The following is a 72089-nucleotide window of genomic DNA, read 5'->3' on the forward strand; positions in this document are numbered from 1 at the left end:
TTGAGGTGATGGAAATATTCTATCTCCTGACAATGTCAATATCCCAATCACAGTATTGTACTATAGTTTTGTAAGAAGTTATCTTTGGAGAAAATAACATAAAGGGTACAGGGAATATCTGTATTGTTTTTTACAACCAAGTGTGAATCTAAAATTTTCTCCTTTGAAAATCCAATGGTTATTAATTCATTTTTGGTGAGTACATACTGATCTTATCAACATTTGAAAAATGTCTGGAAGCTATCTTTATCAGATTTGAGAAATACAAAGCATATGAAATTTTAAAACACATGTGTTTTGCCTTATTAACCATTATATTGGCATAATACTTTTTCAATGAGGTTTTATTCAACAGCCATGCCTAGAATCATTTAATGTGGATATATTCCAAAAGAAAATACCATACAACTATAATGTAATTATAATATATGTGTTTTCTGCTAGAATTTCTCACACATACCCAACAATCAGAGAAAAACATCATCAGCCTACAATTAGCTCTCACAATTTTACTCTTGCTGTTTCAGTAAGAAAATATTTTCAAAATAACAAGGTACACATATTTTCACTAAATAGATAGTTGCCTTTTCAATTTGTAAAATACATGTTGAATATGCAGTATATATTTATTGTAGTCAGAAAAACAATCATTGTATTTAATGTTCTTTAGTCTAGGGATAATGGAAATATTTCAGTGACTCTAGAAATATATTTTAAGCTAGTTTTAATATGTGAAACTTAAGAGCTTCATAGTAAATAACGAATAATTTTCATTTTAGCAAATCCTGAAAATAGTATGTACCATGACATCTAGACTGAAAAGTCCTTTAAAAAAAAGATATTAGCCCACATTTTGAAACTTTCTTTCAAATTAAGACACTCCAGATTAGAATTTCCATGATTATATACTTATCTCCATTACATTTTCAAGAGCAACATTATTGCATAAAGGAAACTTTTCTAAGGCTACATGAAAGACAATATGGTATTCAGTCCTTTCAAAATCATCCTTTTGTCTCTGACCAGGGTATATGGCAAAGAAAATCAAAGCAAGAAAGTAAGTGAATCCCTCAATAGGCAAAATGATTTGGTAAGGATCAGAATTTAGGTCAGATCAGTTACACCTATTGAAGACCCTAAGACAATGGCAATGCTATATACATTTTAGCATTGCTGCAACCTTCTTTGCCTTTCATTGGCGCCAAGTGAAAATTATGTAATTATGAAGTATAATGAGATTTTCGAAAAAGAATGTTTCATAGGATAAAAGACAGGCTACCAAATTTGTCTGTTTCTTCCTTTTTCTTTTTCTCCATGAAGCAAAAGTAATTGCTTTCTGTTTATTCTTTGCTATTCTATGAAACTTATTTTGAAGGTAGTCATACAAAATGCTGGCATGGACAATAAGAGCTTCCTTGTAGACTAGGTGTTATTTAATTAAATATAAAAAGCTAATTTAAAATAATACCATGCTCACAATAATGAGGCAGCTCTGATGAAGGCCACTAGAATGCTTTCAGGCCACTCCTCAGCATCATTGGGGAGTCATGTAGAGTAGTTGTCCCTTCACAATTACTCGTCATTGGATGACTTATCCTGGGAGATTTATTCAAGATCATTATAGCTTCCATTTCCCCCACTTTTCTTTGACTTCCAAGAAGAGTATCAAATGTCTGAAACAGTGTTCTTTTCAGATTCAGATACACACACACACACACACACACACGTATATATAGTTTGTTTATACATTAGTATTTATATTTACTCATATTTACATAAGTATGCAAATATTTGTGTAAATATTTATCTGCTTATATGTATATATGTGCGTATGTATGTTTCTATGTATCTAAAGATACATTTTTTTAAATTTTATTTTTATATTCCCCATACAATTGCAACCCCCTTATTTTGAACCCAATCCCTCCTTTCCCCACCCCCCACCCCACAACTATGTCTCTGGTTCATAGTTGTTTGTTGATTTTGATATTTTCTTTCTTATAGTTATTCTTTTTCCTGGTCCCTTATTTAAGTTTTCTAGAATCCTGCTATGAGTGAGACCATCCGGTAGTTTTCTCCTAAAGATACATTTAAAGATGTAGAAGAGCTAGAGAGATTATTACAATCCCAAATATTTAGATTAGGACAATAAATACAACTAGAGATTAAATTATTAGCTGACAATTAAAGGAACAATTGAGAATATTGAGATTATTGGATAGTATAGTCTAATTAATAATAAAATCAAAGTTTTCTTCAAAATTAAAGACTCTAACAAAACTTTTCCTTTACCCAACCTACTTGTGCTTTTCCATATTCTTTTTACATAAATTATATATTAGCATGCCAACATATTTAACACAAAATATAGACATCCTTGAATAATGCTGTCTTGAGTACTAATATCTCAGTAAATTTGTATTTAGATACTATTAATATCCAAAGAGTTATTGATCTATAGCAGGTATTAATTCAATAATCCACACAAATGCTTCAAAAGCTATATCACATTGCTAAGTGGATGCTTTCTCTTGAAATAAATTTAAAAATATTTTGTGTTATGAATGTGGATTAGACTCACAATACCTCTAGACTAGCACCTTGGGAAATTAACAAATATAAAGTTTTAAATGATTACATGTACAAATAAGTTAAGCAAATACATAATTAAACATTCTGTGTGTGTTTCTCACTGTAATATATCTCAGAACTTTTATTATGTTGATAAGTAGATTAAGTGGGAGACACTTTGGGAAATGTTAATCTTTCCATGGGATTAGTAGAAAGAAGAGTTCACCATGTAAAGAAATATAAATAATATTTGCTATTCCAACAGTCACTGACAAAACTGCCTGATTAAGTTGTCTGATCCAGGTACATAAGAATAATGTATTTAAAAGATAATCTACTGCCTATTTTCCATTTGTTGTGATATTTGATCCAAACTATTTCAAGTCACCCATTTAACTTCTTGAATAAGAAATTAAAGCTAAAAGCAGGTCTAATGTTGGAGAAGAACTGCAGAGGGCCAGTGCTAGGCCAGTGGGCTCTATTTTTGAAGCAGCCTTTTATTTCAGCATCTCTGATATCCAAGGCATAGCTTTCAAAACATTTCTCTTGTGACTGGGTTGCTTTTATCTTTCCCATTTTATTAAAGGAGTTAAATGGAAGGTATTCTGAAACTCCAATTTAGCTTTTATTTTTCAATAAAAATGACAGTCGAAAAACAGTGTAACCACAGGAGAGACAGGGCAACCTGGCACAGAGGGGGTAGATGCCCGCTGAGCTGGGACTACAAAGTGTTTGGATAACACACTCACCAGGCTTTCTAAATACCTTGGTGAGACGCTGTAAGAGGAGGGCAAATAATAGTCTTCATCTTTGAATTTACCCAAGCTCTTTCTTCTGTCATGAAATTTTTATTTAAGGAAATCTGAAGAGGAGACTATTTAAATATGGTTTTCTCGAACACACTAACACGTTTGTTTCGGTTTTTGATGTGCTTTTATGTGATAACTTGGAAAGTGTAAATTTCACATCTTTTTAAGCCAAATAGCTAAACCTTTAGACCTCCGCAGTAATTCACAACATGCATTTGACAGCATGTCCTTAAGTAATATTTATGAATTTATACAATGATATCCTAAGTTGTGAACATGAACTGCCTCAATAAATAATTTTCTAAATACCATGTATTTAGAAAATACATAAGTTTAATGACAGTCCTATAGACCCTTGAATAATTTTAGAAAAATACCTCAATCTCATTTTTATACAATATATAGTAGATATTTAGAACATGATGCATTGGCTTATTTTATTTTATACCAGCATTATATAGGATCATCATGGTCCTGTTCACTTGCTTATTTAAGGGTGGTACATATATATGGTAGAAGATCATGACACAGAAGGGTCCTTATTGAACTTTATATATTATAGCATACTGAACAAAATATAACAAATTTGAAAATATACAAATTTTGCAAATTAGGAATTTTGAGAATTCCTTAAAGAGAAAGGGATTAGCATTAGTGACAAGTGGAGACTGGAAGTAAAGGGTGGGTAGATGAGATGAAGGGACAAACCTTCCCACAGGGCTGCTTTGGGAGAGATAAAGAGTGAAACCCTTAGGTCTACTCTCTTAACATGCAAATTCCACAATCTAGGAGCAGCTTTGGATGGTCTACCTGGCTTTGCCTTGCTTCCACATGGAGATATTCTGAATGGAGTTAAAGTTGAATAACTCGCAGTGGTGCATGTGGTCTGGTTGTACAGTATTTTTCAATTAGATAAGCCAATTAGAATACTGTTGAGAATGATTTTCCACAAGAAACACTTACGTTTCTGCGGCTCCCAGTGATTTTCAGTGAGAAGAAAATGTTATGAAGATGAACTTTATTTCAACTTTCCATATAAGAAGTCAAATATTAATTTATTTTTCTCAATCAGCTAATATGTTACCATGAACATATAGTACACAAATCAATGTACAATATTAGAAAGCACTAAAGTGCCAATTTTAAGAATTTGCAATTTATCATTGAAATTGATAAAATGATTTCTTCAAATGCTAGTTAGGAAAGAAGAGCATAACAAAGTATATTTTACTCTGGTGTAGCAATTAGGATCCTGGCCTCAAACTAGACTGCCCAGGCTTTGAATCTCCTTTTCTTACTGTGTAACATGGCACAAATATTCGAACCTCTTTCGGCCTCAATTTTATCATTTGGAAGAGGAGGTAGTAATGCCAACAGACAGTTAGTTATTCAGCATTTCAAGAGTTAGCATTTATGAAGTACTTTAAAATTATCTTACTTGTAATCAGTATTCCTTAATTGTTAGATATTATTAAAATGACAAGCAAGATATGACATACTGTTTTCTCCTTGCTCATCTGGCTACTGGAATAAAGCATTGGCATATTTCCTTTCAGTCTTTTCCTTGTAATAGCTGCTCTACAGATATAAATGTTTATCCTGTCCTCTTTTACCACTAGTTATGAATTCATCAAAATGTAAAATTAGTTGAAAGTACAGAACAGAAAGAATCTGGGGGGAGGGGAAGTGCTCCACAACACCAATCTTCGGGGTATTTTCTATATCACTTTCAGTAGGATGCATTTCTGGTCGTCCCTTGGTTTTCCTTTTAGCATCTAGCAGATTGTCCAATGTAGAGATGTCACTTGATATTTTCTTTTAGTTTTTGAATGCATACATTATTTAGATTTAAGTACTTTTGGTAGAAATAAAATAGAGAAAAAAAGTTGCTTTATATTTACAATAAAAGAAGCTATCTGGTATTAAAATGCAGTCACAAGCTGAATAGTTTAAATTTACAAATGATTGCATCAAATAGATGCAAAAATCAAAATAGTAGCTGCTCTGAGTTAAAGAAAACAGACATACCAGGTGGGTTACTTAACTTGCATTAAAGAAACAAGATTAACTTTATGTACCACCTTTCATGCTGAAGGAAGCCATCTGCTTTATTTAAATAGGTTCCTGGAATTGTGACTCTTACTTGGTTCCTCTATTATGCTTCCATTTGGTAACTTTGACTAATTAATAGATTGATTGCATTCTATTTTGACTTCATAGAATGAAAGCTACTTACGAGATGTAATAACACCAGAAATGGTATGCCAAAGGACATATGATTCCATCACCCAGAGATAACTCATTACTTAGGCAGCAAGAGTTGCTATTAAGGATGGAATATAAGATGCAGTATCTTTCTGACTATATGAAAGATATTTAAATTTCAACATATCCTACTGCCCTGGAGAAAGACATAGCGATTGCCTAGAAATTTAGACTAACCTTTCCTTTTGCTGGAATTATCTGCAAAATTATATCAATTTTATTTCCTCAAATTATAAAGATTTTTCTAAAAAGTATGTTAATATTATGATGCAATGTTGGTTTACAACATTGTGTATGACTTGGAAGTACACCTCTTCAGATGTATGTTACCATACCAAACCCCCAAAGCACCGAGTCTCCCACCATATTCCATCGAACCCCCTTTCTTCCTTTGCTCCCAAACGTCCCTGCTCTGGCAGCCTCAATTCTGAAGTTAGATTTCTAGGATTTGATTTTTGGTTTAGTTTGGTCTTTTCCTTTGTTTTTGTTTTGTTTTTTTTATTTTCCACTTGTGAGTAAAATCATCCGGTATTTGTCTTTCTTTTTCTGACTTCTTATTTCACTTAGTATAATGCCCTCCCTCCAGTTCCATCTATGTAGTCACAAATGGCAAGATTTCATTTTTTTAATAGCTGAGCAGTATTCTGGTGTGTGTGTGTGTGTGTGTGTGTGTACATACATCTACACATCTATCTTCTTTATGAAGCTTTTTTGTGAAATTTGAGAAATGCTATTTTGACCAGTTTAAGATGTTCAAGAGTTAAAGATATTTCTCTTGCCAAAGATTGTTGCTTCTATTTTGATGTGAATTGAAGTACACGGAATGAAAGTTAAATGTGAAACCAATATTGTCCTGTGAGGACTCAGTCATTAAATTTAAGTAATGTAACTTTAGAATTATGTCTATAGCTTATCGATGAGTACTGAATATATTTTCAGTACTCATCGATATGTTTTTGTTAGGCTTTTTCTTAAACCAAATATTAAAAAATTAGCTGTCTTATCTTCTGTAATTGACAGACTGCCATCAATTGTGGAGATTTTGAAGTAGTTGCATGCTTTTTCCACAATGAAATTATGACTCTTAGAGGAAATTTAATGGTAGATCTTAACACAGTGGGGTCAGGTCTTTAATAGTATGTTTAGTTTACAGTCCCCACGGAAAAAGATACTCACTTCTGGAATGGCAGACTATGTGGTATTAAACTTATACATCTATCTGAACATTTGGTAAATCTGCAAAATTATGAAATCTATCTATCATGAATTGAGAATAGAAGGGATCAAGACTTAGGAAACAATAAGAGTTAAAGGAGGAAAGCAGTAATTGCCACTATTATTACTCTAGTTACTCCCAAATATTTCTTTGGCCTATTATCAGAAAAAAAAGAAATAGAGGTATCTTTCAGTAAGATATCAAGTGTCTGTTGTTTTTTCTGACCCTTTGTTTTGTTTCTCTATATTTCACCCATAAGTGAAACCATCTAGTATTGTCTTTCTCCTTCTGACTTATTTCACTTAGCATTATCCTCTCCAGTTTCATTCATGTTGTTGCAAATGGCAAGAGTTCTTTGTTACAGATAAGTATTACTCCATTGTATATATGCATTTTTCTAATGCTGAGTGTGTACTTCTACCACTCCAAGTTTGATTTATTATTGGGAACTTGGGAAAATTACTATTCTATTGTGCTTACTATGATTTGGAGTAACTCAACTAACTCAACAGTAACAAGCATAACTTTTATGGAAGTGTCACATAGAAGTGGAGCTATCTTGTGAAACCAAATGTGAAAATATGAGTAAAGATATGAATATATCAAACGGTTATGTAACATCCTAATACTTAATGTGAAGAGTTCTTAGACAACAGGTAAGAACTGAATTTCATACAGCTTTGAAGTATAATTGGAAGAGAGTTTCACTAAGACAACGTTGTGATTCAACCATAAAATAAAACTTAACTTACTTGCTTTTCTAAAAATTTAAGTGCATTTTTAAAACATATGCTTATCATATATAAGAAATTAATTTTTAAAGAAGAATTGAAATTAAGCAATACAGCAAAAAGTTTTGTTATTTGTGTATAAAAATTAAATATTGGTAGAAAACTATTTTATTGTACTTATTTTCTACTGTGTCTGTGTCTATTTTCCTATGGAGTATTGTTTAATTTTGGATTGGAACAACTTTAAAAATTCATGGTATATAAATACTTTTATACAGCTCTATAGTCTTAAATTTGTTCTTTATTTTCTACTTCCTTAAATCAATTGCAATCATTTCTCATTATAATAAATCCATTTTGTGCCTTGTTTAGCCTTTGTCACTTAATTCTTAGTTGTTTTATATTTTTCCTTTCAGAGAATATTCTAAATCATCCCTTCTATTTCCATCGCCTCCTTTCCCTACAAATCATAATTGTGATCATTAGCCATAACTCATATTAGACTAATTATCACAGCCATCTCTTTTAACATCTTTATTTTCCTATTCACTTGAAGTTTTGTCACATTTATGAATGTGCAAACAGCAATAAATTATTTTGTACTCCTGGCTTCATACTGGTTCATTATATTCTTCTCCTTCACCAGATTAGAATTTCTCATACTTCTTTTTATATTTGTTGTATCCTGTGTGTATATATATATATATATATATATATCAGTTACTCTGTTAGATGATATGATGCTATTATACTCAGCCTTACATTATAAATATGTTAATTCTAATTTATATTGATTTTTATTTTAAAGAAGCTTTATAATTTTTTAAAGATTTATTTATTTATGCATACAAGAACTAGTGTGTAAGCCAGAGGTAGAGGTGGGTGTGAGAGGATTCACCAGAGAGAGTGGGGAGCAGAACAGGCATATCTACTGCTGAGGGGAGCAGCTGGTGAGACAGGAGAGGTTGGCTATGCCATGTGATTTAGCTCCCTGTCCCACCCTGTCCCACCGGGGATGGAATTCTTGCCTCAGTGGCTGGCAATAGCTTGATAGCTCTGTGTTTTTAACTCCTTCATCACCAGGGAGGCCAGGCTTTATAAAATTTTATTTTATAAACATTTTAGCTTATATTGACTTATTTTATTCTTCAAACAATTTCAAAATATCTACTTTTCACTCAGACTATGGTATACAACATCGAAGAAATAAAAACTTATTTTAATTTTAAGCAGTATACATTATTTTACTGTGTGGCAAAAACTATAGTAATATTTTTGAAAATTTGAAAATTGGTTTTGAACTGTACATTTCCCAAAACTCTTATTTCTTCTTTTTTCTTTAACCAATGTCTTTACATATTCTAAAGATCTATAGTTTAGTGATAATTGGGTTAGCTTAATAATAAAAAAAAAATCTTAGGATTCAATACATCATCTGTCCTTGGTTTTCTAATTTAAGCTAATGGGCAGAAAAGACAATAATTTCCTCCAGCCATCCAAAAATTTCATCTGCGGAAAAAAATAAGATATGGAAAGTGTGAGGGGAGGTTCGGGGAGAAAAGCGGTTTATTTCTTAAGGCTTTCTATTAATTCTTGCTGGCTTTCAAGTGGTTATTACTAAGTCTAAAACACGATTGGGAGAGATATTCCTTGGAGGTCAGCGGCAGTCATTGGGTTTCTATTTGGAAAGGATTCCATTCCTTTGGGAGGAGTCAACCACTGTACAAACTATCCCTTTGACAAAGCCTAGATTATAAACTGCTTGTGTTAAAAATACATACATTCATACATACATATATACATATATAAATACATCGAGAACTTCACAAATCAAGTCTTTTTTTTTTTCTGAGTAAGTTTTAACATCTTTTGGTTATCATTCTATCACTAATGTGTTTGTAGTCTATTATTTCTTCCGATACTCTTGTGTTCCTCCTTGGCTGGAATCCTGAATTAAGTGTGGAATCTCACTCCCATGATGGCAGCTCTTATCATTCTTATGAAAAATAATACCCAGACTTCTGCAATTCTATATTCCTGTTTCTTTCTCAGCAGAATCTTAAGACCACCTGAGTCCTGTATTACCATTTTCATCACATAATTTTCTGACTGCCTCTTGCCTTGAGCTTTTTATACCTGTACTTCTTTTGGGGAAAGGAAAGGGTCCTTGTTGTCATTTTCATCACATTTGGTATCTGCAAAACCCCATCCTAAGGATTCCTCACTAAACTCTAGATATTTTTCAATCTTGTACCTTAAGGTTTCTGAAAGTAACAAAAACTTTTCTTCTATAATTTAGTGCTTATTAACTTACAGTGGAAAGTTTCTCAATGTTGCTTTTCTTTGAATTTGCACTTTTCTGATTGGGGTGATAGTTATGATATTAACATTCATTTCTAAAATGATTTTTTTCCTGTTATGACATTAGCTCCTCCTGGCTTTTAGGTCATCCTTTCCTTAACTCCTTTCTGCACTATTCATCTGGGTAACAATTGTAAGTCGGACAATATTGAATTAATTTCATTTTCTTTATTTTCCTTTTTCTCCTCCTTCCCAGATTCCCTGGATGGAACATAATTCTTGAAAACATAATATCTAAAATTGGCTCCATTTCTCACTGAATTGTTTATCTTCTGAATCCAAGATGATGCTGTGATAATGTAAATGATAAATACTTTATGAATTATATATATCTTCACCATGACCAAACTGGAATAAGTATAGGCCTATACACACGAGTATAACCTTCTCAGGAATGTAGTTACTGTGGTAGGAATAGTGAACATTGTTACAAGTGGATATTGACTGTTAGAGAATAAATTCTGAGAGAAAATAAAATTTGTGAGAAAATTACCTGATTTTTAAAAAAATAACAACATTGGCATGTTACAGAATAGAACATAAAATATTTTTAAAAGCCTGATGATGGGCTTTAAAGAAATTTCTTGATTTCATTCAACTGACATGATATAAGCCCTACAAATAAATGGAATTTTTCATTTAGTTTTCTCTATTATCACTGACAGATGCTGCTAAGAAGCACTGACCCCAAATGCCTTGAAACAATTCTATCAGTTAAGAATTCACATTGCTTGAGCAAAGAAAGTTGCTCCAGAATGAAGAATTAACCAAAAAAAAATTAGCCTATAGATTTTAGCTTCTCATTATCTATCTGAAGTGTTTTTAAATATAGTCATATTCACATTTAGAAATTTTTATAAGGGGCTATTTAAAATTATACACAATATTCCATGCAAAGATGACCATCACATTGATAATCACTTTTTGAGTCCATCTTTCATCCATTGAAATAAATATCATTCAATAAGGATATGAGATCTAGCAGTAAGATAAGATAGAAAATAGATCAAATAAACTAAATGTCCTGTTTATATAAGTAAATTAGGTTAAAATACACTCACAAACTCACATATATTTAAAAGATCAAGTTTTTAAATAGAATTCAATAACCTACAAAGTTTATTGATAATATGGGCCCAATTTTTGTTAAGAAATCCTATTTGATTAAATACATACATTATATTTGCATATAAACCAAGTCCATAAACACAACTCATAGACATGTCAAAATGCTAGGGATCTTCTGTCATGTTGGTGGAATTTGGAGATTTTTTTTTTTTTATTTATTTATTTTTTTTTTAATAGAGGCATGTTTTATTTATTTATTTGTTTGTTTGTTTGTTTGTTTATACATGCACTGGGTACAGTCAGAAGCGCGGGAGGGTGAGAGAATTCACCAGAGCCAGAGCGGGGAGCAGAGCAGGCAGAAGGACCGAAGTACACTGCTGAGGGGAGCAGCGGGCGGCAGGAGAGGTCTGCGCGCCATGTGGGACCCTCCTCCAGTGGCCGGGGAGCAGCCGGGGATCGAACCGGCGCCGCAGAGGCCGCGGGCAGCTTCGCAACCCAGCGCTCAACCGCTGCGCCACAGGGGAGGCCCGAATTTGGAGATTTTTATTGTTTATATCTCCTCTATTTTTTTCTCAATAACTATATATTTTCCAATCAAAAAAACCTATTTCAGTATTTAATAAACTTTCATATTTTTCATACACTTTTATAATAATGACTATATCCCATTTATCTTTGATTCATTAAAATGAAATTTGAATCCATTTACAGCAGTCTATTCCCTACATTTATATAACTGAGCCCTGCCATCATCAATGTAATTGTTCTATACCACTGTCTTTATCAACATAAGTTCATGATTCCAATGAACTCTTTTTTTTTTTAAGATTTATTTATTTATACATACAAGAACCAGGGTATGGCCAGATGTGTGGGAGGGTGAGAGGATTCACCAGAGACAGAGTGGGGAACAGAACAGGCAGACTGACTGAAATACACTGCTGAGGGGAGCAGCGGGCAAGACAGGAGAGATCTACTGTACCATGTGGGTTGCTTCCTGGCCAGCTGGGGATAGAACTCATGCTGCAGAGGCTGAGGACAGCTTCAGCGCTGCGCTCAACCGCCTGAGCCACCAGGGAGGCCCTCCAATGAACTCTTGACCAGCAAGGTATGTTGAAAGAAACTTTATTTCTCATTTAGAAACTTCCCGAAAAAAAAAAAAAATTAAATGAATATTTAATTGTTAAACTTTTTGAAAGAGAGTCTCATATAACTAGGAACACTCCATCAGGATAGTGCTCTCACTTACCATGGTAAGGATAAACTTTTTCTGACCAAGTTTTGTTTGGTGAAGGTTATTTTGGGGAAGTTAGCATTTGGCAAAAATGTTAGTAGCAAAGGAGCTTATGTTATTCAACATGTTTATTTTGAAATAATGTTCACATGTTGTAAGTCACCAAATTGTTGTTTATGTGTCAGTTCTAAGGATTTTAGTTTGACTCCATCCACTTTGAAAACAAGCATAAAATTACAATATACTTTTCTTTTGATGTTGATGGAACATTTCATTAAAGCAATTTAATTTATATTTTGATATTTGTTCTCATTTTAAAGCAAATTTCAGTGATTATTGTCCAATCTAATAAAATTTACTTCATATGGTTTCTTCTTTTTCCTTTCCATTGAAAATGTGGTATTTAGCAATGATTGATTTGTGTAGTTAATTAATTTTTATTTTTTTCTTTTAGATCTTTGTTCGGAAATAGTAACTTATTTATAAAATTCAGTGCAGCTATTCAGAAATGGAACAGGTACTTGAATTCTGTCTTTGTTATTTCTTGACCTTTCAGTTGTAAGCTTTTTTCTTTCTTCACCAGCTTAGAACTACAAAGAACTTAAGAATGTGCAATTTAAGGCAAAAATTAACTCCTTTGAGGTAAATACTAAGGAAGAATTTGTTGAATCATATGACAAAGGAATATTTTGTAAGAAACTGCCAGACTGTCTTCCAAAGTATCTGTGGCGTTTTGCATTCTCACCAACAGCATTTGGTGGTATCAGTGATCTGGATTTTTACCATTCGAACAATGATTTAATGGAATCTCATTGTTTTAGATCAGTTTTAAGGAAAGTCTCTATTGGTAAAAATTTTCACTATTAGAAAGTGAATTTGAGGGCCTCCCTGGTGGCACAAGGGGTTAAGCACGGTACTATGAAGCAATCCACAGACTCTGTAGCACGAGTTTGATCCCTGGCCGGCCATGGAGCAACCCACATAGTGAGGCAGACCTCTCCTGTCTCACCCGTTGCTCCCCTCAGCAGTGTGTTTCAGTCAGTCTGCCTCTTCTCTTCCTCACTCTGTCTCTGGTGAATCCTCTCACCCCCCATATCTCTGGCCTATACCCCAGCTCCTGTATGCATAAATAAATGAATCTTTTTTTAAAAGTGAATTTGATAAGAGAAACTGACAAAAGGTAATGAGGCCAAAGCCATGTCTTGAGTCCAAGAAGGGAAACCACACTGGGGCACATTTTATTGTTTAAGGCATGGGGAGAGAAATTTAAAATGACAATATTAATTCTGTTGCTGGAATTCTAAACTTTTCTAGGGACAGAAGAGATACCTTCCAGAAATGTTGTACATACAACTTCATTGAAGTAAATCTATAGTAGCTAAATCAAATACTTCTTTTGAAAAAAAAAAATTCATTAGAAATATAAGTAGCAATTTGTGAAAATGTGAACTCGTTGCATTATGGGCATAGGTCATATTTAAATCAAGTTATTCTACCTTCTATTGAGCAACAGAGATGGTGCTGAGTAGGGAGAGTTCATGAAGAGAAATCAGAGCCCTGTTCCCAGTCTTGCCTGGGAACCTAGAGCTACCATTTCTAATGTGTGGTTCTGGCCAAGTACCTTATCTTTTTCATGCATCGGGGTCTATACTTCAAAAAGGAGGATGTTAATAATTACACCTCTATGCAAAATTTTATGAGCATTAAATGAGTAAATCTTTTTAAAGTACTTAGAATGACAGCAGAATAAAGAAGCATTATATAAAAGTAAATCTGGGGCCTCCCCTAGTGGCGCAGTGGTTGAGCGCTGGGCTGCAAAGCTGCCCGCAATCTCTGCAGTGCCGGTTCGATCCCCGGCTGCTGGCAAGGGTCCCACATGGCGCGCAGACCTCTCCTGCTGTGCCAGCTGCTCCCCTCAGCAGTGTATTTCGTCAGTCTGTCTGTTCTGTTCCCCGCTCTGGCTCTGGTGAATTCTCTCACCCTCATGCATTTCTGACTGTACCCAGTGCTTGTATAATTAAATAAATAAATCTTTAAAAAAAAAAAAGTAAATCTGAATTTCTCACCTTTGCACGACAGAGGAAATAGTTCAGTATTCTGAATTCTGGCCATTAAGAGACTAAAATACATATGCTTAGAATTTAAGTAAATATGAAAGAATTATAAATAATGAGAAATTGTTTTAACAATAAAGTTCACTGACATATTTCCCAATCTTCAAAGATGTATTTAGAAATGTAAGTGAAAAATGAAAATTGCAACTCCAAATTACAGCAGGTTTGAAAATCACTCTCCTATCTGAACATCCTTATCCTGTCTTCCTGTGATATTTATTACATTTATTATTCATTTAATAGAATATTCTAACTTTTCCAATGGATCATATCCTTTAATACAAAAGTACAAATATATTGTCCTCTCTAGTGTTTATTTAGTTAACTTACTCACTTTAAAATTGGCACTACTCCCAAAATGTTTCAAGTTTAGACTGTTCTCTAATCCTTCATCTCACCACTAACCATTCTCATTAGGCTTCAGTTTGTAAGTAAAGTTTGCCAAAAAAAGTCTGTTCTTAACTTTTCAATGACTTTGCAAGTAATAATCCATGATTGTTTCCAGTTAATTTTTATTTCAGTCTCAGTTATAAATGACTCTCTTCCACTGAGTTGGAGATCACTTGAGACTTATTAGTTAATGACTGAACTCTCTTTGCATTCATTAGTATTTTAGATTTTTGCCATTTATTTGACAATATTGAATTTAATCCAATTCCACTACCATTTGTTGAAGACCTATTCAGAACTAGACAGAGTGGTAGGTTCTGTCAGGGATGTAAAAGGATAAACAAAATGTTCTTTGTCTAAAGGAGAGTACAGTCTGATGAGGGAGAATGACATGCACATAAATAGCTTTCTGAAAAGGCAAAAGATTAGTTCTGGATTCTATACAAATGACAAAAGATAGCAGATAGCTTCCCTGAATCTCAAGCCCAGAGTTACTGAAATCACAGCTCTTAGCATCTCCTATGTCTCTTGGTGACAAGTAGGTATAATGGCCTTATTTCTTTACGGTAGATCAGAGGCTCAGCAGAGTATAAAATATTTCAGGTATTTCCATAAGTTGTTATTTTTTCTTCATATATATTGCTAAATGTCCCACAATTCCTCATTTCCCTATACATTCTAAGAAATCATACAATATCATGTGAAGATCTTTATAAGAACTACCTATACTCCTTGAATAGTGTTAGAATTTTTAAAGAAAAAGCTTTAAATCTGTGCTCATGCCAAATTAATTCTAGTCAACTGATGAATGGTGACTATTTTTAGATCAACACATATTTTATGTTTTACATAGCTTATAATAATAATATTTCATTTATTTTTCAATGTTATTCTTAGATCCCAAAGCTCTGGAATTCTGCTTTTAAGTAAAAAACTTAATACATTTAAATATTTCTAGGCCTTATTGTTGTGCCATCATGTATTTTCCTTATGAAGAATTCGAAGTAGCATCATCTGAATGAATCTTCCTTGTGTTGCTTCTTTAAAGCTTCCTTTTTAACAGTTGGTAGTAGAGAATCCTAAACTGCCCAATAGAGCTTATGTGGAAATTCTCTTCACCTTGAAAAACAGTAGTGCTTAATATTCATGTCTACAATTTAGACTATAATGATATGCTTTAGTTAAACAAAACATTAATGTAATAGAAACCTCATTTGTTTTAGAAAATTTTCATTTGTCCCATCTATAAATAAAAAGGTTCTCCTATACTATGGTTACCAATGACAAAGTCTCCTGCTATCACCTTTCATATTTCCTGAGTAAAGAAATTGTGTCTGTGGCAAATAACCATAATATAGCTAATTAATTTGGAACTTTTGAAGAATAACAAAGTAAAATGGTGAAGTATAAAAAGATATTCAAATTAGCAGACTTCTTGATACTGTGTTTCAAATATCTTAATTATATGTATGATTGTAATTGTTTAGACCTTGGAACCATACCAGAAGATATTGGAATCATTAGGAAAGAAAGGTTACTGCTATCCTCACCTCCTCTTTATTTCCCTGTGGTTCCAGGAGGAGAAATGGCAGCACATTATTCTTCCTCTTCTCTCCCCACTTCTCCTAAAGGAAAAGATTAGTCCTGCTCATAAAAGTTTATGGATTTATGCTGTTTTTTCTTTCATGTGATTATGTCACAAGTTAGTTAAGAGCCAATATTCAATAAATATTTATTAAACACATATTACATGCCAGCTACAATGCCACACAATATCCAAGTGTCTTAGATTATAATATTTAAAGAGGTACTTGGCAGTATCAGACAGAGTTGGGATTCAAAGGAGTAAAGAAATGTAATATTTCTATGGAAATATCCATTTACTTTCTCTTTTCTATTAGGATTTAATAGCATCTGAACTATTCTGAGAAAAAGAATTTGAACCATTTTCACCATTAGTGAAGGTGAACAAACACAGACCTGGTTGACTGTGGTAGCAACAACATATGTCAGATTATATTACAGAATATATTTGTCTAATCCTCCGTATTTCAAAGGTGAAGAAGGTATCTATCTGGGATCCTGGCAAAGATCTTCCTCTTCTTTCTTTTCCCCAGTGGAATCTCACTCTCAATGCCAACACTTAGAGAGCTGAACTTGGCGAAAGAAAAGTAGATGAACATCCTAACTTGACTGGTTTCACTGTAAGTCTACGAATACTGACCTCAACTAGCTAGTGATTCTACATAGTTCATTTTACACTGATGTTTTAGAAAACTATTTCATTCTTTGACCTCTCTGAATATCTCTTCTCCATGTCTTCCTCTGAAGAGAATCTCTTTCAGAAACAGATTTCATATTCCCACCTGCATGTCTACCACTCTCTCCCAGGTAATGATTATCCTCACAAGAGTGCCTCAATAGAATCTATTAATGAAAAGGAAATAACTTGACTCCACCCAGCAGGAGAGGGCAGAGGTAATGCTCTTCTATCTATCACTCCTCCCCTGTTTGTCTTTACATCAACTCCTTGAAATAATCACCGATATGAATAGCTCCACTTCCTCTCTTTGAGATGCTTGTACTTGTAATTAGATATTTCCCCCGTTATTCACAAAAATAGTTGTAGTTCAGCTTAACCATTTTCTTGATTTGGTTTTCTTGCAAAAAGCAGCTTCCACAACTACAAATATTACCAAGCATCCTAACTCAAACGGGCAGTTTCTAGTCACCCTTTTCCTTGAACTTTATAATAGTTGTTGATACTACCTTTAAAAAAAAAATCTTTTTTCTACTAAATGTCTGATGATAGCTTATTTTCCATGACATGAAAATGGCTGAAGATGGTAAGTTCATGTAAATAGAGCTTAAACAGGGACTCTATATAGGTGAGGACAATATAATTCTCAATGTATCTCTCCTTAGTTCTTCCTACCATACACATACAAACACACAAAGGTCTACTACCACTCACCTAGCTAGAACAGACAAACACAGATTCATGGGGTGAGTTTCAGTCAGAAGACCTGGTAGAGAATGCTTTCTCCATTGTTTAATAGCTACATAACCTTGGGCAAATTTGGAAACTTCTTCACCTTGTTTCTTTTTTCATAAATTATTGATAATATAAACTTAATATTATATTTTGGTTTCTAGTTCTCCATATAAGCAGCATAGGAGTCACCACTCATCCTAATAACAAGTAAAAAGCTGAAAAAATCAACTCTTTTAGGATTTGTTAGAGAGGTAAGGACAGAGGTTAGCCTCAGCTCCCAAGATTGGAAAACAGGTGAATATAGGGAGTGACATATTCCTGGCATAGAAACTCAAGAGTGGAAACCTCTGTGGAAAGTAGTTCAAGGGTAGGAAAACCTGAGTTGTAATTGACAGATTGCTGGAGGCTCAGTGTGAACAAGTATGAGAGTTAACACTCCAGGGGAACCCAGTCACAGAAAGTCACTCACAACTTTTTCTTCCTCGTAAGGCCTGACCTCACGAGAAACTAAGGAGTACCTAGACTGCTGGAGTCTTGTCAATGTCTAAGTGACATTAGGAGAAGGCAAATGGCCCAATATAGTTCTTTCCTTATTTGTGGAGGAAGAAAAGGCTACAACTCCAGCCCTTTATAGCCATCCTCTCCAACCTAACACAGGAGAAAAAAATGAGAAAGACTTGTGAAATGCCTAGTCCAGATACAAAGTCACTAAAAAAAGGACACTTAATCATAGGACTATAAGACACTTTCTTTTTTTTTTAAAGATCTATTTATTTATGCATACAAGAGCTGGGTTACAGGCCAGAGCCACGGGGGGTGAGGGGTGAGAGGACCCACCAGAGACAGAACAGGGAACAGAACAGGCAGACTGACCGAAATACATTGCTAAGGGGAGCAGTGGGCGAGACAGGAGAGGACTGCCTCACCATGTGGGTTGCTCCCTGGCGGGCTGGGGATCAAACTTGCACTTGCAGAGGCTGCTATTGCTTCAGAGTATGTTGCTTAACACCTTGTGCCACCAGGGAGACCCAAAACACTTTCCTTTCTCCCATACCTTATGGCCATACTTCTAAATACCTATTCATAAGCCTAACTTTTTTAAAATAATACATTCTGTCTGTGAATATTATCAATCTGTAGATTCAAAGACAATAACAATTCTAGCAAATTATTGTGACTATATCATATCAAGTATTAAATGTAATGCCAATTATGGGTGATGATGTGTGTACATGTAAGTTCACCACTGTAACAAGTATACCACTCTGGTTGGGATTGTTGATACTAATAATGAGGGTGATGGTGTATGTGTGGTGATGTAGGTATATGGGAAATCTCCATAAAGTTTCCCCAAAATTTTGCTAACTTTAAATTGCTCTTGTTAAAAAAAGTCTTAAAATTATTATCATGAAACATTGTGAGGATCGAGATTATATTAAAAACTATACAATGTTATGCTAATATCATTATTCATCAATTATTATTTGGGAATATTCCTTAAGTATAGAATATATAAACAACTCTAATAAATTACAACTCATGATTATATGTCTTCATTTTATATTTCAAAATATGAATTTTTCAAAATCTTTATATATAATTTTTAGGTTTCCCGATGCCCGGCATCCAGTATGTTTTCAATAAATATGTAATGAATCAAAATATACAGTCACAGACTTTCTAAAATGCAATACTTTAATATCATTGTTATCATAAGTGCCAATACTTTCCAAGCAAACATTTTGGTATCAAGTGAGGAGCGTGGTAGATATACATGGCATATTTTCCCCAATCACTATTTTCTTCTTTAAATGCCATCCAGATGCACATTACATCAAATTCATATCTTCCCTATATGCCAGCTTATTCAAGATTCTTATTTCTATTTATTGTTTCATATCGATATGTTCAAAAGAATTTGACTTTTCTACTCTCATAACCCTCATATCAGGAAATGACCACAGTTCATCAAGTGGATGACACCAAAAACTTGAAGTTTACCCTGACTCTACCTTTTTTCCTTATATCCACATTAAATTCTTCAGCAATTTCTTTCAGTTCTATCTTCAAATTTATCTAGATTCTGACTGCTTTCCATCATGTCCACTGTACCACTTTCGTTCAAACCACCAGCATCATTTGTCCTCGACGAGTGTAATGTTCTCAGACTTACTTCATCATCTTTCTATTCTATTTCTAGAGTATTTCTCTACCCAGGAAGGAAAGGAAACTAAAAGTTACATTACTCAAACTCTGCAACTAGGCATTATATGCGGATTATTTATTACAATTAGATATACTTGCTCAAATTTCAAAAGACAGAAATCAGGCCACTGTTCGCTTTATTTTTCCTCTCTCACTGGTGAGATGGCAATTGAATTTTTCTGGATCAGCATTGTGGATCATCTCTTCACCTCTTAGGCACTGAAAGGTAGTTGTGGCATTATGAGTCATGACAAATGGCTCTAGTCTAACTTTCGAATCTCTCCATTACAGAAGCCAGTTCACTCCTTTAATCACCCTGAGGAAATTATAAACACCAAATGCCCTGCATCAAATTCCTCCATGCTTAAAATAGAATCATTTTTATTGTATGCACTGACAGAACCTTTAATTGTCATATTTCCTTTCATCCTAGGCCCTTAGATTCATTTCTTTACAGAGCAGACAAAGTGGTCAAGCCATCTCTTTCTTCTGCTTATCATCCTCCAATCACCTCCCATCTTACTTTAAACGAACTCCATATTCTTTACCATAACCTTTAAGTCCATTCATGATGTGATCACTGCCTCCCTCCACATCTCATCCCATTCTGCTTCTCATTCACTCTTCCAGTCTCTTTGATTTTTTTCACCATTCCTCTAATATATCAAACTTGTTTCATCCCAAGATAATTGCAACTTTTATTTTATCTTCCTAGAGTGTTTTACCTACTGATTTACTTTCTTTTACACTTCATTCATGTCTCTTTACAAATACTACCTTATGAAAAAGGTCTTCACTTGAATTTACATTATACATTTATTTACTTGTCCTGCTCCCTTAATAGAATAAAAGTCCCATGAGGACAGGGACTTTTTCTGTCTTATTCCCTACTGTATTCACAGCACCAAAAATGTTCCTGGCTTATTAAACACAGAACAAATATACAAGAAGTCAATAAGTGAGTGATAGCAGTTTTTACCAAGGAGGAGATGGATCTATATTGTAGTCAAATTGATATCTAAGATTCAGTTAAAAATAATATGAAATCTAGAGTTGGAATACTATTAGTTTATCTTATTTGAAGTTGATTGTATAGATTTTCCTTTCTACTTGTTCTAAGCCACTAGTACTTACATGTCTGGGATTGAACTGAAGGTCTTGTGTGTTATACATTGGTCACTTGTTAAGCATTCAGTATGTTTCTACTTCTGTTACCTATAAGTGAAAGATAGATTATGGATCAAAATAACCTTAATAAAAATGCATATTTTGATGGCAGAGTAGCTACTGTCAGTCTGCTGCTTCCTGCACATCTATTTTGCATATAACTAACCTCTTTTGGATGGAAATATTCTTTGTGGGCTCCAATTCTTTAGTTATTATTGGTCATTAAAAGCTTTTTGGGAATGTTTTTAGAGTAAAGGCTGCAGTGTAAAGTCCAAGATGACTTCTTTAGTTGGAAAATTGGAAATAATCTAGATGTAAACACATAATATGCACTTCAAATGTCCAGACATAGTTACTGCTACTGTGTGAGAAAAAAAGGAATGTGCTGTTAAAATATTGTGGTCCGACAGGCAGACCACCTAGGTCTTAGGCCTTATTTGAATCATAGTTTATTTTTATGATTGTTTCAGAAACAGTCAAATAAAAAGGCTAGTGGTATTCAAGAAACACCCCTTTGTTGTTTTTATTGGTGTTTTCATTGCACAATCAAACCTCAAGAAGAATACTTTCTTATTTAATATGTAAATGTTGTAGTCAAATCACGCCAGAAAGGAAAAAATATATAAGAATGATTAAAATGTTTCACTAATTTAAAGCATGTTGACAGGATGAATTTGTATTGCAAGTGGTCTAAATCAGTCTTCTTAATGCTTTTGTTTCCAAATCCAAATGTTGATTTAACTTTTAAACAGGCTGTATATATACATATCATGGAAATTAGGAATATTAGCATCTTCTTTTAGTTGCTATCTTACTGAATTCTGTATGGATTCCAAAAAATTAATGGAACTTGTTCCTTAAACTAGTGCCCTAATGAACTACTCAACATTATGTAGGCCAAAAATCAAATTGTTTTTAGTTGACATTCTTCAGTGTTCACATGAACAAAACTGCATAATCATTTCCTACAGACCATTTATGCCATTATTTGGGAGTGTGGTGAGGTGTCATGATGCTCAACTACTAAAAGTCAGTTGAAAACAGGTGTCAAGTGGTTATAAACTATTAGACAAAAAATTAGGGAGAACACTTTCTTGAGAAGTAGGCTTATTGTAACAATACCTTTGTAAGAAAGTTTTCTCCTTTTGTCACCACCCAACCACCAAAATTAGTTGAAGACTGATAGCTTTAAGTTAAAAGTCAAGTGACGCTACTTGATTATATAAATGGAGCTTTTGGGCTTCCCTGGTGGCACAAGGGGTTAAGACGCAACCTATGAAGCTATCTGCAGCCACTGCAGCACAAGTTCGATCCCTGGACAGTGAGCTTCCCACTTGTTGCAGCAGACCTCTCTTGTTGCAGCAGACCCCGCTTCTCCCCTTAGCAGTATATTTCAGTCGATCTGCCTGTTCTGTTCCCCACTCTATCTCTGGAGAATCTTCTCACCACACACCCCCCCCACCTCTGGCCTGTACTACATTCTTGTATGCATAAATAAATAAATCTTTAAAAAAGATGGAGATTTTGAATTTAGGAGGAAATTTCATGTTTCAATTTTAAGAGTTGAATTTACTTTTTGGGAGTGTCTGTTAAAGTTTGTTTTCACTCATAGCAGGAATCTTGAAAACTTAAATAAGGGACCAGAAAATGAATAACTATAAGAAAGTGAAAATCAAAATCAACAAAAAACTATGAACCAGAGACACTCTATGAGGGTTAGGGGGCAGGAGGGGAGGGATTGGGGTCAAAATAAGGGGGTTGCAATTGTATGGGGAATATAAAAATAAAATTTATTATAAAAAAAAGTTTGTTTTTATCTTACTTGTTTGCCTTTTTTTATTCACAATATTCAGACCTTAAGAATACAATTCAGTGCACTTTCACAAATGTACACACACACACACAGACACACACACACACACAACAGACCATTAAAATGAAAACATTTCCATTATGTCCAGAAGCTTCTTCATCACCTCCTCCTGTCATTTCCAATACCTATAGGCAACCATTGCTTCAATTTTTATTAAAGATTTGACTGATTTTGAACTTCTTGTAAATAAAACTAAAGAGTATACATTCATTTGTGTCTGACATTTTTGCTCTTTTTTTGGTTTCATTTTACTGTATTTTTTATTGAGGTAATATTGGTTTATAAGACTGTATATGATTTAGAGGTATAGGTTTACACCTCTTCAGATGTATGTTACCATATCACACCATCACCAAAACATACATAATTTACCACCACAGCCTATTGGTGCCCCTCTCCCTTTTATCCCCCTACTCCAGTCCCCTGGTAACCTTAATTCTATTATCAGATTTCTAAGGTTTGTTTTGGTTTATTTATTTTTTTTAAAGATTTATCTATTTATTTATACAAGCACTGGGTACAGTCAGAAGCGCGGGAGGGTGAGAGAATTCACCAGAGCCAGAGCAGGGAACAGAACAGACAGAAGGACCGAAGTACACTGCTGAGGTGAGCAGTGGGCAGCAGGAGAGGTCTGCGCGCCATGCGGGACCCTCCTCCAGTGGCCGGGGAGCAGCCAGGGATCGAACCGGTGCCGCAGAGGCTGCGGGCAGCTTCGCAACCCAGAGCTCAAACGCTGCACCACCGGGGAGGTCCAGTTTTGGTTTAGTTATGATAGTTCCTCTGATTTGCTTCTCTATATTCCGTAAGAATGAAATCACCAGTTATTTGTCTTCTTGTAATTTATTTTGCTTAGCATAATCCCTTCCAGTTCCATCCATGTTGTTGCAAATGGCAAGAGCTCATCTTTTCTTTTAATTGATGAGTAGTATTTTAATTACAGTACTTAATCCATTTGTATTTAATTTTAACATGATGTTACTTAGAGCTATCATTTTGTTATTTATGTATCATTTGTTTTCCCTTTTAAATGGTCCTTTTCCTCTCTTTTCCTGCCCTCTTTTTGGATCAATTGTATCATTTTTAATATTTCATTTTATTTCTTCTATTGGCTTACTGACTCTAATTTATATTTCAGTCATCGCTTTAGAGTTATAATATGCATTCTAATGGGATTTACCTTAAAACAAAATTGACAAGCATACTGAAGATAATACACTGTCCATGAATGTAAGAAGTTATTTATTAAACATATACTTACTGTATGATTATCTTAAGGGAGGCATTTCTGCTGGGATAAATTAAACATGGATTTAATCTTAAATAAATCTAATTGTAATACATTAGACAAATTTAGATAAGTTCATAAATATCTAGAGTTCAAGGTCAATGTGAGCTATATCACAAGAGCTATATAGAAAACATTAAGTATGTCGACATAAGAATTATATTCTTTGAGGAAAGGCTTTTTCAGATAGTGTCATAGTGTCATAGACTTTGACAAAGAGGTAGGATATATAATGTCAAAAATATAGGGAAGGATAAAGTATAAATTCTATGACTATGTTTTCTTATATTCTGTTTTATTTTGAAGTAATAGCAATGAAATGAATGTTGGGTGGTGGTGGTAGAGGTGGTAGTAAACAATGATTTTTTAATATATATACATAAATATGATTATATATAATATATGACAATGATTATATACATATACATATATCACTTTATAAAGAAAATGAAAGAATATATTCTCATGTATGTAGCCAATATTTTGGGAATAAGGCCATTATATGTGTTGACTTGACTATTTTAATTCTAATTACATTTATATAATTGTTCTAATTACATTTATATAATTAGAATATAAACTATTATTACTAATTTCCCCCTATGACTCCAGTGGCACATATACCACCTTTGTGTCCACATTAATGTAGTAAACTTTTCCTCATTTCACTGTATGCTATGACCCTCCATCAGATTTGCCATGGTGGAGTTTGGAAAAAGATTTAATCCTGTCATGGGACAATTTGCACTATTTAGGGGAAGAACTCAATAACTGGGGGTTACACAAAAGGGCCTGCTGGCCAGCAACTCCCTTGCAGCTCATCCTGTAATCATAGGATGAATGACATGCTCATTTATTTCTTTTGAAATACTTATTAGTCACAGCAGTAGGATTTTCCCAGGAGCAAATAGCTGACCAATTCTTGCTACAGTTTAATAGAACTTCTTGGCCTCAGGGATCACTCTAACTGGGGATTCCACTGGCACAGTTACGTGACACAGTCAAGGAAGAAAGCAAAGGTGAACTCTGCCTTAGCATGCCCAGGTCTCTGTGGGTGACCTCTCAATAAAGGAGGAAAACTGTTTGAAGCAGTGGCAGTGCCTGGCTGACACAGTGACCAACCAAAGTCCTTAGAGGAAAGAAGATATTGGGAGAGGTGTTTAAACTCTGCCTGACTTGTTAAGTAACTCAGGCAGTCAATATCTCAGGAAATTATGGGCATGTATGATCCTTTTGGAATCCCTCGGACTTTCAGCTTTTCTTTTTTAAATAATGTTAAAATAAAAGCAAAAGTTTTTAATTTTCGGACATTCTAAAATGTCTTATTTACTATGAATTTGTGAATGGCATTTAAAAGGAAACAACTTGGCCACATACAGTGGATGATGAGGCATGAATCACATTGTACCTATTCCTCTAACTATTCTATGGCAGAACATCAATTTTCTCTGACTCAGATATTTTTCTGCCCCTGATTTGTGTAATACAAAGAATATAAGTTTCATGTAGGCAGCAATTTTATTGGGTCACCTTTGCCTCACTTGTGTCTAATATAATGCCTGGTTTGATAGCAATGCTCAATAAATATTAAGTAGTTAACACAGTTATTCACCATAAGCTCATTTACACTTTCACAAAGTTTAAAAATTTTCCCAAATTAAATGTCATGCAAGCAACACAACAGAGACAACTATAATTCTCTTTTCCACCAAATTCATCCATAGTGGTGACCGAACTGACAATCTTCAGAATCATCTTATAATCGCTGGCATTTGAAAACTTTAATTCACTTATTCAACGAATATTGTGTGGCTTCCTATAGTTACACAACATTAGAAATAAGAAAATGCATAAGTTTATAGTCCTTCAACTGCGCAGACAAGTTCTGATGCAGACAGAGTAAGGGCTGCATAATTAATAGCTCATATGTATTGAGCAGTGATCCAGCTGTTCTTTTAAACATTTTAAATTTAGTGTTTCATTTAGTTGTTAAAAAAGTAGGTGCCTTTATTACACTTCTCAACAAACTGAGTCAAAAAGACATTTACTGTCTAATATCACTCAACTAATTATAGAACTTATAAAGACTCAGAGCCTAAACTCTAAATAACTTCTGTAGTAGTTATTCTTTTTGATATTACACACTGATTGAGATTTTTAAATTACTCTATTAGTTGTATATTTTAAAAAAACAGACCAATGATATCTTGAGTTAATTTTTTTCTCACAAGAGTTTCTTTCAGAGTCAGATAATGCTAACAACTTTTGGAAACAAAGCCAAAAGAAGGAAGTGACTAATTAGAATCTGTTATGGAAAAAAGATTGATAGGCATTTATTAATAATGATTCCAGGAAAGACAAATATAAGCAGCAGAGAAGATTCTAGGCTTTCCATTTTTTTTTTTTTAAGCAAATCAATCTGTGTCTTTTCTACAAGGTTTTTGTTCTCATATCAGCATACTGGCCCCTCTACCATTCCCCTGCACTTCATCTAATTTTTCTTGTTTAAAGTTTTCAAATCTGTTAGAAGTAGTTCAGTCTTTATCATCTGCATTTGTCTAGTTAGGATATTTTTTAGTGGTTATTTGAGTAAATAACAGCTTTGCTCTTGAAGTAAATCTAGATGAAATTGGGAGCTTTTTTAGAGAATCAAATGAATAAATTTAATTTCAAAAAATAATACAAAAGGTTTGTTTAGCACACTTGACATGAGGTAAGAAACTAAAGGTTACAACAGGTTGACTGATATCCTGATGGCCAGGAATGGTGTCAGAAGCTTAGGAATAGGGTACTAGAATAGGAAGTTTGTGTTCTCATGTGTGATTGGCAGAATAACTGAACAGTTAGGTCATTATCTAGTGAATACAATTACTTAATTGCCATGAGGATATTTAGAGAGAAAATATCATAAAGTATTATAAAAGAAAAAAATAACAAGCCAGTGGTACTGGTGAGTTCAGTGCTGATTAAAATGGAATGTCAATGGAACATTCTAAGTAAAATATTAAAAAGGGTGAAAGAAAATATACAGAAAAGGTTTAGATGAGATCATACACAGACATAATAGAGTGAAAGCTACTTGGGTCCAAATTAGACCACATGATGTTATGTGAGTGGTTCAGAGACTGGGAAAATGTAAAAAGGGTGGGAAGTGGAAGAAGACATTGATGGAAGAGTTAGGGTCAGAATTTAAATAATATTTCCAGATTGGCACAGCAGACACAGAACCAAAAAGTAAAAGTGACAGACCGAAGAATTCCAGAAGAATTTTTATGGTTTTGTTAGTTTCCAAATACCACACTGAGTTTCCTGTTTGTTTCCATGCTTATTTTTTAAAATAATAACTCTCACATCTGACCCTCCCTTTCCATCTACATAGTAGTTCTATTACCCCTGGTCATTTTGCTGAACAATAGTATGCTGCTTCTTATTGGGGATCAGTGGCCTACCGTGCTTTTTATTCTATTCAATTTTGATTGTACAATCCAAGTTTCCAACACTGTCTGAGTGACTACTAGTATGAGGCACCATGAGAAAGTTTGGCTAGTACTTTTTGTTCTAGGAGATTATCACATAATTCTCAAAGATTAGGAACAGCTCTAAATTCAACCTGTCTTTGCCTTTGTGTCTGTCTTAGCCTTAGTTCTGAAGAGTTCAGAATCTAAAACAGGATTTAAATGTTGATACTGTGGAAGGAACAATTATAAGGCAGTGAGATTGAAGGAAAAAAGGAGCATAAAAATGTGAAATAATATAAGGTAATGTGCTACTGAACTCTTCTCTGCTTTACACCAAACCAAAAAGATACCCACATTGCTTGGCACACTGACACTGCATGACTCTTGGATGGGCTATATGGACAGAACCTTCCTCATAGAACTCTATAGAAGAGAGGAGATGAAGTCTGTCTAACAGTTAAACAAGAATGTAGACTGAAACATGCCTTGGATATCATAGTCCCACACAAAAACCAGAAGAGACAAAAAGGAGATTCATGTTTCACTAAATAGGAAGTGAGTGAAGAGAAACACCTGGAGGTTGTGATCCAGTGTGACCAGCACTAATGGGAGGGCTACTGACTCAGACAGGGGAGAGCGGAGTGGTAATAGTGGGAAACCCATATGGAAAACCTGGGGTTTTAACACAGGCTGGGTTCCTGACATGAAACAAATAGAAATGGCACTCTAGACTGAGGTCCTCCTTTAGGATTGGTATTGACACCTCATGAAACACACTGATAGTTCACAGACTGCAGAGTCTTAGACCTGGAACCCAAGAGAGAAAGGATACTGACAGTTTCATAAACAGACTGGGCTACTTACGCACATTCACACCAGTACCTGAACCCCTCTGACTCCTCCTTGCCCTCAGATCCCAGTACCTCTAGAAACAAGCAAAGGCTAAAAATTCAAATCAAATGAATAAAACCATAGCACCACCAACAGGGAAAGTAAAAGTATTTCAAGTCTTTAAGTCACTGCTACAAATATTTAAAAAATAAGGAAATAGAGTAGCAAAATGTACAGATAAAAAATATACATTGCAACTTGAGACCTCAAGGAAATATTACATCAAAAGGAAAGAATAAATCCCCTTCAGACAGAAATTTCAAACCTTCTGGGGAAAAAAAACAAAACAAAACAGAGCTAGAAGAAACAGAAAAAATTAAAACAAAAAGAAAAAAATAAACATATGGGACTACATCAAATTAAAAAGATTCTGGCCAGTAAAGGAAACTATCTTTAAAAATGCTACCTAGTGGGAGAAGATATTCACATGTCATATATTCAACAAAGGGTTAATATCCACGATGTGCAAAGAACTCATATAATCCAATCAAAAGGGCAGACAAGTTAAACGGACATTCTCCAAAGATACACAATAGACACATGAAAAGTTCTCATCATTTATCATCAGAGAAATGCAAATCAAAACCATAATACAAAGCCACCTCACACCCTTGAGAAAGACCAATAGCAAAAGCAAAAACAAATATTCACATAAGGAACCCTCAGAGTCAGTAGGAATGCAGACTGGTACAGCCCTTATGGAAAAGAGTCTGAAGGATTTTCAAAATATAAAATCAGATCTATCATATGATTTAGCAATTCTACTCTTAGATATCTATTCAAATAATATAAAAATATTCATTTGAAGGTATATATATACTTCTAAATTCATTATAGCATTATATACTATAGTGAAGTTATAGAACAGACTAAATACCCAAAAAACAAAGGAGGAAATTTAGAGGATAAGTTATATATACATGATGGAGTACTATTCAGCTATTAAAAACAGATGAAAACTTACCATATGCAATCACATGGATACAATTGGAAGGGATTATACTTATTTGTCAAAAGAAGAAAGATAAATACCACATAAATTCACTCAAGAATGGGAGCATAAAGAAAAAAAAAACAAAGAAACAGACAAAACTAAACCAAAACATTCTTCAAATCTGACTGCTGTATCAAAGCTAACAGAGGGAAGGGTGGAAGGTGGAGAGGAAAGGGTTGGGGGATAATGGGTCTTTTGGTGGTGGGTGTGGTATGATAATATACATCTTAAGAGGTACAAATTTATACCTCAAAAACTTACAAAGTGTTGTAAATCATTACCTCAATTAAAAAAAAATCACATTTTAAAAATAACCAAATATATCTAACATAGTTATTGTATTTGCTTCAAACTTTATTCTAGAAAAAAAGAGTACAATGCATGGAGTAAATTGTGTTCCCAAATAAATATATGAATGAATGGTCCATATAATTATGAATCATGAGAAATGTAGAGCAAAATATAGGATGCAGTTATTCTTAAGCAATATTTTTCTTACCAGTCAATAATGTCAATAATATATAAAAATGCAAAGTTTTGAATGCCTTTTTTTTTAAATGAAGGACTAATAAGAGAGCCATCTCATTGTTTAATTTGATATAAGTAAGGAAATTCTCAGAGGCTCTGCATCAATTTTGTTTTTAATTATAGACTAAGTAAGTATTTGAGGCTATCTTTCATATTCAAAAGTTGTGCCTTTAATTGTCCATGTAAGCATACTGGTTTTTTTTTTTCATAGTGAAAATAAAATTATGATGTGTCATTTATTCAACAAATATTTATATGTATATATCATGTGTCACATAATCTTAGTAGTACTATGGAGAGAGTAACAAATATAACAGGCAAATTATCTGCCCACATGGAACTGTATTACATCTATATTTTCTCACTCAGTCTTCAATGAATCAGTTCAAATGGTGCTTCTTGAGCTTTAATGTGCACAGGCATGACCGAAGAGTCTTGTTAAAATTGATTTTATAATCAGGGAAATGCAAATCAAAACCACATTGAGATACCACCTTATACCAGTAAGAATGGCACATATCAAAAAAACAAGCAACAACAAATGCTGGCAAAGATGTGGTGAAAAAGGAACTCTCCTACATTGTTGGTGGAACTGCAAACTGGTCCAACCACTATGGAAAGCTGTCTGGAGGTTCCTCAGTCTACTAAAAATGGAGCTACCATATGAACCAGAAATTCCATTCCTAGGGATCTACCCAAAGGACACAAAAACATTGATTCAAAAGACCACCTGTACCCCTATGTTTACTGCAGCACTATTTACAATAGGCAAAACCTGGAAACAACCCAAATGCCCAAAAATAGATGACTGGATTAAGAAGTTGTGGTATATATACACAATGGATTATTATTCAGCAATCAAAAAAGATAAACTCATGCCATTCGCAGCAACATGGATGGAGCTAGAAGGAATTACGCTCAGTGAAATAAGCCAGAAGGAAAAAGAAAAATATCAGATAGTTTCACTGATAGGGGAACCAAATAAGACATCAGTGTAAAAAAAAAAAATAACAGTACCAAACACAACAAAGCAAACCCAAACAATTATAAATCAGAGACATACTGCAGGGGAGGAGGAGGGAGAGGGATCAGAAAGAGGGAGGGAAAGAGGGAGGAGCACAGGGGACTGAGGTGATGGTGCACGGGTGCATTGGTGAAGGAAATTCTATGAGGATTATACCTGAGGCAGTGGGGGGAAGCGAACATTGTTTAAAAATCAACAATGATGTAAAAAATAAAAAAATAATAATAATAAAATTGATTTTAGCACACTAAAATCCCCTCCAGTTGCTCTGAGAAGGTCCCTGAGAATTGGCATTTCTATTAAGCGTCCTTGTAATGCTGATATGCTGATAGTTCTGAGTTGCCACCTACATTTTGATTGGCAGATATTAGAAAACTTACTGGATCTATTATTCTGGACCTAACTGGTTTCAGTGTCAGTGTCTGCCTTGTCATCAAATTTTACCATATATTTTTCTCACTTATAAATGCTATTTTCTTCTCGTTTATAATACTTTTCTTGTTTGTAGTCACTTACTTTAATGCTTAGTTGCATTTGACCATTTATTGCTTTAGCCATGAATCTTCATTTCTGTCTCTCCATATCCAAATAGTGCTTTTGTTTGACTTGAACTGGAAGGAAACTTAGCTATATCTAGTTCACTGCTCTGAATTTATAAATAAGAGAACTGATTTTTCTAAAAAGTTTCCTCACTACTGTGTTCAATTTATAGTCATTTCAAGGAGAGGGGACTGCCTACTTTAATGTATAATTTTAGTAAATGCAAGTTTGTATTTCTATAACTACTCATTCTTTTTGTCAGATGTCTTCAAAGTTAATCTGATTGTCCCCAGGCAAATTGAGTCACTTCTCTCTTTTTCTGAATAATTTCAATTGTAAACTTGATTCATAACTTCTATCTCTTCTCTTTCAATTTAGAACTGCATCTAAGGAGGTTTATATGTCATTTACAATCCTGTTCCAATCGTACTTGCATTGGCTACTCTGTCTTCATATTCAATGGTCCTAAACATCAGCACCAAACCCCACTGTTCTTTGCAAAGACTCACTGCCCGTCTCGTTCTAACACGGTACATTTCCTCTATGTTGTCACCAACAAAAATACAAAGGATATTTATCTGATCTTTCTTTAGGCAAACTTTGTACATTGCTTTCTTTAAAGAGTTCTTTAATTTTCCCCATAAGACCTCTGCAGACCGATTTGTCTCACTTTGAAAGAACTTATACTGCCTTCTTGGACCATGAAGATGAAGAAACCTCACAGAGCCACTTGAAATCTACAGGCCCAACAATAAAGCATGGGGTTTCTCAACCCTTTGTCTTTTCTCTGGACTATGGTCTTGAAATCACAGGGGTAAAATCTCTTCTACATTTGAATTTTCTGAGATTCTCTCCTCTTTCTAAGTTCTTATTTTCAGAAAGAGGGCAAAGTGTGGAGATAATTTTGCATTCTGAAAAATCAACAAGTCCTTTTTGGATGTTCTTTGTATCCTCCTACTTTCGTTTTTCTTCTCCAGATCAGATGACACTGCTGGAAGACGGGAAACATGTAGACATAATAGAGTACATCATTTGGTTTTGTAATTTTTAGAAAATTATCTTAGTAATCAATTACTCATAAATTTTAAAAAAATAGTACAGCCAGTGCTAGTCTGACTACTATTAAATATTTATTTTTAACTATTAAGCTACATAGTGCCTATTTAACTATCCCTCAAGTAAGATATAAAACTATCCCTAAAGGAATGATATACAAAGTATTGGAGAAAGAACTTATCAATTAGACTTCAATATATATATTTTCAACATCTATAAAAGCTAACAACATATTGTGCTATTAGTCTCAAGTTCCTTATGTGACCCTCAGTGTCCACCAACTACTTTCTTGCTACGTAAGTGTTGCATATTGGATCCAACTGCTAACTAACAGAGAAAGTTTTATTTTCTTCTTCCAAGTCAGGAATCTATCTGAGGTCCCTGCTAGCAAGTTCATGCAAGTCAGTGTAGATATATGTTTGTCAATACATGATTGCTTAATATTTAGTACACCTTGAAAGACAAAAATAGTTATAGATTCATCTTTATAAGGCATCTGTCTTACCTCTATTTCAAAGTAAATCTTGTTCTCTGTGTTATAAAAATTAATCATAACTGGAGGTTAGGACTTTATGAAGATGTTATTATTTGTAGGTGGTGATTAAAGCTCTATTCAGGGATTACAACTCTGTACACACATATATTTTGTACATTGTCCAACCATATATAGTAGATTGTATGCAACTCCTGGTGCTTGCTTTTTAAAAAAAAAAAAATACAATGTTAATCCTTCTCTACTCTGCTTATATGTTGCTCATATAGCGTCACTAGACCTTTCATTTATTTTTTTAATCAAAGGTTGCTTTTAAAAATACACTGCGTATATGTTCACACAATGATCACTGGAGTCATTCCTTTCTTATATCAAGATCCTCTTGTTACAAGCTAATTATCTTAATTACTCAAAAAAAGGTTCATGTTAAGTTCAGAATAAATCACTTTTATTGTTGTGTAGACTCTTTCTCAATGTCAATTCAATCACAGAAAAATTGATGCCCTTTTATTCATTTTACTGGATGAGTCTATCACTATTTGGTCTCTGCCACCATAGACATCTCTCTGTTGCTCTATGAATTAATGAGAGGGAGCACTGCTGGCCTTTCAAATAGGATAGTTTGTCATTGTGAAGGAAATTCATGATAATGAAAGGCCCTGAATCTTGAGCATCCAATGTCACAGCCTAACAAGTCATTATGTAAACCAAAAACATTCTCAAATATTTCCAAATCCCATCAAATTAGGCAGTAGTAGCTAAGAAATGTTGCTCTTTATATGCTTCTGGTTGGTGAGCAAGCATTCACTAGACTTTGGTTTCATGGGGTTAGTGTTTTTTTAATTTCTTCAGCAGAAAGAGTAACTTTTTAATGATGGGGTCAAAACAGATTCATGTGATAGAAATGTGGAATTCGTAACAAACAACAACAAAAAATTGTTAATTGGCCTTCTTAATCACTGTGGCCGGATAGTTGGTATGAAAGTATTTGGAACACTTTATTCCTATCATATGTAGTGCCTGAGAATGAAGTCAACTCTGAGAATCTCAAGCTGGAAGTGGGTACTGGTGATATCATTATACATTTCATTTAGTGGTAACTGATAGCAGTATTATTACTAGTCATTTTGAGGAATGAGGCAATAGATTCCTTTTATTTCTAAAACTATTTTGTGGGCTTATTTTTGATTGTCTAAAAATGAAAGAATCATATGTGATGCATGGATGGTGTCATACTACTTTTTCTCTTATTAAACCATTTGATAATTGGTACAGTTGGCAGGTGAAAAGGACATCTATGTTCTTATTTTCTTTGCAATCTAACATTGGCAACAAATAAGCTTGGAAATAGAAATAAGGCAATTGAAGGCAAATACTATCTTCATACAAGCATAGAACTTAGGTCTCTGCATCATCATAACTCCCTACTATAAGCAAAGTATTAAATTCCTTGATAACAGTAAGGATGCTCCAACTCAGTGGTCATTAAAAACCTTTTGCAACAACTGTATGCAAGTAGTTGAGCATGTGTTTACTACAAAGTGAAAAATAGTCTGCACCTTAATCTTTTGCAAACTATTTTGTTGCTAGAATTCTAGAATGATCTCCTGGATGTCACTTTAATAATTATGAGTATATGTTTTATTGTACTATACTTCAAATGAGTATTAGGAAATGCTTAAACAATGCCTTGATATCTGTTGAAAAAACAGAGTATGAAATAAATACAAGGTTTTCTAGAAAATTATTTTTACATAATAATGCAGTTGTATTGCTAGTGTCCATGAGTTAATGTTTTTGAAATACACTACTAAATACACTACTAAAATATTGGCCAATATTTTAAAACTGAAGTAATGTTGCATTATAACATCTAAGTTTCAAATATTCGTCATTAAGAATCAACGTGTGCATACACTATATAATGGTCACTTTCATAAGTACTCTTTAGTGTTAATTTTATACACCTGAAATTTGCACATAAAGAGATAAAACCTATGTTTTTGCAAAATTTCAGTTTATTTACTCAAAGGTTTGGCAAATATTTATTGCACCACTTCAATACTCCAGGTGCTCTGCAAGAGTACAAGAGAAATACGAGAAGAAAACAGTTATAATTCTTACTTTCCAAGAGCTTTTATTTCAGTGAAGACTTGGAGGCATTAAATGGCACATAATTACAGTATATAAGCTCCATGAGGCCTAGAATCTGATCTCTTTTGTTGACTGTTGTACCTGAAACATATCTACTTTGTAAGGATTTGTTGAATGATTAAATAAAAGAACAAATGACTGTTTTAACTTACTGATTTAACTTACTATGGAAACCAAGAAGGTCCCTCTGTTCAAATAATAAAGCATATTGGAAATAATTAACCTTATAGAAAAAAATCTCAAGATAGTAACAAGAGGTAAGCACCAACTAGTAACAGAAGAAAGCAGTCCATACTCATCCAGGATTACCAAAGGTAACAGAACAGGAATTGACAGGACACTTGATCAAGTGGATAAAAGGGTTTAACAGGAATGGAATGAGTAGCTACCGAGCCCCACAGAGAAGATTGTGATTATAGAGATTCAAGTGTCTGTCATTTACAATAATGCTTGATTAGAGGCTTGTCTTCAGGTTCCAACTAAAGGAACACTGATAAATGATAATGGAGACATTCACCCCAATACATTTTGAAATATCTTGCTAATTGCTTCCTTAACTCTATTCTTTCCCTACTTTAATCTATCTTACTTAATACTTGCAAAACCTCCTCTCTGGGTCAAGTAGGAAGGAACCATTGTGGGAGAAATTACTTAAAGAACAATAAGTGATGATAACCCCAAAGTCCCCAATTCTTTTCTTTTTCAAGAGAATATGGTGATCCATATTAACCATGTGTAGATTCCTATAATCATCACCATAGAAACTTCAGTCGATGAAGACTGACCATTGCTTGTACCTCACATTACCTCCAGCAACAGAGTGTAAAGAAAGGGCTATGTGATATTTAATTTTGGGAATCAAGTTGGATTAGATTTTTCTGTGTAAGTCAGAATTCAGGGAACAAATATTGTTATTTTGTAGTATTTCTAAAGGAAAAATACCTGCTTTCTATTCCTAACACTAACTTGATCATTCAAATCACTACTGTTTTGGTGAAGATTTTATAAATTATTTTGTAGAACTAAAGAGAGAGTAATCAATTGGAATATTTCAAGTACTCTTTCCCAGAGCAAGTTGATACCTGACCAACTCATCTCTCTTTGACAATGTCAAATAGTTAAAGTTCTGTTTTTCCGAATTCAGTAAGAATATCAAAGGAGACAAAATAGGGAAAGGTTCTCTGCTTGAATGCAAGGGAATCTTGCTAGAGTTTTAGTTTTTCAATCCCTCTTCTCCCCATCACTTCTTGAAATTAATATTTTCAGTTAGATTTTGTTCTGACTTCTCAAATTTGCTCAGGCCTCATTAAAATGCAGAAGAAAATGGGTGGAGTTACATATCAGGAGTAACTGTGTCTAGTGAAAGGTCATCTTATTGAGAGAGTTTGGTTCTGCTCAACTTTAATGACTAAATGCAGCCCTCCTCTTAATTTTCTCTTGCCTCAGCATTTAAGCGGGGATCTGTAAAATCCTAATTACTGACTAAAGTAACATTATCTGCATTTATCCTCTGTTAACAGATATTACTTTTGCTTATTTCAGGAGCCCTGCCAGAAATTACCTACTGTATGCTCAATTATCCACCTCCCCACAGCAACACATTATTTTAATATAAACTTTTCACTGTAGTCAGCAACTATTGTGTATTTTCTTTAAATTGAGTTGTCATATCTTATTATAAAAAATAAAAGGAAATGGCTGGAACTCTTAAGGTTAGGCAGAGTCATTTTACTGTGGTTTGGCTTCTATTTGCAGCATATTTTCTATCCAGCAAGCCTTAACATGACCATGGGAAGATAAAAGAATCTATGAAATAAACAAAATAGTTAAAATAAGAAATATGTACAGTATATCAATTGGGCTAAGCCATTTAAAAAAATTAAATGCAGATCCTCCTTAGTGTTAACCTACTGTGCTATGTAAGAAATGTAAATATATCCTTAATACGAAGATTAATATCTAGGTTAAATCAGTTTCAGGTTTCCTGCCTGATAACAAATCTCATTTACATTCTGAAAAATAAATGGAATTGAGCCAAAAATGTTTGCAAGCTATGTTTGTTTTCTGTTTTTTTTTTTTTTTTATTTTTAGTTCAATGTGAGCATGGAGTGACAATCTTTAAAGGTCCTCATTGATTGTGGTTTATTATTCAATTATCTAAATGCTGAGCTCAAGAGTAAATGGGATTCCTCATTAAAATCTCACTATGAAATCAAGAAATGTAGACTAAATAGGTCAAAATATCTCTCCCATGGTATCTTCCGAGCCTCCTGGTGTTATAATATTGGTTATCAAAATATTAGGCAAAATAATTAAAACAAGGATTTAAAATGTAAGACCACTTCTAGTTCCTGAAAAAGTGATAAATTATAGTCTATCATCTACTTTCCCACAATGCAGGTAATAGCTTATTTAGAGAAGGTGAACAAATGCTAATGAATTATTAATCAGTTCTTTCTCCCTTTTAATAATGTTAACTTTCAGCATAATTCACATTCAAAAGCATGACTTCCATTGACCATCACGTAAGGGTTTTATTTCTCAAGACATTTAAGTATTCTTTACTTCAATCATTTAACATTTGAGAGGAATGTTCCATAGTCTCCCTGTATAATTAGCCAGAAAATCTTATATTTCACAAGGACATGATAAATATAATAATAGAACCTAGACAAACCGCACACTTACATTTGTTACAATTATCATTTATGTGAAAACATTTTGGAAAGAGTCAAATTCATAGAGCAGCTTCAAGATGGAAGTTCAGATAACTAGAAAGAAGGAAGACCCAATGACAAAGAATATGGAAACACCAAATTATCATATCTTTACTTACAATTTTGAAATCAAGATGTCCAAGAATATTTTTCTGGTTTTGATGTAGTCCTAAATTGGAGGTACTGATGTTTTAAAAATAAATGGTATATGATTATTTGTTGTTTACTTCACTTATACTTGTTTGGGAAGCTTATCAGAGCACTACAAGTGATCTTAGAACAACAGTGGATCTAGAATATTTTCAACAGGAACTGAATGAAACTTCCTTCCCTCTCACCTCTTGGATAGTAATTACATACATGTTTCATTAATGTATTTAACCCAGAATGAGTACTTTCAAATAATTAGGTAATTTAGTTATCTATTGTTTCATATCAAACTGTACCAAAACTTAATGGTTTTAATAGTGGGTATCTTTCTTTCCTGGGGTGGTAAGTGATAAAATTCTCTAAGCCACATGGTAATAATGGGATCTTCAGTAAGGTATTGGTTAGAGCACAGATTTAAAATCTGGCAAATCTGGTTAAAAACTGGATTCTCTCCTTCTATACCTTTGAGCAAGCCATCTATCATCTCTAAACATTCATCTTAACCACCTATAAATAACAGTAATAATATCTACTCTATACAGAAAGGATCTTTGGGTTTATTTTGGACAGACTATCAAGCACTGATGAGCCAAAGATATCTCTTGTTAGAGACACAGAAAATAATAAATAAATCTCCCATACCTTTTTTTTTGTATATTCTCTTTTTTTATGGTTTTCAGATGCCATTTTTTTAGATTTATTTATTTATGCACACAAGAACTGGAGTACCGGCTAGAGGTATGGAAGGGGAGAGGATTCACCAGACACAGATTGAGGAACAGAACAGGCAGACGGACTGAAATGTACTGCTAAGGGGAGCAGCTGGCAAGTGAGGAGAGGTCTGCTGCACCATGTGGGTAGCTCCCTGGCTGGGGATCGAACTTGTGCTGCAGTGGCTGGCAAGAGCTTCATAGGTTGCATCTCAACCCCTTGCACCAGCAGGGAGGCCCTCAGATCCCATTTTTTATCAAATTTTGCCCTGTGCAATGATGGGGTGAAGGATGGCGATTGTTTTCAAACAAATTCACCTGCCCAGAGGTGAAGAGATTGAGTGTCCAAGAACGGAAAACTGCTTTCCTTCCCTGAGAAATCCCATTGCTTTGCTGATAGCACAGGATTTGAAGAAAAATGTGTACAAAGGAAAAGACAAATTAGTGAAGGGAGCCCAGTAGCTTAAAGTCGCCCCAAGGCAAGTGGAACTAGACATGTAGTTATCCATTCTTAAAGGCAATACCCCAATCCCAGCTGCTCCCACTTGAGGCCAAACTACTACCCAGGAAGACTGAGAACCAGTGTTCATTTCCTAATACTCTCCTAGCAATGCACTCAGTGCCTGACCAGCGGTGGCCACCAACACAGCAGTTGCAGCCTTTGGAGTGGACCCTCAAGAGACTTCCTCTGCCTGATCATGGAAGAGCAGCCAGAACTTGTGTGACAAAATAAGTAACAAACCAGACTAGATGTGGGTTCTGAGGCTGCACAACCACAGACACAGGATGAGTCACACCCACAGAAGGACCCACGGGGCCCTGTGTCTTCAGTGAATAGTTCCACAAGGGCTTTCTATTCAGGATGGCATTAGTGACAATGACAATTCCAGCCTGTTCTTACACTTACCACCTGGGCGTGGTCCCTGCCTAGCAGTTCACCCAAATGGCGGTCCTGCCAGCACTCAGATGCTCTTCTCTTCCACAAGCTCGGGACCCTTTCCCCATGAACCACCCCGGGTGGTAGCTCACAGCCAAGACCATGAGGATGACCAGAAGTGTGTCAGAGGGAGCTTAGGCAAGCACAGGTCACGTGCCATCTGCCGTGCACCCAGCACTCCTCAGCCTGGCCTGGCTCTTCACCCCCTCTTTTATAAGTCCTACTTCAGAACTATGGATGTGTCTCTTCTGCTCCAAGTATAAAATCAACCTTACAATAGGTTTCTAAAGGCAACTTTCTGCAGTTTCCTCACATTTCCATGTTTAAATAGATGCAGAGACTCTCCAGGGATCTATTCAGCTCCCCCTCCTTAGGAGCATAACTATGTGTAGATCCCAAGGTTTATTTTTTTAGATAGAAATTTGGAGCTCCTTTTAGGACTTGGAGTCCAGTTCATATGCATCAGCTTGACTTTTGTCCACGTTCTGCTTTACATTTAAAAAAAAATTGACTCATAGTAAATGTCAGATAATTCATTCTCAGTTTGTTAGATTTTTAATATTTTTAAAGTTCTTACTATTCCTTGGGTCTCCCTGTTGGTGCAAGGGGTTAATTTTCAACACTATAAAGCTATCAGCAGCCACTGAAGCGTGAGTTCGATCCCTGGCCAGGGAGTTAAGACACATGGCGCAGCAGACCTCTCCTGCCTCACCAGCTGCTTCCCTCTGGAGTGTTTCTCAGTTGATCCAATACTCCTGTTGTGCTCCCCACTCTGTCTCTAATGAATCCTCTCAGCCCCCGCACTTCTGGCCTATACCCTAGCTATTGTATGCATAAAAAAATAAATATTTAAAAAAATAAAGTTTTTACTATCCCACTATTGAGTCTATAGGAAGGAAAGGTGGTTTAAGAATTCCTGGAACCTCAGGTAATAACACCCTAAAAATTACCCCCATAAATTCTGATACCTACTTTGTGGTATTTTGAGAATTAGAGGACATTGTATTTTTTTTTTTTAAGATTTATTTATTTATTTATTTATACAAGCACTGGGTACAGTCAAAAGCATGGGAGGGCAAGAGAATTCATCAGAGTCACAGCGGAGAGCAGAGCAGGCAGACTGATAAAGTACACTGCTGAGGGAGGCAGCGGGCAGCAGGAGAGGTCTGCACGCCATGTGGGACCCTCACCCGGTGACCTGGGATCGAACCAGCGCTGCAGAGGCTGCAGGCAGCTTCGCAACCCAGCACTCAACGGCTGCCCCACCAGGGAGGCCCAGAGAACACTGTATTACTTGAGCTGACGTCTTCTTTCATGTCATCTTTTAGATAATTAATTTATGAAATATAAAGTTTACAGTTTTGGCATGTGAGATTTAACTTGGGAATGGAATATAAAAATTCTATTATTCATGCAATTGTTATAGCTTAGTAGGTATTTAGCCTAATAATAAAGATGTAACTTTGTTACCTGAAGTAACAAAGTTTTAATGCTGCATAGTGAATTTCTAATTTTCAGTAAAATTCCTAGAGATTTATTCAAATACTTATTGAACTCCACCATGTAGCATGGTGGTTTTGCATGATAATGGAGAGGAAAAACACAATCTTAATATGCAATGCAATGCATTCAGTATCAAGCAGGTAGACTCAGATCTAGGGAAGATGGTGAGTTATGGTATAGACAGGTACACAAAGACAACAATGGGTTGATTTATATTGTAGTGACAAGTAAGTGGTGCTATGGAAGCACAAAGAAAAAGCATAGAACTTCAGACAAGATGCCAAGAAGGGTTTCAAGGATTAATGTTCTGTTTTCCCTTACTCTAGCTTGACACCCACAGGTACTCTCTTTTCAGTATATACAACCTCCTCATATTTATTCCTTATCTGAAAGTAGTAAAGTAAATAACCTCAAATCTATCATCCATTTCCTATGCTGATGAAGCCCTATTCTAAGCTGACCAAATAACAAAATCAAAGGTCCTTTCAGTGGCATAAGATCCTTTTATGAGCTGATCCCAGTTTTATTTAATCTATTCCTCCATATTCTTTATGTTCCCCTAATGTCAAACTGCTTATATGCTCACCATGAGGTTGCATATGGTGTTTTTTCTATACAGGACCACCATTGCTTGCTTGGAAAAATTAAGTCTTATATTTGCTTTTGTTATTATTTTTTTGGCTGATGATTGTTAATCATGTTGATCAAACTGTTTATTATTATTATAAGTAAAGAGACAGATCTCCCAGATGGTTTATAAAATTCAGTACTCTTTTTTTTTTTTTTTTTTTTTTTTTTAATAAATTTTATTGTTATATTCCCCATACAATTGCAGCCCCCCCATTCTGACCCCAATCCCTCCCCTCCCACCCCCGCCCCCCTAAAAGTGTCTCTGGTTCATAGTTTTTTGTTGATTTTGATTTTCACTTTCTTATAGTTATTCATTTTCCTGGTCCCTTATTTAAGTTTTCTAGATTCCTGCTATGAGTGAGACCATCCGGTATTTTTCTTTTTCTTTTTGGCTTATTTCGCTGAGCATGATCCCTTCCAGCGCCATCCATGTTGCTGCAAATTGCATGTGTTTATCTTTTTTGAATGCTGAGTAATATTCCATGGTATATATGTACCACATCTTCTTGATCCAGTCATCTATTTTTGGGCACTTGGGTTGTTTCCAAAGCTTAGCTATTGTAAACAGTGCTGCTATAAACATAGGAGTGCAGGTGCTCTTTGGAATTGATGTTTCTGTGTCCTTTGGGTAAATACCTAGGAGTGGAATTGCTGGATCATATGGAAGCTCTATGTTTAGTAGGTCCAGAAATCTCCACACAGCTCTCCATAGTGGTTGGACCAGTTTGCACTCCCACCAACAGTGCACAAGAGTTCCTTTTTCTCCACATCCTCGCCAACATTTGTTGTTGCTAGTTTTTTTAATATGTGCCATTCTCACTGGTGTGAGATGGTATCTCATGGTAGTTTTGATTTGCATTTCCCTGATTACAAGTGATGTTGAACATTTTTTCATATGTCTGTTGGCCATTTGCATTTCCTCTTCAGAGAAGTTTCTTTTTAGCTCTTCTGCCCATTTTTTGACTGGATTATTTTCTTTGTTGTTGCTGAGTCTCATCAGCTCTTTGCAGATTTTTGTGATCAGTCCTTTATCATTAGTGTTGGGTGCAAAAATGTTCTCCCAGTTGGTGGGGTTTCTCTTTGTTTTTGTTATTGTCTCTTTTGCTGTGCAAAAGCTCTTTAATTTGATGTAGTCCCAGCTGTTTATCTTTGCCTTCACTATCACTGCTTTGGGTGATGTGTCTGTAAAGATGTCTTTGGTGTGCAAATCACGTAGTGTTTCGCCTATATTTCCTTCTATATATTTTATGGTTTCAGGTCTTATGTCTAGTTCTTTAATCCATTTTGAGTTGATTTTTGTGTATGGTGTGAGGTGGTGGTCAAGCTTCATTCTTTTGCATGTAGCGACCCAGTTTTCCCAGCACCATTTATTGAACAAACTTTCTTTGCTCCAATGCATATTCTTTGCTCCTTTGTCAAAGATTAGTTGACCATAAATCTGTGGGTTTATTTCTGGATTTTCTATTCGATTCCATTGGTCTGTATGTCTGTTCTTGTTCCAATACCATGCAGTTTTGATGATTATGGCTTTGTAGTATAGTTTGAAGTCTGGGAGTCTGATGCCTCCATTCCCTTCTTTTTTTTTCAGGAGAGCTTTGGCTATTTGGGGTTTTTGGTGATTCCATATGAATTTCATCAATAATTGTTCTATTTCTTTGAAGAATGACATTGAAATTTTGATTGGAATAGCATTGAATCTGTATATTGCCTTTGGTAGGATGGCCATTTTAATAATGTTTATTCTTCCAATCCATGAGCAGGGGATGTCTCTCCATTTCTTTGTGTCTTCTTCTATTTCTTTTAACAGTGTTTTATAGTTTTCTTTGTATAGGTCCTTTACCTCTTTTGTTAGATTTATTCCCAAATATTTGATTTTTTTTGTTTCAATAACAAAAGGGATGGTCTTTTTGATTTCTTCTTCTTCAGATTTATTGTTTGTGTATAGGAAGGCTACTGACTTTTGCGTGTTGATTTTGTATCCTGCCACTTTACTGAACTGATTGATGAGTTGAATTAGCTTTTCTGTGGAGTTTTTGGGGTTCTCTATGTATAATATCATATCGTCTGCAAATAGTGATAGTTTGACTTCTTCTTTTCCTATTTGGATTCCTTGGATGTCTTTCTCTTGTCTTATTGCCCTGGCTAGGCCTTCCAGTATTATATTGAAAAGCAATGGTGAGAGTGGACATCCTTGTCTTGTTCCAGATCTTAATGGAATTGCTTTCAGCTTTTCACCATTGAGAATGATACTGGCTGTTGGCTTGTCATAGATGGCCTTTATGATGTTGAGGTATGTTCCTTGTATCCCCAGAATTTCAAGGGCTTTTATCATGAATGGGTGTTGCACTTTGTCGAAAGCTTTCTCAGCATCTATTGATATTATCATATGGTTTTTATATTTCTTTTTGTTGATGTGTTGGATAACGTTGATTGATTTTCGGATGTTAAACCATCCTTGTGCCCCTGGAATGAATCCAACTTGGTCGTGGTGAATTATCTTATGGATACATTGTTGGATTCTGATAGCTAAAATTTTATTGAGGATTTTTGCATCAGTGTTCATTAGGGAGATTGGCCTGTAGTTTTCCTTTTTTGTGTTGTCCTTGTTCGGTTTTGGTATTAGTGTAATGTTGGCTTCATAAAACGTGTTTGGTATTGTCCCTTCCTTCTCAATTTTTTGGAAGAGTTTGTGAAGGATAGGCACTAATTCGTCTCTGAATGTTTGGTAGAATTCATTTGTAAATCCATCAGGTCCTGGGCTTTTTTTTTGGGAGGTTTTTGATTACCATTTCAATTTCGCTAATTGTAATTGGTCTGTTTAGGTGTTCTATTTCTTCTTTATCTAGCTTTGGGTGATTGTAGAGTTGTAGGAATTTGTCCATCTCCTCTAGATTGTTAAACTTGTTTCCATATAACTGTTCATAGTAGTTACTGATTATTCTTTTGATTTCTGCTGTGTCCGTTGTGATTTCTCCTCTTTCATTGATGATCCTGTTTATTTGTGCTTTCTCCCTTTTTTCCTTTGTGAGCCTGGCTAGGGGTTTGTCTATTTTATTGATTTTTTCAAAAAACCAGCTCTTGGTTTCATTGATCTTTTGGATTGTTTTTTTAGTTTCAATTTCATTTATTTCTGCTTTGGTTTTTATTATTTCTTTTCTTCTACTGGTTTTGGGGTTTTTTTGTTGTTCTTTTTCTAGATCTTTGAGCTTCGAGATGAGGTTGTTTCTTTGCGTTCTTTCTTGTTTCTTGATGTGAGCTTCTATTGCTATATATTTTCCTCTTATTACTGCTTTTGCTGCATCCCATACATTTAGGATATTAGTGTCCTCCTTGTCGTTCAATTCAAAAAATTTTTTAATTTCTTCTTTGATCTCCTCATTAGTCCAATGGTCTTCCAGTAGTGTGGTTTTTAATCTCCATGAGGTAGGAAAGTTCCTTGCCTTCTTTTTATGGTTTATTTCTAGTTTGATGCCTTCATGGTCAGAAAAGATGGTTGATATGATTTCAATCTTGGTGTATCTGTTGATGTTTGTCTTGTGCCCCAGTATGTGATCGATCCTGGAGAATGATCCGTGTGCGCTTGAGAAAAATGTGTACTCCGTTTTTTTGGGGTTTAGTGTTCTATAGATGTCTGTTAAGCCTAATTGCTCTAGGTCCTTATTTAGATCTTTGGTTTCTTTACTTATTTTTTGTCTTGTTGATCTATCCATTGTTGATAGTGGTGTGTTGAAGTCTCCCACTACATATGTGTTTTCTCTGATGTCTGTTTTCAGAGAGGACAACAGTTGTCTGATATATTTTGGTGCTCCTTCGTTTGGTGAGTATATGTTAATGAGTGTTATTTCTTCTTGAAGTATTGTCCCTTGATCATAATGTAGTGACCATTGGGGTCTCTTTTTATCTTTTTGAGTTTGAAATCTGTTTTATCTGATATAAGTATAGCTGTTCCTGCTTTCTTTTTTGGTCCATTTGCTTGTAGGATTGTTTTCCATCCTTTAACTTTGAGCCTATTTTTATCTTTTGTAGCTAAATGTGTTTCCTGGAGACAGCAAAAGGTTGGGTTTGGTTTCTTAATCCAGGCTGCCACTCTGTGTCTTTTTATTGAAGAGTTTAGTCCATTTACATTTAGAGTTAATATTGATATGTTAACATCTGTATTTGCCATTGTGTTTGTCTTTCCTTTGATTTTATTTATTTATTCTTTTAATAACTTTTTTTTTTTTTGGCCTTCTTTCATTGTTATTCGTCCCTCTGAGGTTCTGGCTTTAGGACTCCTTGTAGTATTTTTTGGAGTGGGGGTTTAGTTGCAATGAAATTCCGGAGTTTCTGTTTGTCTGGGAAGGTCCATATTCTTTCTTCAAAGAGGAAGGAGAGCTTTGCGGGATAGAGTATTCTTGGTTGGCATTTGTTTTCTTGGAGTCTGTTGACTATGTCCCTCCACTCTCTCCTTGCCCGTAGTGTTTCTTCGGAGAAGTCTGATGTCAGCCTGATTGGTTTTCCTTTGAATGTTATCTGTTTCTTCCCTCTTGCCAGCTTCATTATTTTTTCCTTGTCCTGGATTCTTGGGAGCTTTACTATTATGTGTCTTGCTGTATTTTTCCTTTCGTCGTGGAAGTTTGGTGTTCTTCTTGCTTCTTGTATATCAATTTTCAGCTCCTTCTTCACATTTGGGAAGTTCTCTTCAATTATCTCTTTGAATATTTTCTCTGTTCCTACATCTCTCTCCTCTCCTTCTGGTATTCCTATAACTCTTATATTTCCTTTCCTCATGGAGTCAGATAATTCCCAAAGTCTTTCTTCTCTCTTTTTCCTTCGTACTTCTCTTTCCTTTTCTGTTTTGGTTCTTTTTATTTCTGTGTCTTCAAGATTACTTATTCGTTCTTCCATTTCATCTATTCTGCTTTCATTGCTTTTCCCAGAATTCTTTAGTTCTTCCATTAATTCTTTGATCTCCTGCATTTCTTTTACTTCCCTCTTTAGGGACTCAATTTCTTTCTTCTGACCATTGTTTTCCCTCTCTAGGGACTCAATTGCATTCTTCTGATCGTTGATTATTTTTCCCTTATCATTGTTTTCCTTTATGACTTCTGTCAGTTTTTTAATCACGGCAATTTTAAATTCTCTTTCTGGAAGGCTCAGAAATTCTTCCAAGTTATTGTCTTTGCAATCTGGGGGCTGGCTTTCTTTTTGTGGTGTGCTTTTTCTCTGGAGAGTTGCTAGGTTGCGTGTGGTTCTTCTCCTCCCTACTGTCTGTTTTCTAATTTGCCGTATGCGTTGGGACACTGTGTTGTTGGGACTGGCCGGCATCTTGGGTGGGCTTCTCTGTTCCCCTCTGGTTCTTCCAGGAGTCATCTGTCAGTTTCAAGCAGCCTTTAATGGAGAAAGGTCCCTGTTCTAAAATGCCGATGTGGGGACACACTCCCCTGTGCGCCTGGTCTGCCCCGGCGGTGGGTTCCTGCTCCCCTCTGGGCTTGGACTGCAGGCCAGAGGGGGTCTGGCGTGGGCGAACTTCCCCCGCTCACCTCTGGCTCCTGAGGAAGCCTTCTGCAGGTAGTCTTTACTGAAGAAATGTCCCTGTTCTAAAATGGTGATGTGGGACACACTCCCTGCGCGTCTGGTCTCAGGCACACTCTTCTGTGCACCTGGTCTGCCCTGGCTGTGGGTGCTCGCTCTCCCTGTGGGCTCAGACTACTTGTTCGGAAGGAGCCAGGTGTGGGCTAACTCCCCAGCTGGCCACTAGCTCCTTCAGTAGCCTGTGCTGGGGTCAAGTCGCTAGGTGGCGCCAGAGATCTCTCCTAGAGCCCTTGGGGAGCTGATTTTCCACCCCGTGGGACAGGGAGCAGAGCGGGGATGGTAGGGTACACCTCAACGGCTTTGGGGTGCTGTGTCTGCCTTGTGCCCCACCGTCGTGGGGAACCCACGCCCCTAATTTCGTGCCCCGGGTCTCAGTTCCAAAGCCCTCAGTTCAAGGACGCGGGCTGTAGCCCAGATCAGTGGCACGGGAATGGCGCCTTTTGAATCCCGCTCCCCTGCCTGGGCGCCTTGTTCCTGCTCACTCAGGGAGGGCCTCCGCCGTCTCCCCGCAAGCCTAGGTCGCAGGCGTGGGGACCTGGGCAGCTGCGATCCGGTCTGGATCCGCGCCACTTTCCGCGCAAGCTTACCGGGCGGCCGGGGCTGTGTGCTGGGGCTCAAAATTCAGTACTCTTTCTTTCTGATAGTTTCACAAACATTATAGCTCAATTACTATTCCATTATCTCAAACCTAAAAATCAAACTATTAACGTCTAAATTTCAATTGTGTAATTTAGTGGGCTGTTTAAATTATATGATAATTTTTTGTAAAATTTCATACAGCTCCTGGAATTTTTCAAACTGACATTCCCAGACCTTCTGATGAAAAGTAGAAACAAAGATTTGAAGAGTATTCACTGACATTTAAGACTCTTTTGGAAAATGAAATTATAAATATGAAAGCTTAGGCAGGTAATTTTGATGTTCACTCCAAAATAGAATGATTGATTTTTACATGCAAATTCTATCTTTTGAGCTCAGTTGAGATCCATGCTTTTGTATTCCAGGGAAACCCCTCAGAAATGTAATTTACAGGAAAAGATGGTTTCTTTTGTGGGAAACATTTCTTACAGAGACCTCTTAACTGAAGTGTGACTGAGTGAAACATGAAGCTTTGACCACTTGATGTTGTAATCTGAAATTATTGTTTTTTTTTTTCCTGAAGGCATTTTTGTCAAAACTTTTTAAAAATAAAAATTAACATACAGTTCATCCCAATATTTTGTGAGAGCAAAAATTGCATGAAGGTGATACAGGGCTATTCCAGTAATAGGAGATTTGATAAAATGCCTAGCTGGTTCCATTTGTATAAATGGTCTGGAATGGTTTATGTTCTCACATCAGTTCAGTCATTTAAATGCTGGAGTCTAGTTCTCATATTGAGCCTATATGAATCTGGAATCAGGCAACTAATCATTTGTATTGCCCTGAGCAGCAATAGTAGGAACAGCAGCATATAAACCTGATGAAACAGCTTCATTTACAATTACAAAAGCAAGGGCTTTCACAGAAAAAAAAAAAAAAAAGTGGTTATACAGTAGCAATTCCATTTTCTACATGTCATCTTCTTTATTTGAGAAATATGCAAAAACAGTGAAAATATTTTTTTCTTGGTATGTACAATTTTTTTATGTTTGATATTGAATCTTGAAAGGAGGTAAGAATGTTTAATTATTTTCAGTATAATTCCATGATTCTAATTTGAGGCCAAACTATTTACCATTACAAAATAATCATCCAAAATATCTGTCCACATCTCTACTGGATGCAATAATGTCATCACTGCTGTATTCTTTCACACTAAAGGTCGACGTACACAGTGGATCCTGTTATAAGATAGGACCATAAAAATTATGATAATGATATGGATGATTTCTGCTTATGTATTTTGAAAGTATGCTTATATATTTGAAATTATGCAGACTTTTATATAGCAAAATAAGGATTTTAACAGAGAATAATGTGTGTATATGATATAAAAAATGCTGATAAAAATCATAACAAATAGTGTTTTTTTTCCCCTGACACTGACATAATTTCACACATATTTGTTTAGGTTAATGACCACTGTATGATGATATTCATATCTTGGAATAAAAAGCAAGAATCTACTATGCCATAGAATACCTTTGGAGAGAAAAAAAATCTAACACTTTGTTTTAGGATTTTTTTTTACTAGGAATAAAGGTGCTAAAATGTAGCTTGAAGATAAGGGCCTTAGAAAGTTGACTCTGTAGGCAGATTTTGACATCTGTTAACTGTTTTTATAGAGCAGTTTTTAAAGCTGGCTTCAGAGATCATTATGTAACTATATACAAGAACCAATAATGTCAGCATGCCATAACAACAAGTCACTATGGTTCGATTTCAAATACTGCTGTGCATTTAATAGCTTCCTGAATGCATTGTGTTTTTGTCCCAACAATATGATTGCATTTTGGGGCACAAATTAGCAGATTAGTATTGATAGTAGTTGTTTTCGATTAAAAAAAATTCTGTATCTTGTTCTATGTTTTCAAGTAGAATTTTTCTATTCCCTGGAAAGCTATCACATACTTAGAACAGATAATGAGAAAGTGGTTTTATTTGTAGGGTCCAAATCTCATGATATTTGATTTATCATTATTTTTCCTCTGTTTTCCTGAATCTTGAATGTCAGTTCTATCCTCAAATGAAAGGATTTCCAACTGAAGATTTCTAAACCAATTATGAAAAACAACCAGAAAAATTAAGAGAATAAATACCTTTGATATTTCAATTATTATTTTGATCTTATATTCTTTTTCTTTTGAACAAGAATATTTTTTCTGCCAGTAAAGATGTATTCCATTTTGATATGATGTATTTCATTCCAAAATGTAGTTTCAGATATAAAACTAATTATGTTATTTTTATGGATCTAGTATCCTAGCTTTATAGAAGATGTTCATCAAACTTTGGTTATGATTTTTGTTCACCAAACCTCATGCTCATACTTACAAAAAGTTTTGTAAGTAAGTCACATTATGCAATAGGAATGTAAAATTCAATTTTATCCATGTAAAAAGCCCTCAAGCAATATTTGCTGGGTGAGAAAAGTACAGACAGCAATTTTCTTTTTTATCCTACTTGGGTGCTGCATCTGAATATCATAATACACTCTAATCTGCTACATACATTACCAATCCACCCATAAGAACACTTAAGATCTCCAAAGTTAACCTCTGAAAGGAACAGTGGGTTCAAATACTCCTTAGATTTTCATTTCACTACATTAGCAAAAATGTCCTGGGGGAATGTAAAGACCCCAACTCATTTTGCATTTCCAATTGTCATACACAAACACATAAAATAGGATATGGACGATTTGATCCATGGAACATATGGATTATAAATAAATATTAAAGCCTTAATTCTTGCAGGTTCTGTTCTCCTTTAAAATGTCTTCTCTATTACACTGGTAGGTGATTTTACCTTCCTTAACCATGCAAAAGCTATAGTGTTTCAAAGCAGCAGATTAGTGATGGTGGCAGCTTATTTCTTTTGGTTATCTACAGCACCATCTTAGTGTCTTGAGGCATAAAAGAATATTATCTGTGTGACAGTTATGGCTGGAGCCATCTATACTATTCATGGAATCAGCACTCAAAGTGCTCTGAATAGAAATAATTCAGCTTAAGACATTTTCGGTAGTTTCATTAAAACTTAACATCTCAAAGTGCTGCCAAGTTAAAACTAAGGTTGCACCAAGTTTCCAGTGAGTGTCTTCTGTGGAAAAACATAAAAGTCATTGTTTCTTTCTGTTTTTATTTTTGGATGGTGCTTGTTCACATGGATTTTCTAATCTTTAGTAGATGCATTGATCATAGCATGCAACCTATCAGTCTGCTTTCTTTACTTAATTTTCATCACACAAAAAATGTGCCATTCTGATTGCATGAGTGTCTTCAATTACTGCACATCACTTCTGTTCATAATACCACCTTCTTCATTCTGAATCTGGGGGATGATGCAGAGCAAAGAGGCAGGGTGAGTGTGAGAGACCAAATGCACACTTAGTTCTGTATTACAAATGTCAGGTTACAAGAAGTGTATATATTCATATAAGATAATTTTGACGCTGGATTTGTGATTGCAATAATGGCTCATTCATATCTGCATTTCATTTAAATGCACTGTTTTGACTCTTAGAACGTTTGTCAAAGACAGTGCCACTAAACTTTTTCACATGGCCACTGAGGTAATGACAGCATTACATTACCAGGAAACTGCATGACTTGCTGATACTTCCATTTTCCACAGCAGCTTATGAAATAATCAAAATGTGTGCATGAAATGGCGGCCTGCTCTGAATTTATTTTAATACAGATGGGCTTATGCTGAGAGAAAAAAAGTGTTGGGCCCCCACACAAGAGACAATGACTTTGCACAAAGCTGAATTTTACTAGCAGAGAAGATGGATATATGAGTATTAGACTTTTCATAGCTATAGGAAGGATAATCTTTCAATCAGATTAATGAGAAAATATATTGCATGGCCCCTACAGCACTTTTTGCTTTCCAGGCTAATGCGTGATTTAAATCCCCAAAGTACATTTTCAGCATTACAATATCCTTTGATAATAATGTCGCTTGCACAAAGACAGATAAAAATAAAACAGTCCCCCTTGATTTCCCATTTTAGATTTGAAGTATATTTTCTGTTCTTTGCTGGCAATGAAGTGAATTCTATTGAGAAGAGTCACATTTAATAAGACAAAGAGAATTTTCTAATTATGCTACCTGTCAAGATTGGAATCTATGGGATTGCAACTGCAATTGAAGAAACGGAGGAAGCAATTGCATATAGTCCCATTTACTTTGGTGTATGATTACTATTTGCACTTAGATATTGCTAAATGTAAATCAAGCAAACACACAGAAGCACGCTTTGAGGTAAACACCAAAAGGCAGGTTTCAGAATGGATCCTACCATTCCCATTTCAATTTCAGTAAGCTATTTTCTGAAGTTTTTTAATTTATCTATTGAAAACAACATAAACCTCTGGAAATTTTTAACAAAGGACAGAATTGCAAGTGGTGTTACATAACTAGCTAATGTGAAAACATATAGTCCAATATTTATGCAATAAATAAATACTTATATATACACATAATATTCATAATGAATATCTACTAGAGAGAAGTGACTTTCAGGAAAAACACATACTAGGGAAAATAGACACAATGAGTCTAGACTACCTCTATATATTTTGTTATTTTTACCTAATTTGTATTACAACTGTGCAGACATTAAAGAAAATCTCACTACTATTCAAATGCTTCCCCTGGAAGTTATCACATGCTATTCTCTGTGAGCCTCTGGGGAATAGCTCCCTGTGCCCCATCAAATATTACCCTCTCTTTTTTTAAGCTTTGCAATTGTTGAAACACTATGGCACATTAGACAAGGAAAATAAATATTGTGCTTTCAATGGCTTCCTCATAAACTATGTATACACAGACTGGCACACAATCAATTATTATAAATACTATCATTTGCTAAATATAATTCTACTAGTATTCAGATGATAATACTTATGATAAATGGGAATTTATAAAAAAAATCACATTTTCAGAGATGAAATGAAAATAGAAAGAATAGTTAAGAAAAATATGTAACAGCAGTGAGCTTGTAACTAGGGATTTTATTTTTTAATTAATCTTTAATTAAATGTAGATTCCTTTAGAATCTACAAATACATTGACAAGTTATTCAATGTTCTTGTCTTTGCTTACATTTTAAATAGATGTTCTAACTACCTACACTTTATTTTTGGTTTTGCTACCCACTTAGGATATTCTCAAAGCATTAATTTAAAAATTAAACTCTTTAGATGATTTTTTAAAATAAGCTATTAGATACTCTCAAAGGAAATCCATCAATTTTTTTATAGCACTACTGTCTTGCTTTTACAATAAAAAGCCCTTAAAATTAGTAAATGATTTAAAAATACTTCATGAATTAAAGACTCTGAACATATAAATTTAGGCAATGCTCCACTTTATATCTACTATTTTACAATCTAATATCCACATGTTATGGGTTGAACTGTATTGCACTAAAATTCATGGTGAAGTCCTTATCCACAGCATCTCAGAATGTGAGTATATTTGGACATAGGATCTTTAAAGAAGTAATACAGTAAGATCATTAATGTGAATTCTAATCCAGTATTACTGATATCCTTATAAGAATATATTAAGACACAGCAATATCCAGAAGCAAGGCCATGTGAAGATACATTCTGGGGGCGAGAGAGCTAGCTATCTACGAACTTGGAAGAAATGAACCCTGCCAACACCTTGATTTGGACTTCTAGCCTCAAAAAAATAAATTAAATTCCTGTTATTTAAGATATCCATTCTATAGTACTGTGTTATGGCAGCCTAAGCTAACTAACATATGATATAAAAACATGAAACCTTGAGATGTGAAAGATTAAAGACTTCTGTTAATGTTAACACAACTATTTCTTAATTTTTAAATAGTGAACTGATAATAGGTTCATATCACACTAGTAACATGATTTTATTCTATGTCTTTTTAATTTATGAGAACAAAATTCTTACCAAGTTTATTGACTCTTGTATACAGAGTCAGAATAGTGGATGTGATATGTATGATACAAATCCTTTAAATTTGTTGGTATCCACCTTATACTTCACATATTATTTTGACCACATCATTTATAATGTAATTAGATATTAATAATGATCCACTTTATATTGTACTAAATAAATGTACCTTTGCAACAACAGGGGTTCTGTGGGTTAATATAATTTTTCCAACTTGACTTGATGTTTCATACAAATTAAGAAAATTATTTGAACTAACAGTATGCTGTAATTTGAGTTGCTAGTAATAAATAACATCAAAACTAACAACTATCACTTATGAAGACCTAATATATTCTAGGCAATGGACTAAGTACATAATGCTTCATTTAATACAACCTTATCATTATAATACACTTTACCACATTTTAAATACAAACAAATTGAGACTTTGTATGAACTACAGCCACTTGCCTATGATAATATAGCTAGTGAATAGCTGAACCTGGATTCAATTCTGAAGACATAATCAGAAACTAGGCTCCTAAACAGAGTCTCTTTGAGATTAAGTGAAAATGATAACTCATTAACTCCTTTTATAGTTCTACATGTTAAAAAATGTAGGAAAAATATTTCTCCTAAATGTTAACATAATAAAGAAGTTTAGATAAAATAAAGAAGAGGTAGATAAGTAAAGGAACAGTATCATATCAAATACATTTCAGGTGTTTAAAACCTGAAGGGGGGGGGAGCAACATGGCGGCGAGGAGACGCTGCGAGTAAGATCTCCCATTAAAAAAAGTTAATAGGGAGGAAAAGCGGCAGGTCCCAGTGAGAACTGGGACACGGAAGATAAATGGACGACTCCAGAAAACTACCCGAAGAAGAAAGTTGCCATAAAAGAGGACTAGAAGGGAGGAAAGTGCAGAACGCTGCTACCCTCCCCCCCCACAAAGTCGGCACTCTCTGACCAACAGAAAGGAGGAAAAAACAAACTAAAACGACCAACAAGAACAAACTACGCATCAAGCAGGACTGGGAGTGGAAAGGAACTATTTCAGCCACCACCCCCATGAACTGGAGCTGTGGAAAACCCTGCAGGATTCACCGTGGAGGTGAGCGAACGGCTCCAGGCGCCATTAGAGAACAACAGAGACTCTGGAGATCTGCACACAGCCCCTGGCCAGCCGGTAAGCTTGCACGGAAAAGCGGCGCGCTTGAAAAGCAAACGCGGATCTCGGCTGCCCAGGTCCCCGCGTCTGCGACCTAGGCTTGCAGGGAGATGCGCGGAGGGCCTCACTGAGGTTAAAGTCCCTCACTGAGTAATCAGGAAGCAGGCGCCCAGGCACAGGAGCGGGGTGCAAAAGTCACCATTCCTGCGGCCACTGAACTGGGCTACAGCCTGTGTCCTGGACCTGAGGACTTTGGAACTGAGACCCGGGGCATGAAATTCGGGGCGTGGGTTCTCCACGACGGTGGGGCACAAGGCAGACACAGCACCCCAAAGCCATTGAGGTTTACCCTACCATTCCCACTCTGTTCCCTGTCACACAGGGTGAAAAAACAGCCCCCCAAAGACAATAGGAGCGATCTCTGGCGCCACCTAGTGACCAGAAAAAAAAGTCACTAACATCCCATAGAACAGGGAAATTTCTTCAGAAAAGACTGCTTGAAAAGGGCAGAAGGCTCCCAGAGGAGCCAGTGGCCAGCTGGGAAGTTAGCCCACACCAGGCCCCTTCCGACTAGCAGTCTGAGCCCACAGGGGGAGAGGGCACCCACGGCCGGGGCAGACCGGGCGCGCAGAAGAGTGTGGCTGAGACCGGATGCGCAGGGACTGCGTCCCGCATTGCCATTTTAGAACAGGGACATTTCTTCAGTAAAGACTGCCTGAAACCAGCAGAAAGCTCCCTCAGAAGCCAGAGATGGCTCCTGGAGGAGCCAGAGGGGAGCGGAGAGTTCACCCAAGATGCCGGCCAATCCCAGCAACACAGTGTCCCAATGCATACGACAAATTAGAAAACAGACAGTAGGGAGTAGAAGAACCACACGCAACCTAACAACTCCTCAGGAAAAAAGCACACCACAAAAAGAAAACCACCTCCCAGATTGCAACGACAGTAACTTGGAAGAACTTCTGAGCCTTCCAGAAAAAGAATTTAAAATTGCCATGATTAAAAATGTGACAGAACTCATAAAGGAAAACAATGATATGAGAAAAATAATCAACGATCAGAAGAATGAAATTGAGTCCCTAAAGGGGGAAGCAAAAGAAACGCAGGAGATCAAAGAATTAATGGAGGAACTAAAGAATTCTGGGAAAAGCAATGAAAGCAGAATAGATGAAATGGAAGAACGAATAAGTACTCTTGAAGACACAGAAATAAAAAGAACCAAAACAGAAAAGGAAAGAGAAGTACGAAGGAAAAAGACTGAAGAAGACTTCGGGAACTATCTGAGTCCATGAGGAATGGAAATATAAGAGTTATAGGAATTCCAGAAGGAGAGGAGAGATATGTAGGAACAGAGAAAATATTCCAGGAGATAATTGAAGAGAACTTCCCAAATGTGAAGAAGAAGCTGAAAATTGATATACAAGAAGCAAGAAGAACACCAAACTTCCATGACGAAAGGAAAAATACAGCAAGACACATAATAGTAAAGCTCCCAGGAATCCAGGACAAGGAAAAAATAATGAAGCTGACAAGAGGGAAGAAACAGATAACATTCAAAGGAAAACCAATCAGGCTGACATCAGACTTCTCTGAAGAAACACTACGTGCAAGGAGAGAGAGGAGGGACATAGTCAACAGACTCCAAGAAAACAGATGCCAACCAAGAATACTCTATTCCGCAAAGCTCTCCTTCCTCTATGAAGAAAGAATAAGGACCTTCCCAGGCAAACAGAAACTCTGGAATTTCATTAAGACTAAACCCCCACTCCAAAAGATACTACAAGGATTCCTAAAGCCAGAACCTCAGAGGGACGAATAACAACGAAAGAAGGCCAAAATAAAAAAAAAAAGTTATTAAAAGAATAAACAAATAAAATCAAAGGAAAGACAAACACAATGGCAAATACAGATGCTAACATATCAATATTAACTCTAAATGTAAAGGGACTAAATTCTTCAATAAAAAGACACAGAGTTGCAGCCTGGATTAAGAAACAAAACCCAACCTTTTGCTGTCTCCAGGAAACACATTTAGCTACAAAAGATAAAAATAGACTCAAAGTTAAAGGATGGAAAACAATCCTACAAGCAAATGGACCAAAAAAGAAAGAAGGAACAGCTATACTTATATCAGATAAAACAGATTTCAAACTCAAAAAAATTAAAAGAGACCCCAATGGTCACTACATTATGATCAAGGGGACAATACTTCAAGAAGAAATAACACTCATTAACATATACTCACCAAACGAAGGAACACCAAAATATATCAGACAACTGTTGTCATCTCTGAAAACAGACATCAGAGAAAACACATACGTAGTGGGAGACTTCAACACACCACTATCAAAAATGGATAGATCAACAAGACAAAAAATAAGTAAAGACACTAAATCTCTATATAAGGACCTAGAGCATTTGGGCTTAACAGACATCTATAGAACACTAAACCCCCAATAAACGGAGTACACATTTTTCTCAAGCGCACATGGATCATTCTCCAGGATCGATCACATACTGGGGCACAAGACAAACATCAACAGATACACCAAGATCAAAACCATACCAACCATCTTTTATGACAATGAAGGCATCAAACTAGAAATAAACCATAAAAAAGAAGGCAAGGATCATTCCTACCTCCTGGAGATTAAAAACCACACTACTGGAAGACCACTGGACTAATGAGGAGATCAAAAAAGAAATTTAAAAATTCTTTGAATTGAATGACAAGGAGGACATCAATATCCGAAACGTATGGGATATAGCAAAAGCAGTAATAAGAGGAAAATATATAGCAATAGAAGCTCACATCAAGAAACAAGAAAGAACTCAAAGAAACAACCGAATCTCGAAGCTCAAAGATCTAGAAAAAGAACAAAAAAAACCCCAAAACCAGTAGAAGAAAAGAAATAATAAAAGCCAAAGCAGAAATAAATGAAATTGAAACTAAAAAAAAAAAATCCAAAAGATCAATGAAACCAAGAGCTGGTTCTTTGAAAAAATCAATAAAATAGACAAACCCCTAACCAGGCTCACAAAGGAAAAAAGGAAGAAAGCACAAATAAACGGGATCATAAATGAAAGAGGAGAAATCACAACGGACACAGCAGAAATCAAAAGAATAATCAGTAACTACTATGAACAGTTATATGGAAACAAGTTCAACAATCTAGAGGAGATGCACAAATTCCTACAACTTTACAATCACCCAAAGCTATTTAAAGAAGATAGAGAACACATAAACAGACCAATTACAAGCAGCAAAATTGAAATGGTAATCAAAAACCTCCCCCAAAACAAAAGCCCAGGACCTGATGGATTTACAAATGAATTCTACTAAACATTCAGAGACGAATTAGTGCCTATCCTTCACAAATTCTTCCAAAAAATTCAGAAGGAAGGGACAATACCAAACACGTTCTATGAAGCCAACATTACACTAATTCCAAAACTGAACAAGGACAACACAAAAAAGGAAAACTACAGGCCAATCTCCCTAACGAACACTGATGCAAAAATCCTCAATAAAATTTTAGCTATCAGAATCCAACAATGTATCCATAAAATAATTCACCACGACCAAGTTGGATTCATTCCAGGGGCACAAGGATGGTTTAACATCCGAAAATCAATCAACATTATCCAACACATCAACAAAAAGAAATATAAAAACCACATGATAATATCAATAGATGCTGAGAAAGCTTTCGACAAAATGCAACACCCATTCATGATAAAAGCCCTTGAAATTCTTGGGATACAAGGAACATACCTCAACATCATAAAGGCCATCTATGACAAGCCAACAGCCAGTATCATTCTCAATGGTGAAAAGCTGAAAGCAATTCCATTAAGATCTGAAACAAGACAAGGATGTCCACTCTCACCACTGCTTTTCAATAAAATACTAGAAGTCCTAGCCTGAGCAATAAGACAAGAGAAAGACCTACAAGGAATCCAAATAGGAAAAGAAGAAGTCAAACTATCGCTATTTGTAGATGATATGATAATATACATAGAGAACCCCAAAAACTCCACAGAAAAACTAATTCAACTCATCAATCAGTTCAGTAAAGTGGCAGGATACAAAATGAACACGCAAAAGTCAGTAGCTTTCCTATACACAAACAATAAATCTGAAGAAGAAAAATAAAAAAAAACCATCCCTTTTATTATCGAAACAAAAAAAATCAAATGTTTGTGAATAAATCTAACAAAAGAGGTAAAGGACCTATACAAAGAAAACTATAAAACACTGTTAAAAGAAATAGAAGAAGACACAAAGAAATGGAAAGACATCCCCTGCTCATGGATTGGAAGAATAAACATTTTTAAAATGGCCATCCTACCAAAAGCAATATACAGATTCAATGCTATTCCAATCAAAATTTCAATGTCATTCTTCAAAGAAATAGAAAAATTATTGATGAAATTCATATGGAATCACAAAAAACCCCGAATAGCCAAAGCTCTCCTGAAAAAAAAAAAAAAAAAAGAAGGGAATGGAGGCATAACACTCCCAGACTTCAAAATATACTACAAAGCCATAATCATCAAAACTGCATGGTACTGGAACAAGAACAGACATACAGGCCAATGGAATCAAATAGAAAATCCAGAAATAAACCCACATATTTATGTTCAACTAATCTTTGACAAAGGAGCAAAGACTATGCACTGGAGCAAAGAAAGTTTGTTCAATAAATGGTGCTGGGAAAACTGGGTCGCTACATGCAAAAGAATGAAGCTTGACCACTACCTCACACCATACACAAAAATCAACTCAAAATGGATTAAAGAACTAGACATAAGACCTGAAACCATAAAATATACAGAAGGAAATATAGGCAAAACACTACGTGATATGCACATCAAAGACATCTTTACAGACACATCACCCAAAGCAGTGATAGTGAAGGCAAAGATAAACAGCTAGGACTACATCAAATTAAAGAGCTTCTGCACAGCAAAAGAGACAATAACAAAAACAAAGAGAAACCCCACCAACTGGGAGAACATTTTTGCACACAACACTAATGATAAAGGACTGATCACAAAAATCTGCAAAGAGCCGATGAGACTCAACAACAACAAAGAAAATAATCCAGTCCAAAAATGGGCAGAAGAGCTAAAAAGAAACTTCTCTGAAGAGGAAATGCAAATGGCCAACAGGCATATGAAAAAATGTTCAACATCACTTGTAATCAGGGAAATGCAAATCAAAACTATGAGATACCATCTTACACCAGTGAGAATAGCACATATTAAAAAAACTAGCAACAACAAATGTTGGCGAGGGTGTGGAGAAAAAGGAACTCTCCTGCACTGTTGGTGGGAGTGCAAACTGGTCCAACCACTATGGAGAGCTGTGTGGAGATTTCTGGACCTACTAAACATAGAGCTTCCATATGATCCAACAATTCCACTCCGAGGTATTTACCCAAAGGACACAGAAACATCAATTCCGAAGAGCACCTGCACCCCTATGTTTATAGCAGCACTATTTACAATAGCTAAGCTTTGGAAACAGCCCAAATGCCCAAAAATAGATGACTGGATCAAGAAGATGTGGTACATATATACCATGGAATATTACTCAGCATTCAAAAAAGATAAACACATGCAATTTGCAGCAACATGGATGGTGCTGGAAGGGATCATGCTTAGCGAAATAAGCCAGAAAGAAAAAGAAAAATACCGGATGGTCTCACTCATAGCAGGAATCTAGAAAACTTAAATAAGGGACCAGGAAAACGAATAACTATAAGAAAGTGAAAATCAAAATCAACAAAAAACTATGAACCAGAGACATTTTTTGGGGGGTGGGAGGCGGGAGGGGAGGGATTGGGGTCAGAATGGGGGTGTTGCAACTGTATTGGGAATATAAAAATAAAATTTATTATAAAAAATAAATTAAAAAAATAATAAAACCGGGCCTTCCCGGTGGCGCAGAGGTTGAGCGCTGGGTTGCGAAGCTGCCCGCGGCCTCTGAGGCGCCGGTTCGATCCCCGGCTGCTCCCCGGCCACTGGAGGAGGGTCCCACATGGGGCGCAGACCTCTCCTGCCGCCCGCTGCTCCCCTCAGCAGTGTACTTTGGTCTTTCTGCCTGCTCTGCTCCCCGATCTGTCTCTGGTGAATTCTCTCACCCTCCAGCGCTTCTGACTGTACCCAGTGCATGTATAAACAAACAAACTAACAAACAAACAAACAAACAAAGAAAACATGCCTCTTTAAAAAAAATAAATTAAAAAAAAAATAATAAAACCTGAAGCGTCAGCAACTCTTCAACCAGAAGAAAATTCTTCACAGTAGATAACACTGCCTAGTGGTTTAAAATACATACTTAGTTACGAACACCTTAAAAAAGTATTATACCTTAGACTTGTTAGCAGCTTAGAGGAAATGAATGTTCACTACTTAAGGGAATTCATTAATTTATTGTTTTCTGGAACAGGGATTTGGATAATTCCTATTTTCAGCGTAAATGTTCAAATAGGGTTTCTGTTGTATTCTGTAATACAATCAGATACTGTGATATAAAGAAGATACTATGAAAAATGAAGCAAATTCATTTTACTGAAAGCAAAGAAAATATAACGATAGCTGAAATATTTATTTATCTCACTTTAAAAGAAGCTTAAATATAAGCAGTCACTCAACATACAGTTATTTAAGAACTTAGGGCCAATGTCCCAGCACACAGCAATTTCATACCTAGCTGTATACTCCAAACATTTGAAACTTAATATTCAGACAAATATATGTATGTGCATATTTGTAGTAGTGTTCATATATGTAGTGTTCATATATGTAGTAGCTGTAGGTAGAAACATCCCAAATGTTAATGAATGCATAATCCATAAGTAAATGAATAAACAAATTGTGGTACATATATACAATGGAATAACATTCTATCATAAAAAAATGAAGTGTGGATCCATGCTACAATGTAGATGAACTCAATAATTATATAATAATTCTTAACTGTGTTTGTCTGATTACAGAGCTTAAAAAAATTGAAGCAAATAGTAAGTAGATAGGCAAATACACAGTTTAATTATAGTTTTCTATACCATTTTCTTGCAATAGTTGGTAGAGAAGTAGACAGAAAAATACTAAGGTTAGGGAAAATTGGGAAAAGATAACTGAACCACTTATTTAATCACTAAACAGAGGTTACTCTGCTGAAAAATGGTGAATTACACACTCTTTTCAGAGAAAATAAAACACTAGCATAATCACTTCCTGGACCATCAAACAGGTTTTAATGATAACTTTAATGGGAATAAAATCACATAGGGTTGTTATCTGAATACCATGAAAATAACTTAAAAACCAATAGCAGAAAGAAATTGGCAAGATCTCAAAATACTTGGAAATTAAAAAATTAACTTTTAAATAACTAATGGAATAAAGAAGAAACCAAAGTGGTCATTAGAAAATATTTTGTATTTATTGAAAATTAAAACATTATGTACCCACATTTTCAGAATGCAGGTAATTCTGTGTATAGAGAGATATTTGTACCTTTAAGTTCTTATATTTCTATAGATTAAAGTTCTAAGAGCAGTGATCTAACTTTCTATCTTAGAAAGCTACAAAAATAAGAGAAGTTTAAGCCTAAAGTAATTAGAAAGGCATGGTAATATGAGGTAGAAATAAATACGTTAAAAAATAAATATGTTAACCCCTGGTGGCGCAAGGGGTTAAGCACTGCACTATGAAGCAATCCGCGGCCTCTGCAGCACGAGTTCGATACCCTGATGGGCAGGGAGAAACCCACAGGGAGAGGCAGACTTCTGTCTCGCTCGCTGCTCCCCTCAGCAGTGTATTTTCTTCAATCTGCCTGTTCTGTTCCCCACTCTGTCTCTGGTGGATCCTCTTACCCCACCCGCCCCCGCATCTCTGGCCTGTGCCCCAGCTCTTGTATGCATAAATAAATAAATCTTTAAAAAAAAATTAAAAAATAAACAATCAATCCAAAAATAGTTGAGAAGATCAACAAACATTATAAAGTCTATATCTACATTAATTAAGAAGAAATAAGGCAGGTACAAAATACCAAAATAAAGAACAGATGTTGTAAATGACCATACTGTTATTAGAAAGATCAGAAATTTTTTGCATCTTTACAATTAATTTGACAATTTATATGAAAAGTACCCTTTCTCAGTCTCAAATTACTAAAAGAAACTACAAAAACTACTAAGATCTAAACAAGTGAAGGACATGCAATTTTATAAATTCAAATAACATATTTAAAAATTCAAATCATGTATGTTAACCTAACAATGGAAAAATAAATTTAAAATAAATCATCAAAATATTAAATACCCAATGCTTACAAGGGCTTAATAAAGCCCTCATTGGGCCTCCTCGGTGGCGCAACGGTTAAGCGCTGGGCTGCGAAGCTGCCCACAGCCTCTGCAGTGCCAGTTCGATCCCCAGCTGCCTGCGAGGGTCCCACGTGGCGCGGGTCCCATATGGCGCGCAGACCTCTCCTGCTGCCGGCTGCTCCGCTCAGCAGTGTATTTCGTCAGTCTGCCTGTTCTGCTCCTCGCTCTGGCTCTGGTGAATTCTCTCACCCTCCCGTGCCTCTGACTGTACCCAGTGCTTGTATAAATAAACAAATCTTTTAAAAAAAAAATTTTAAAAAAATTGCTCTTTTAAAAATAAATAAATCCCTCATTAATAAATAGGAATAAAATTTAGTACATTTGTATTGAGAAGCAATTTATTCATTAAGCTAATGAGCCTTACAATGCATAATCTGAAATGTATTGTAGATCTTGGTAGAAGAAATAATAATAATAATAACTAACATGATAGCATTTTTATATATTTCCTCCCCAAATTGCCTTTTTCTCTGGTAAAATATTCTAACCCTGATTTACATACCAAATCTCCTTTCTAAAGCAAATTCTGAAGAAAATATCCTTGGCCATCAGCAAATTACATCTTACTCCAGTAAATTATACCTTAATCAATAAGTCTATAAATTGATTATCAATTATAAAGCTTATCCTTATAGGGAGACTACAACTAATATCTACATAAGGGTGGCTCCATCATCTAGCTAGCTGGCTAGTAGCTAGCTAGCTAGCTAGCTGTCATCTGTCACTTAGAATATATTAATTGCATAAGAAAAACCTAATGTATGTTGCCTTAGTGTCACTCAAATGTAAAACAAGATCTCAAATATTTTCATGGAAAGAATATTCTAATAGACCTATTCATATAGCTGAATTTTGATATTTTGTTTTTTTTTCTAAACCAAAATGACATCTGGATACATTTCTACAAAATCTTCTAATTTCTCCTTTTTATAAGAATACTTGAGGTTTTATTGTTAAGAGTAATCTCCATGAAAGGGGAAGTTTCTGTGTTCCCTGCCCCACCCAAGGAGGGGTGGAACTGATTAGCCAGGTGATAAAATAGAACACTTGCAGGACAGACACTGGCAGACACAAGAAAAGATACAGGAGCAGAGAGAATGAAAAGGAGGGCACACTTGCTTCTCAGCTTTGGACTTGCACCTGGTACTTGGGAAACATAAAAGAAATACATGGGTATGAGACACACAGGGAAGTTGAAATTGGCAGCCTTTATCTTGGTTTGCACTTAATTTTGCTCCTTTCATCCCAGACTTGCCTGGCCTCTTCTGCCCCTATCTCATGGTTCCCCATCAGACGGTGCCTTGGACTTTTGGCAAGCTTTTGGGCTTCTGCAACCCCATTTTGGGCCAACCCTGTTTGGTTGGGCATTACCCATAAGGGGATGGGAAATTTGGGTGTTTTACTGGGAAATTATTATCCTTTCTTCTTTTCTTTCTATGCTTACCATACTGTTAAATTTCTTTCACACTGAGAGTACGCTTTGTCTTTATGCAGTGGATGACAGAAGGCATTCAGAGAGAGCAAGTTTGGGGGTCCTGGAGTACCACTCATTCTGCACACTAATATTGCTATTGTGGATACATGTGAAAATGTTATGCCTTTCATTAGATTGCATGGGAAGCAGAAAAAAATAAATCTCTTTACATTTCTGAACTTTTGAACTTATGCATGCATAATGTTGATCAATTATAAAAGCTCATCATAAATTTTAAGATCAATTAGATACATACCTAGCAGGGGGACTGCAGTATACCATGTTAAGATTATACTTTACTTAATGTTAAAAAAAAAATAGAAGCAACAAACCCCAAATGAGGTCATTCACGCCAAGCCCCATCAAAATTTTATACTTGACCTAATTGCAGTTTTAGTCTCTCCCCAAAGAGAAAATTTAAACTAATCAATCTGGAGTTTCCTGGTCAGCACCTGCATGATGAGACTCTTTGCCTTCCCCTAAGGGAAGTTGACTTTGCCTGAAATATCTTTCTTTTCTTTTGTTAACAACTTGTTCCACCTTTTTTTTTAAGGCTTATTTATTTATGCATACAAGAGCTGGGGTACAGGTCAGAGGTCTGGGGGGTGAGAGGATTCACCAGAGACAGAGTGGGGAACAGAACAGCAGACTAACTGAAATACACTGCTGAGGGGAGCAGCAGGCGAGTCAGGAGAGGTCTGCTGTACCATGTGGGTAGCTCCCTGGCCGGGGAGCAAACTCATGCTGCAGTGGCTGTGGACAGCTTCACAGGTTGAGTCTCAACACCTTGTGCCACCAGGGAAGCCCTTGTCCCACCTTCTTTAGGGCTCTAAGAAACTCCCACTTTGTACAACTTCTTATAGCACCTTTCTACTTGCTAAAAGGAATCATATAATAAAGACAATCCATCTTTAATGTTAACTTGGTTGTGTTTTGTTATTTGACTTTTATAAGATTAAATCTTCCAGTGACGTTGTACCATTTTGCATTCCCATCATTAATTCCGGCACTGTTTTTGCTCTGCATCCTTACCAGCAATTGATATTGTAAGTTTTTAGATTTTTTTTCTTTTATTGGTGGGGAAGAGAGGATGCCATTCATACACATAAGTGAGCAGTAATACTTATTTTAATTTTTAATACTCTATGTAAAAGTCATGTTGTGTCTTTTATATGCTTACTTGTTATTTGTATTTTTTGTTGTTGTTGAGTTGTCCATCCACAGCTTTACCCACAGATTTTTAAAATCTTTTTGTTGAATTTTAAATGTTCTTTGTATATCTTGAATAGAAGTCATCTATCACACATATGATTTGAAAATATTTTTACCCAGTCTGGGACTTGTTTTTATTTTTCTCTCAATAGTATCTTGAAGACCAAAGATTAAATCTTGTTAAAGATCAACATCAATTTTTTCTTTGATGGATCATGCTTTTGGGGTTGCATTTGATAATATCAGTATTAAAATTAATTCCACCTAAATGTTTTTCTGTATTTTCATCTAAAAATTTTATAGTTTTGTATTTTACATTTAGGACTATGACCCATCTGAGGTCACTTTTTTTTAAGATTTATTTTTATTTATTTATACATACAAGAACTGGGGTGTACACCAGAGGTATGGAAGGGGATGAGAGGATTCACCAGAGACAGAGTGGGGAGCAGAAAAGACAGATCTACTGAAATACACTGCTAAAGAGAGCAGCGGGCAAGACAGGAGAGTTCTGGCTGTACCATGTGAGTTAGCTCCCTGGCCAGGGATCAAACTCATGCTGCAGTGGCTGCTATTATTGCTGAGACATAACCCCTTGTGCCACCAGGAAGGCCCAACCATCTGAGGTCACTTTTGTAAAAGGTTATCTTTTCTCTATCAAATTGCTTTTGTTCTTTTGTCAAAGTTCAGATGAGTCTGTCTGTGTGCCTCTGTTTCTATTATACTAATTTATGTGTTTGTTCTTTTGTCAATGCCACATTTTCTTTTCTTTTTTTTTTAAAGATTTATTTATTTATTTATACAAGCACTGGGTACAGTCAGAAGCGCAGGAGGGTGAGAGAACTCACCAGAGCCAGAGCGGGGAACATAACAGGCAGACCAATGAAATGCACTGCTGAGGGGAGTAGCGGGTGCAGCAGGAGAAGTCTGCGCACCATGTGGGACCCTCATCCGGTGGCCGGGGATCGAACCGGCGCTGCAGAAGCTGTGGGCAGCTTAGCAGCCCAGAGCTCAACCGCTGCACCACCAGGGGATGCCCGCCACATTTTCTTGATAACTACAACTTACTGTTATGACTTGAAATCAGGTAACCTGAGTATTTCTTCATTAAATAATATACTGATTTTTATTTCTTTTGCTTTTCCATATAAGCTTTAGTCAGCTTGTTGATATCTACAAAATTAGTTGTTGGGATTTTAATTGGACTTGCAGTGAATATATAGATCAATTTGGGAAGAATGGATATATTAATATAATCTATTCTTCTAATCCATGCTTATGGACTGATGTAGGATACTGCTCCATTATTTTTAGATATCATTAAATTTATTTCCTGATATACAGATGCCTTTTACTTTTTTAAAATTCCTTTGACTGAATGAACTGCTTTTATGCAAGTCTTGATTGGCATTTCTTTTCAGCAGTCTTCTCTTATAGGTAGTGAAGGCATCTCATTTAAGTTAAGATGAGATGACACAAATAGAGCTATTCTATCTTATTTTCCCCATCTTATCCCAGGACAATTTAGGAAAAAATCATATTATGTTTCTTTTTTATTTTTTGTAAAGTTTTGATGATGATGATGATCCTCATTTTCTCACCTCCCTTATATATCAGTACATAATGTTCTATCACAATTTGCAAACTGTACAACAATGTTTCACTTGTACTTATACTGGAAAAATAAAATGCTTTTACTTTTGGTTTACCTCTGACATGTAAAGAACTCAGAAATTTTCACGCTGTTCTTACAACAAGAAAAATCTTAATAATGAAAATTAATAATTTTCTAGTACCCATCAGAAAACTGAGGTTTTAGGGCAAACCACCACCAAATCTGGAAAGAAAGGCAAATTCAGAGTCAAAACCACTATATGCTCACCCAAAGGAAATATAAACTCCTACTGGAAATATAAACTACCAGGATCCTTTAAATAGTTCTGATGAATTGCTAGAGATTGAATATAGACTAGCATGTGCATGAGGAACTTCACTGCAGTTTTGAGGATTTCCCTACATTCTGGAAAGTTTACCATTCAGGAATAATACTATTAAGAAACAAGGTTATCACTATGAAGATCCAATTTATCTCCTTGTGGCACTGCCAGGAAGAGGCTAAGAATAATAACTGCAAAATATGACTAGCACATTTCCATAATAAATGTCTCCACCTAGAAGAAGAGGACTTTGCCAGAGACTTATTCTACTAGGAGGAATGTCATACACTCAACTCCAGCCTTCCATCCCTCCTCTCTAATCTAAAGAAATAAAATGGCTAAATAATGGAGAAACATTTACATAGGTTACAAATTAATGATAAGAGATTAGAAGATTAGAATTTAATCAGAAGATTAGAGAAAACTTTTCCTCTTACACATATAACCACCACAAAATTAAAATTCCACTATGACAACAGTGATTACATCTGAAAAAAATTAAAATGTAAACCTTCTCTAAAGAGGAGCACTTGGAAAAGACAAGAGAGAATACAAAAAGCATTAGCACACAACCAAGGGGCACACAGAGACCCCAAACTGTTAAGTGGTGTATGCTCTAAAGTGATCTGGCCATCCATGTGCACAAACGCAAAGGAAGCAGACGCTTAGCGTGAAAGATCTTTTACTAAAATCAATATGCATAAAGAGAGAAGAAAGCATAGTCTTAATAAGTTTCCCAGTAAAACCCCCAAAGTAGCCTTCCCCTTGTAGGTAAATGCCCAGCCAAACAAGGGAGTTCCAAAGGAAGACTGTTGAGGTCTAAAAGCTTGCCACCAGTGAACCATCTGGCAGTGAACCACAAGAAAGGTCTCAAACTCCTAGGACCAAAGAAGAGATTCAGAATTCAAGCTATACCAAATAATCCACCATAAGGTCAGCACAATGGCTGTTATTATTATTTTTTTTCTTTTTAAAGATTTATCCATCCATGCATACAAGAACTGGGGCACAGGCCAGAGAAGTGGGGGGTGAGAGGATTCACCAGAGACAGAGTGGGAAACAGAACACAATGTCTGTTATTTTATCTGCCAAAGACAGTATCTCTTTATCTCTTAACCATGTCTCCTCCATGAATTTCCTCCAAGTGTCCTGGTGCAAGTCAAAACTGGAAAAGCAAGAGTTCTTGGGCCCACAATGTCCATTCATAAACCCTAGTAAGCTACTTAACTCAATCTCTAGTTCCCAGTTAACCCCTCTCCCCTGTTGAAGAAAGACTATTCATGGCACACTGGGAATTGCCTTATATGGTCCATGGAGGTAGGCATAGATTCATAAAAATGTCAGTGGATGGAGTTCATTCAGGAAATCATTCATGTGCTCAGAATTTGCTCCTTACTCTAACAAAAGGATATAAGAGAAAAACCCTCTGGCACCCATAGCTACAGTAAATATTAAAGAGATGAACTCCTAACCAGATTGAAATTCATTAATTTAGTTCCTAAATCCTACCAGCTATCAAAAAAAGAAAAAAAAATAAAGCATGCAATATACAGGAAAAAATAAACAGTTTAATGTGAGAAAACAGTATTGTAACCATATTCAAATATAATGCAGATGATAAATTTGTCCAGACAGGGAGTTTTTAATTATGATTACTATCCTGAAGCATCTATTAAAAAATAGTAGACAAATCTATGTATTACTCTTTGGATAACAAAACATTGGAGAGCACATATGAGCAATTCTAACTTTCATGTAATAGAATGAACTTAGAAACTTTCTTTTTTGAATGATAATAATAATAATCATCATCAGTCATCTTTTGTGATACTAGTTGATTTTCCTGCTCCGTGAGAATTCTATAGGGCTTTTTCAAAAATGTTATAAATGTACATGTAAATTACTACCCAAACATAAAGGCTTGAAATATGATTTAATATTAATTCCTGTATGTGATATTTGGAAAATGTCATCAGTTTCAATAGATACCTCCAACAACAAAGTGTTCATTTACACCTTGTCCTATTTCTTATTGCCAACTTCTTATTCCAGCTGAGAGAAACCTACTTCTTACCATCCAAATATATTTAATAATTTCTTCAGTCCTAGAATCAAAAAAGTACTTCAAAATTTCTAACTGATACTATTGTAATAAATCTACTTGTTCAAATACAGTAATTATTTTATTTTTCTTTAGTCTTCAGATGTGTAATAAAAGATGTATGCTCCAATGTTACTTAGGTTAGTTCTTCCAGACAACCTCATCTCACCTTTATAGTTAGGGGGATAGTCACTTGAACTATAGTTAGATTTATTTGTTTTGCTCATATTCTATATTGTTTTTCTTCCACATCTCCAATATTTGCTAATTTTATTTATGTATTTTTATATTGTGTAAAACATTGGTATGGGTTGTAAAAGTCAGAATTTTATATATAATGTATAGTCAGAGAAAATGTTATTTCCACTTCACTTTTATTTCTTTCGTGTCCTTCCAGCTTTTCTACCTATTCTTATCTCTTCCTGTAGGGAACAATTATCAATCATAATTGTTAATCCTTTTTTAAAGATTTATTCATGCATACAAGAACTGGGGTACAGGCCAGAGGTGTGGGGGGTGAGAGGATTCACCAGAGACAGAGGGGGGAACATAACAGGCAGACTGACTGAAATACACTGCTGAGGGGAGCAGTGGGAGAGACAGGAGAGGTCTGCTGTGCCATGTGGGTTAGGCCCCTGGCTGGGGATCAAACTCGTGCTGCAGTGGCTGCAGATAGCTCATAGGTTGTGTCTTAACCCCTTGTGCCAACAGGGAGGCCCCATAATTGTTAATCTTAAAGCAAGCAAAAATGCAAGCTTTTGTTCTGTATAAATAAGCAAAATCTATGACCCAGAACAACCTTTTAATTTATTAAATAAATTAAACAATTGTTTTACAATTCACTCAATGCTAATGAGTTGTTTTAGCTCCAGATTTTCTATTTGATCTATATGTTTGCCTAGCTGTATATCACTGCCATGTGCTTCAAATGTACAGCCTTTATATTATGCTTCCTGTTTGATAATAAGTATCATCCTCCTCATTTTTTTATAGAAAGCCAGCATATTACAAATACTGTTTTTCACTTTTCTTCCTAATTTAACAATGTATCCTGGAGATCTCTCTATTTCTCTTCATAAAATCTTTCTCTTTTATTTCAGCTTAATAGTATTCCCATAATTTAATAAACTGCTTATTCTATATGAATATTTTGCATGTTAGTTTTAAATATTTCCTAGCTACAAGCAATGATACAATGAATATACTCTTGGCATATGCATCTCATAATTTTGGATCTGAATCTTTGGATAAACTGCTGAAAATGGAATAACCTGACAAAAAGTAAGTACTTAAATAGTTTTTTAGATACTTCTAAATTCTATTCTAAAAGACTTATGCCAGTTTTCATTCTCCACAGCAGTAAATGAGAGTGTCTGTGCCCCTATGTACTCACCAAAAGACTGTGTTATCATACTTTTGTATTTTCTTTTTTTAAATGATTTATTTATTTATGCATACAAGAACTGGGATGTGGGCCAGAAGTGGTGGGGTGAGAAGATTCACCAGAGACAAAATGGGGAGAACGGGCAGATCTACTGAAATTCACTGGTGAGGGGAGCAGTGGGTAAGATCAGAGAG

Source organism: Talpa occidentalis, unplaced genomic scaffold (assembly GCF_014898055.3).
Source record: "Talpa occidentalis isolate TD23 unplaced genomic scaffold, MPIMG_talOcc4v2.1, whole genome shotgun sequence".
Taxonomy (NCBI): Eukaryota; Metazoa; Chordata; class Mammalia; order Eulipotyphla; family Talpidae; genus Talpa; species Talpa occidentalis.